This window comes from Corvus hawaiiensis, chromosome 13, assembly GCF_020740725.1.
Source record: "Corvus hawaiiensis isolate bCorHaw1 chromosome 13, bCorHaw1.pri.cur, whole genome shotgun sequence".
Classification (NCBI taxonomy): Eukaryota; Metazoa; Chordata; class Aves; order Passeriformes; family Corvidae; genus Corvus; species Corvus hawaiiensis.
Window position 1 is genome coordinate 1115582 of NC_063225.1, and position 61930 is coordinate 1177511.

General features: G+C 45.8%; 1 protein-coding gene across 3 annotated transcripts; it reads right to left on the reverse strand.

Moving 5' to 3' along the window:
• Positions 1-585: 585 nt before the first annotated feature.
• Positions 586-29811, reverse strand: MAPK6 (mitogen-activated protein kinase 6). Of its 3 annotated transcripts, none has more exons than XM_048317465.1 (6): positions 29630-29811; positions 8376-9589; positions 7607-7751; positions 4384-4548; positions 3557-3758; positions 586-2956 (listed from the first exon to the last, which is right to left on the reverse strand). In XM_048317465.1, exons 2-6 carry the CDS (start codon positions 8928-8930, stop codon positions 1858-1860), a joined length of 2166 nt encoding a protein of 721 aa, XP_048173422.1. In that variant the 5' UTR covers positions 8931-9589; positions 29630-29811; the 3' UTR covers positions 586-1857. The 3 variants fall into 3 exon arrangements, with proteins under 3 accessions (XP_048173422.1, XP_048173421.1, XP_048173423.1); XM_048317464.1 differs by lacking the exon at positions 29630-29811 and adding an exon at positions 14444-14549; XM_048317466.1 differs by lacking the exon at positions 29630-29811 and adding an exon at positions 13718-13813.
• Between the last annotated feature and the right edge of the window lie 32119 nt (positions 29812-61930).

The window sequence follows — 61930 nt, forward strand, 5'->3', positions numbered from 1 at the left end:
GGCTGTGATGGGAGGAACTGGAAGAGAAACACGAACTTTCTAAGGCTTGCTGCAACAGAGACCTGAGCTGCACATTTTGAAAGATCCCATAGGAGTCACCTGGTCATGCTCCCAAAACCTCCTCCTGGAGGTGCTCCAGCCAGGCTCTTGGCTGAGGAACCCGCTCACCTTCACTCCAGGCTGCCAGCAACGCAAAGGTGCTTGCACCCACTTGCAGCAGCTTTTCCTTTAACACTAAGCAGTCTAAAACATCGATAAAAACAGTACCTTTGGTCACTGAATTGACTTTCAGAGTGTGTTTCTTACAACAAAAATGGTTATGGACACCACTGTGTATTTGTGCTTTCACAGCCACACCCCTGCACGGGATTTTGCTCAGTACAGGCTGCAGGCACCAGGACAGAAGGAAACTCCTGGGAGTCCCCTTCCCGAATGCTGCATCCCCAGCAGAGGCACGGCCAGGGAGAGTCCCTCATGCTTCCATGAGCACCCTGGGTTAGGCAGTGACCCCCACAACTCTCCCAGCTGCAGCACAGCAACCCCTCTTCATCTGGCAGGGTGTGTACAAAGCATCACAAACAGCCATTTTTGCTGGCCATGTTTTTATTTGTTTTTAGTTTTAAACAGGGGAGCCAATGATACATCCAGTATTTCAAAAAATCAGAAGGTAAAACAAATTTTCAAAAGACCGAGATGCTACATGCTATATTTAACCTAATTTTATTCATGCTTGCTTTTGAGGGGGGTTGGGAGTGGGACAGGAATCATTCAGTAAAAACATACAGTAAAAACAAAATGTCTCACCATATAGAACTTTAACCTACAGTAATGTTGTACCTTAATTATTTCCATGCACACAACTAACATTACAAAATTTTTAAAAAATGAACACAATTAAGACTTCTAGGAGCATTTGATAATAAAGCAATTCCTAATTTCTTTTGTAGAGATCAAGCACCTCCAATTACAAATTCCTATACACAGTGAGTGCTTTACTTGAAATGAAAACTAAAAAATAAAAGTAAAAATGTATTGGATAGCCTCAGAATAAGCTGATGTTAATATATATCCAGCTATGTAGGCAATAAAACCATAGTGCTAAACAAAAACTTGTATCTGAAAAGTAACTCAAAAATTGACTTTCTATAATTACAGAAATATAATTATTTGCTAAAATAAATAAAAGTGCTGCATATTAACACTTCACTATAAAGAATGCATACCAGAACATTTATAAATATTGAATGATTTTCAACAGGAATAGCTACTACAATAATGCTGGCTAAATAGAAGTGCATAATGAGAAGCACTATGGGTGGTTAATGTTTTGCCACATACTGCTGTTACCTTGAGGTAGATAACACATGCGTACCAAATTCTGCATTCATTTCAGTTGCTGCTGGTATCATGTGTCTAAGAAATGTGTACAGTATGAAAAACTCTAAAATACGCATGAATGAAAAAAATGTTTTGGGAAAAATAGATATTCTCATGCAATTATGTACAGTCTCACTGTGTAAATTTCAAGGCAAGGTTCTTTTTCTGCAAAACATGGACACTGTTTTACTGAGAGAATGTTTTTTTACTTGGTTTAGTGCATTTTTTTGTTACCTCCTGCATTTTGCATTATTTTGCTCTATTCTTTAATTTTGTGTGCAAACGACATGCCAGTTTAAAAACAAAACTAACTCATGTATAGAAAGTAATTCTGGATTGTAAAAACAATGGTAAACAGAAAACTAATGAAATCCATACCAAAATTACACCATCTGATTCAAGTAAAAAAATTACTTACACTAGTAATAAAAAAAAGACAAACACATCTCATGAATATAAAAGAAATGTCTGCTGAGTGTTTTAGTTTAGATGTTTCAGAATGCTGCTGTAGGTTTTGTGGGGAATCTGGGGAGATGATTTCATAGCAGAAGGCGTTAGTGTGGCCTGGATTGACTTCAGAGGCGAACCAACAGGGCTGTGGAACTGAGGAATACCTATGGCCTCAAGCTGCTTGTTGAAGAGGAGCTCTCCACTGTTACTGAGAAAGCTCTCTTCTCTTTCCTTCTCCCCAAGCTTCCCCTCTTCTACTGGCTCAGGTTCTAGCATTTCAGCATCTTCTTTCTTACTAAAAAATTTGTCCAAGTAACTGGTGTAAGTATTTTCTTTTTCAACTTGTTCATCTTTCCTTACTTCGCAACAGAACTGGTCTATGAGGAAGCACCCCTCCCCACCACTGACAAACTGACTGTCCCAAGAAGTTTGGTACAGAGCTTCTAACTGTGCCAAATTGGCCATTCCTTTCTCCTGCTTCTCTCTGCTTACCGACTTTGATATTATTCCTTTCAACTCTATCTGAGACACTGAACTGTTCAAGTCATTTAATTTATCAACATCAGTAGACTCATGTTGTAAACTAAGCTGGATGGTTTCTGCTATGAAAGAATCAAAGTCAAACCCCTGATTCTTCTCCCTTTCTTTTTCAACAAGTTGCTGTGATGCTTCCTCAAGCGCTATCTGAGCTTTCACCAACCCATTCTTTTCACATTTAGACTTGCCTTTCTTGTCAGACTTTTCTTTGCTTTGTTCCTTCCAGTTTGACAGATCTATAATAAGCTTGGGCTCATAGTAATGGTTAACCTCACTGTCTCGCCAAACTAAATTATCTAGGTATGAAGATGACCTCATTTTGTAATTGCAAGTGTGACTACATTCCAGATCACAATACTTGTTTTCGTGGTGATCTGAGTACTGCCAGCAAGGCTCAGTAGAGAAGTGGGTGTCAAAGGCAGGATCCTCCAGGTACTTTTCACGATCTCCATCCAAATATTTGCGAGGATCTACTTGCACTTCTTCTTCATCAGTAACATCAGAAAGAGCCCTTGGATCACGCTGAACTTCATCAGCTTCATAGTTATTATGAATAGGCCAGTCATGGTCTGAGAACTGACTTTCATGGAATCTGTAAAACAATTTCCTAAGTGTTAGCAGCTAAAAAGTCTTCTAGCTCCCAAGACAGAGACAGTTAAACTTAGAAATTCCCTTACAAAATAATGACAATTCAACACAAAGTTTTTCCTTAATCCAACTGGGTACCTCTTCCAGGTTTTTAATTTAATCTGGCATAAAGCAACTGAATTACATACAATAGCTCATTTCATTTACAGTAATCTTTCTAAAGTGTGTAAAGTACTTTCTAAAGTAAGATGGCTACTGTGAAATCTCTTTAATATAACATGCACTAAGCATTAGACAAGACAATCATAATTAAAACTCCCTTTAAACATAGTTTATTTTTAGAGAAATATTTTGGGGAAGAAAAAAAGAATGGAAATATTAACTTTAGATTCTAGAGTCCTGAGTGTAGCTCAGGAATCCATCGGCATCTCCAAGTCTTGTCTAATGGATTATAAATCCAGTGACAACGCTGTAAGGGAAAATTTTATTTTCAGGTCCACTCAAGAAGAAGAAACAAGCAGAAAAGGAAATAGTGCCCATAAAGCAATACCACTTCAAGCACAAAGCCATCCAGTTACGTTACCACAGTAAGTGATAAATTTACCTTTCCCAATTATAAATATGGCTGTGACTTTCATCCATTAGCAGAATATCATCAACCTCATCTTCAATGTGAAAAGGATGACTTGAAATAGGCTCATCCGTTGGAAAGGAATAGATGCTCATGTAAGGATGGGACAAAGCTTCTTCTGCTGTCAATCGATCCATGGGACTAAATGTCAAAATTTGCTCCAGAAAGTCCAGTGCTGTAGAGAAAAAAATACCATTAAATGGGAAATTTCAGACATTTAGAACTTAATATTAAGGTGAGTGCTTTGCTCTAGAGCCCTGCAGTTGTTTCAAAGTAGCTGCGTGTGAAGAATCAGCTCCTGACAGTACAGTGCCAAATACGCATCCATTAGCCATCAGAAAGAGAGGGGAGTAGAGGTCAAATCTAAGATCAACCATAATTAAACTTAAAGCATGAAAAAACAGCAAGAGACAGAAAGCTTCAAGCTGCATCAGTATCCACCAATGGCTACCAGGAAACACTGCTGTTGCTTTGGCTGGGGAACTGTCTTTTAAAAACATTTGAAAGACAGTCCTATACTGACTCCATTCCAATGTTTCCTTGCATTTAAAAGGCCAGTGTCCCAAACCAGAGCAATTCCAGTGCAAAGAGGTCCAGCAGAGATTCACAGTTCTACTCTAAAGATGACCAAGCAGCCAGCATGGAAGTAATTTTATTACAGCGGAAGACAATCCTTCTTCAGAGAACACAGATTCTTCTAACTGAAACTTGCTTTTAACTATCACACACCTGCACCTCAAAGTTGCACACTATCTGATTATTTTGAAACATCAAAACAAGGGGTTTTCTTAATTACTTACCTTCAGGACTGATGCCTGGAAGCAACTGAGTTAAAGGTCTGTGTGGCTCAGTCATATCGTTTCTAATGTAAACTGGAATTACATTGAGAAGCTCCTGACGGTCCTCCTCATGTACAACAGGAATTGATTCTAGAATCAACTGCATCTGTTCAAGTTCATGTGCACCTAAGCAGCAAGAGAAAAGACAAGCTGCCATTTCAACTTACAACATTTCTGATCCCTGTATAGGAAAGGCATGTCAAAATTTTGTGCTCTGAGCAGCTATTTCCAGGAAAAGATTATAATCTCCTGCAACAGAGGAAAGGCTGAAGCTCTGAATTTAAATGATAATAAATCTGAAGAGCTTTCAAGAAATGCTGTGGCATATGAAGAATTACAGGGCTGCTACTCACAGATAAAGAGACCTAACCTTAAGCTTTTGTAAGGGTGTTTTCACCATGGATGAGGTACTCTACAGCAATATCCTTTTTGTTATATGCTATATACTGCAATCCTCCCCTTTCAACTGATCCACCTAAATTAATCTAGTATTTGACCGCACTTTGAATTATATGTCCCTTATTAATAAAAACAGTAGTGGTTTTGCTCAGAAAGATGTCTTACAGGCGACAACCATTTGTATTAATATTCTACTCTGAAATCCTGCATTAACTGCAAGACAAAAATCACCTGTCAGTTACACAGAATGATATCCTTTTTAAATAAAGTACTGTATTACAATTAAAATTATAGTACTCTTTTAGCACTACCTGAAGTTTCCCTGGGTAAGAACAATAAGGGCCTATACAGAAGGTCAATTCTGAATAATGAACAGCATCTATATTCAGTACTGGAGTACCCAGAAATACAGCGTGTCAACTTCAGCTTGTTGTTCAGCTCCAAGAAGGATGTAGGACCCTAGAGATTCAACAAGCAGATGAAACTATATAGGATTAATTGCATGGCAGCATTTCCTTCCTTCACCAAGCAGCTCTGGGCAATCACAAGCCACACTGATGTATGTGACATTAAGTATAAAAATAAATGGGGCCAGCAAGAGATTGGACCATCTCCAAACCTCCACACTCTTGGTTCACTTCAGCGCCTGCACAGCACAGCAGTCTGCACTGGACATCCTACCACACACCTGCCAGGTGACTAGAAAAACTGAGCCAAAGTCACTGCAGAAAATCTGACAGATTTTCTATGTTCCCCAAATGAATCAGTACTGCCTCGTGTTAACTTCTCTACTGGACTGAAAGAGCTGTTTTGTTCTACTTCAGACTACAACAAATTACTTAATACGATCTATCAGATGTTATGTTGCTTGTAATTTGCTGGAAAAACATTCTACCCCGTAATTAGTACCATCCTAAAAATTAATCATCTTTCTTTTCACTATCAGCAAAATAACCATTCCAAAATATTCATTTAGAACAAAGTAGTAGAGAAGTTGTTTGGAAAAGCTACTGAATTCCTCTGCCTCAACCTCCCTTCCCTCACTTATCCCAGGTATTCTGCAATATTAATCTGCATTCCTCCTTCCCATTCTCATCAGCTTTCTGAACAGCGATTCCTAAGGGATGGTTCAGAAGTAGACAGAAAGGTGCAATTAACCAAATCAAGCCCTCCGAACAACTCTGCAAAAGATCTTTATTCAGAATCTCAGGGCAGAATAACTGACATATCTCCAACCATCTTCCCTTTCCAAATGCATGATGTTAAGAAATCCACTTTTCTTTAGATTAGAACACCACTGCAGTGCTAAATTTTCAGAGGGGCACATCCGTATTTAAAGTATTTTTCTAAGTATCTACACAATGCAATTAAGGCATATAAACAAGTCTACAAATTTAGGATTTTGGTTACAAAGACCAAGTTTTTTAACAGAATTCTAACTCTCTGCACAGCTACTGGGCCAACAAAAATTTGTGACAAATACCAATGCTACTCAAAGAAAAAAAGGCCAAAATGCTGGCAAGTTGTGATCAATCTATGCTGAATGATGAAGTCTGCCAACTTTCTCCCACTATGTCACTATTTGCCAGCAGAAGTTCTCGATGCAATGGGAACCTAATAAATCTTGTATCAGCCAAGCATTTAATACTCTGGGGACATTACTGCAGCAGTTAGTAACTCAAAGAGTGAAAAACTCACTGCAAGTTAAGAGAAGCCTCTGCACATATTAATCACTGATTTATACCAAATAGTGCTTCCAAGTGACAGCTCTCCATTAACAGTACTTAATGGGAGGAAGCTCTCAATTCCATTGCCTTTTCATGCAAAGCTAAGAATTACTGCAGAGGTGTGCTTTCAGTCCACATGTGTCTAAAGGAATGTGAACTCTGAAATGCAAGCTTAGCTCTTAGAGGTTTTATCTGTATTACTCCTATAATTCAGGCCAACAGGAGCAAATCCAAGAGTGAGCCTGAATGAGACAGCTGCTGCTGAGGCCCCAGGGTGCACAAAAATAAGCACTTCAGAGGTACTTCAGTAGTTTACTCATCTGCTCCCATAGACCGAGTGCTTGTCAGCAGGTGGTGATCTCCTACGGTGCAAATGACTATTTCACTTTATCTAAAATGCTCTAGTTTGTACTCTGAGCTAGGTCAGCAACATGGTACAAGATGGCCATCAAGAGATTTGCTCCAAAAATTCGCTCCTGATCCTAACCAAAGCTCTAATATAGATGTGCCCAATGAGACCAGAGCATTGCTTCCTATCTTACCTGAAACAGTAGAAGGTTGCACACTTCCTTGCTGTAATGCACTGAATTTTACACTTTTAAATACTAAGTCTATACCCCTGGGGCTTCATAATTTAAAATACAGAGAAGCAGGAAGCGATTAGGTTGACTACATTAAAAATAATCTTTATGCATACGATACTTAGGGTACTGATAATCTTCAAATATTCCCTGGATACACCAATTCACATGTGTATCAGAACACTTCTCGGGCAATCAAATTTAACTCAACATAATTACAGACAGATTTACCATGTGTGACTTCTACATTAAATTGTGATATTTATCTAAATACACACCAATACAAGTAACAAAATTGAAATGTCTTCTGCTTTACAAATACACTAATTTATAGTTTATATAAGTGCATAATAATATAGCATATCCTGATCATCAATGACTATTGATGTTAGCCATGAGAACCAATCTTTCCTGAGGAAGATAATTAAGCAAAAACACTCCTTTTATGAATATACACACTGATTTTATTCTACCCACCTGCAAAGAGGGTTTTCCCAGTCAGCATTTCAGCAAAGATGCAACCTGCAGCCCACATGTCAATGGCTTTAGTGTAGTTGTTAGGAGAAAGCAAAAGCCGGGGCGATCTGTACCATTTAGTAACCAATCCTTCAGAAAGATGGCCCTAATGAAATTAATTTAAAAAATTAATTAGATTTTTAAGACTTGCTTTTTTAAAATTGTTTCTTATTTTTTAATGCACCACTAACAAGAATTTTTGGTCTCAAGATCCCAGGGATTATACTGTGTGTGTTCTACCAAACCTTCTTTCTATCTTTACAAATATCTCTGTGAGTGAATAGTAACGATATAGAAATATGACACCATTTATTAGTCAAATGAGGTACTGCAGCAAAGCTTTCTTATTCCCAGATGCCAAATAAATGCAGAGATGATACTGAACTCTCTTGTGAAACATCTAGACCAGAAGGCTCTGAACCAATCCCCCAAAGTAGCCACACTTGCACTATGAATGCACTACTTACAATCTTATCTAAGGCTTCTATAATTACATCACTAAATGTTGCTCTTAATCTCAGGTTCTGTCTTCACTGTTAAAACCTCTGCTTTTCTGAACCCATCTAGTAAAAAACAATTATTTTATGCTTGCAGTAGTCCTATCTAGTAGTCCAAACCATGCTAAGCAGGCCTTCCACAGCCTATCTACCTGTGCAAAAGGGAGAAAGACACTATTTTGAGAAGGCACAGTTACCAGTGTGTCACTTAGATATTCCCACTCTCTGCATACCTTGTGGGAATAATGAGGATCCATGATTCGTGCAAGACCAAAGTCACCAATCTTCAGCACCAAGTCTTCAGTATTAATGAAAAGATTGGCTGGTTTGAGATCTCTATGCAGAACATTTGCAGAGTGAATATACTTGAGCCCACGTAGCAGCTGGTACATGAAAAGTCTGGCATGATCTTCCAGTAAAGGGCCTTGCTCTAGCAAATTAGCCAGATCTGTCTCCATGTATTCCTGGACAATGTAAACACAGTTCAATTCTGTCAGGGAGCCCACGTCATCTGTTAACTGGCTTCCACTGGGACCAAGAATTTCAAATACTTTGACAATGTTATCGTGGTCAAGTCTTCTAATAATTTTGATCTCACGTAGAGCATGTTTAACACTCTGGGGATCTGTAAGGACAATTTTCTTGACAGCTACTCTTTTGTCACAGTCATTATCGACAGCAGAAAAAACTAAGCCGTTTCCACCACAGCCCAGTGGTTTTAAGTCCATATACCGAGAGCCCAGATCAAAACCATGAATGTTCATGAGACTTTCAAATTTTTCCGCCATTTTAAAATTCTTTACGTTTTTCCTCAAACTACTAAGCTTCTGTAAACACACGGAGACACTTCCACTGGTATCTGAAGGAAAGGTCTTAGAGAAAGGGAGAAGAAACACTTGGCTTTGACTGCAAGATGGTTTCTTGACACTCTCATTTCATTATGAGCCAGCCAGGCCTGTTGTGTCCCCTTGAATTTAGAGCCTGTAAGCTCTAGAACTCAAACCGAGCATAAGATAGAAAGATTGCAGCATTCATAGTTCAAGAAAGGTGCAGCATTTCTGCAGACATTAAAGAAAATACTCACAAGAAACTCAAACGGAATGAAATGACATACTATGCACTCAGCTCTACTGTGCTAAACTGGTTAACATTTAACAAAAATGTGAATAAATATGCACATAATAGGCTTCTATTAACATCCTCCTCCTCACAGTGCAGATACATTCAGTGTTGGACTGGTCCTGAGCAGCGTCATTCTATGGTGCTGGTAAGCACTATTTTTTTTCCTTCTTCCTCCTTCCTCCTTTTTCTCTTCTTTGTTTACAGTCTAGTTAAATGGGAAACTGGCAGCTCTTGATTTACAAAAGATGCCTTCTGTTAATGATCAGGTGGCTCCAGCTCACCACAATCACAGTCAAAGCTACCATCCATTTTACTCCGTGGCAACCTGAAAAGCAGAGAAAAATAGATCAGTACCCCAGCACATACAAAAGTCTTCCTCCTCCCCCAACTCATTGATTTGTCCTTATCCAAATAAGTTGGAAACACAACTTATTTACTGTCCAGTTACAAAAATAATAAACCATCAAAAAAGCTAAACCAGTTAGAAATCGTATGTACTTTTCACACTCGTAGAGGAAAACTGGCAATAATGACCAACCACCATTTCCAAACGTATATTGTGAACATTTTGGATGTAATCTATTGAAAATATATAGCACACAGTGAACAATCCTCCTGAGTCTTAATAAAGGGATTAAGAAAGCAAACTTGGTAATTCTCCAAGAGAGCTGTTAAGAGACAAGCCAGAAGCAACAGTATCCTTAGCATCCATCAGCAAATTTTGGAGTAATCCTTTTCACTAAACTTTTATTCAAAAACTAAATCAGGTTTAACTATTTCACCATAATAAGAGGTTACTAGGTACTGGTCACAAGAAAAGGGTAAAGCTTGTACACTCCCAGTATTTACTGCATATACAGCACACATCCAATGCCACTTATAAAGCTTAAATCCTTGTGATTTTGGATAAAATTTACCAACATCTCAAATAATACCTTTGCCTCTATAGACTCATTGTTACAGGAATCACAGGGGTAATTCATACATATCAAATATTATTACTTTATCAATTATTTCTACACTTATCCAACCTAGACTACAGAGAAAAAGCAGCAAGTACATTTTACAGAGTAACTGATATGTTCTACAACCATTTTCCCTAACATATGGGCTCTTTCAGACACCATTTATTTTTTATTAGTGTAATGAATTCACCTACTATTTATGAAAAACCAAACTGGCAATTTTCTCAGTAAGTTCCCATCAGCAACAGCAGAATGCAGTCATAAAGACCACATGGTGCATTTTTGTACAACATCCTCACTTTTAAAAGCTCAAAAACATCACAAAGGGAAGAGTCAGAAGTGTAGGCTACACAGTGTGGTAAGCTTTGGGCAGTTCCATTACAAGTCACTGGCATGCTCTTCCCCAACATGTATAGGTCACATGAAACCACTACGTTGCTCTCTATTCAGCCTCAGATTAACACATTTCAGCTCTTCCCTCAGCTCTCTACCTAAATGTAAATGTCTTCACACTATCCCAACACTTCAGAATTAATTGAATGAATGTTTTCCTTTAGAACAGTGCTAGCATTTCAGTGGGACAACTGGGAGCAGGCAAAACAAGTCTCCTCACTCCTAACAGAGCAGCAAGGGCAGCTGACAAGTTATTAACATATTTTAAATAATGGCCTCAATTCACTGAAGTAATCAGAATTGTACAGAGAAAAAGAAAAAAAAGGAAAAAAAGGCACACTGGCAAACAGAAACAAGACTGTTTCAACATATTTAAATATTACCCTTCCTTAGGCTCAAGCCTGACTGTCCCCAAGACACAGCCCCAACGCCCTCCTGCCACACACCACCTGCCTCCAGGTACGCGGACAGAGCATGACAAACACAGGGAAGAAGGAAACACATGATATCCTCTGCTCAGTTTTTATTTTTAAATAAAGATCACTAAATGCAGTATTTTTGAACTGAAAAGCACTGAGCTGCCCTCTACTGATGTGGTACACCCTGCCAGAAGGGTGATCTTCAGAGCTGTCTCTACTCAGCACATGGGACTTAAGATTGCCTTAAGATTCCTTTCTTTGTACATTGGCAAGAATCCTAATTTTTAACAGTGTTTTACAACGGTTATTATAGCCTCAGCACAAACACAGTGAGGTAACACTACTACTTTTCCTCAAACTACCTTGAATTTTTACCAGTATTAAGACATTAGAGTAAGGACCCCTTTTAAATAGCCATGAATTTACTAAAAGAACAAAAGTAAAATTTATCCTAAAGAGGACAGCATCAGCGACTACCCAACTCCGTTCACAATTATAAAACCCAGAAGTCTAGCCTCTTGATTTCAACATTTTTAAACTCGAAACTATTTTCTCACTCACACGCACTACTTTCAGGTTAACTTGTTCTGAGCTGCTGCCTGTAAAAGCGTTTACATCACCCCATTCACCTTTCATTCCAACACCCCCCCAGCTGTTATGGAAATTAGTTTTCGTACCAATACTACAAATTTCATGTTAACTCGAGGTCCAAGGCCTCTGTTCAATTACCCTACAATAAGCTGTATTTTACATCCTTGGGACCATCTACAACCAGTTGTATTCTGCCTCATAATTAGGCTTATTGTTTCACACTGCTGATGCCTTCAACAGGCAGCAATACCGAAACTGTTTGCACCAGCTGTGTGACACATCTGGAACCTCTCTTTTAGCTAGTTCCATTAAACAGCCCAGGAACAGATTCAAAACGATGCCCATCAGCAGCAAAGATTAAGATCTACCATCTCTCTGCCATAACTCAGATCTTACCCCCTACTGCCATGACTGAATGCAGCAATGAAAGGACTGCTTCAGGGAGAAAGGGAGCTATTGCCCACTTGCTTCCTGTAGTAGGAGTCCTAAAATTTTCATTCTGTATCTCTGAAATGATGCATTTTTTTTAAACACCAGTTTACACTTATCCTTTCTCTAGGTGACCACTAATTACAATGTTTTCAGAGAGCATGCAATGATCTCCACAATCAGAGTGATTTAGCTAAGAAAACAAATGCTGACAACATAAGCAACCAACTCACTGCAGCCTTCATTTGACCTGATCCTGTTACAAACTTCCTATCTGTGAGCAAATTACTTAATCCCATGTTCTAGCCACTTGAAATGTATAATGGACTATTGTGTAAAAAAGGGGGGGTTTATCATCCCAATTTGTGCTGAACAGGCTGTTGACGCAGGGACTGACATTTTCATCTAGGCTGTCACCTTTCCAAGACTACCAGGTTTTTTATAAGTGATACTTTTACTCCTCCTTCAAACACAAAGTTTAAAGAGGGAAACACAAAGATACCGGTTTCTTATGTGGTTTATAACTGTGGTTTTAAAATGGGTCAGTTCCTGGGAGAGGGTAACAGAAGCAACCCACAGAAGGGCTTTGAAATCATCCCTAGTGATGATCATCACACTTGACCGGCTTCAGGATTGCGCAAGCAGCCCCTTCAAAACATGCTCAACTGCTGCACGTGGATTTATCACAGTTTTCAGGAAACAGGATGTACACCGAAACAGGCAGGCATGAGATGTTTACTTTATCAGAAATACAAATAAGACTAAAGATACCAGTTAATTTGATTACACTGACCATATAATGATCAAATTATTACTCACAGGAGAAAGACCAAGAATGACTAATGACACATTATACAACCTGCTAAGTACTATCCCTTTGACTAAAAAATATACGGGGTACAGAAGAACTTTTTTTTAGATCAGCCACGTTGCAGTCAGTAGGCAGAGTGAGTCATCGTCCAACTCATGAAACTGCTGCTTTCTAAAGCCTCCTACTTGCTCCCCACACTGTTTAGGGAACTCGGTGCTGGCAGTAAGCAAATGTTACTATTAGTTTATAAATCTTCTGAAGGATCTGTAAAAACACACAAGAACCCACAGCACTTTTTTGTATCGTGTTTAAAAATGGTTTAGTTCTCCCTTTAGATAATAATAATAAAAACTCCCCAGGAACAGCCCACCATCAGCTAACCACAGCCTTCTGCACCTCTGCAGACCTGCTACCATCTGCTGTTCCGCTGAACAGGTAACCAGTCAAGAGTGAATTCAAGATAACAACCACACAAGGACTGAGCTAGAGCAAAGGGCTGAAATGAAAGTTCCCATTTTAGCTTTGGAGCACACATTTTCTGAAAGCAATTGCCAAACCAAAACGCATCTCTATTTTAAGCCACCACTTTCCGGAATTTGTAACTGGTTTATAAACACATAATGCTGTGACGACGTTATTTTTATATATACACACACATATCTATATAAAAAGCTTGCTGGCAACAGCACTGGCCATACGACAACACGCCGACCGCCGTTTCTTTTTCCACTACATAATTAACAGCCATTGTCAGGCTGATCCCAAACGGCACTGAATTAGCCAGAAAAAGAGACACATCCTACACCCGACAAGAGAGAGCATCCTGCCTGCCTAGGCAAGGGTACCTGTTCTCCCAAATCGCAAAACTCGGGCAGTCTCTCTTCAAGCCATTTCCTTCGGGTGCTTCAAGCTACTTATTAAGAGCATTAAGTCACTTTTCCCACAAAAGGTTCCCAGAGCCTGCGGGCGCCCGGTAGCAGGAGCGAGCGGTACCTGCGCCCTATCTGCCGGCTCGGAGAACTGCGCAGAATGCAGCAGCAAAACTTCCGCAGGCGGTGGGGGCCGGGCCCCCCCGGCAAAGAACATCCTTCCTCCCGCCGCCCCCCGGCCGAGCCAGCCTCGCCCGCCCGCGCCGCTGCTCCGGGCGCCCGGGCCGAGGGACCCGCTCCCTCCGTGCCGCGGGGGGCGCAGCCCGGGCCCGGCGCCCCCGCCGCGGAGCAGCCCTACCTTCAAACGCCCTTCAGGCCGCGCCCGCCGGCCCCGGCACAGGCGGCCCCGGCCCGGCGCCGCAGCCGCCGGCAGCGCCCCCCGCGCGGCCGCCCCCGCCCGCCCGGTCAGCGCCCGCTCGCCCCCGCGGCCGCCGCAGTGCGGAGGGACCGGGCCGGGCCGGGGCCAGGGCCGGGCCCGGGCGGAGGGAGCGGGGCGGGGCGGAACGGAACGGGCCGGGGGCGCCGCCGCCGCCGCCGCCGCCGCCGGGCGGGATGGAGGGAACAAAGCGCCTTTGTGCGGCGGGGCCGGGCCCGCGCGTGCGGCGGCCGAGACCCCCCGCGCCTCCCGCCTCCCGCACTCACGGGCCTTCCCAGGCTCATCGGGGGTGCGCTGCTCACACGGCCGAGCCCCGCGGCTCCGCCACCGGCCCTCGCCCGGCGCCCGCCCGCCTCGCCTCAGTTGCCGCTGCCGCAGCCGCCGCCATGTAACCCGGCGCGGAGGGCAGGGAGGGGCGGCGCGGCGGCGGCTCCGCCCGCCGGGGGCGGCCCCGGGCGGCCCTCGGGGACGGGGGCGGGACGGGAGCAGCGCCCGGGTGGCGGTGCGGGTAGGGCCGGCCGTGCAGCCGACGCTGTCCCCGGCGGGGCCGGCCCGCGCGGCATCACCTCAGCGCTTCGCCTGTCGGCCTGAGACACGGCGCTCCCGCTGTGCCCAGCTGGCCCGAGCGGTTCAGCAGTCTCGGAGCGCGGTTGAGTCAAACACAGCCCGGAAAGGCGGCAGGTGGAGCGGTGTGCACCGGAGGGAGCGCGGCCGCGGCTCTGCGCGCCCCGGTGGCCCCTGCGGCAGCCGGAGCAGCGGGAGCGGGAGGCCCCGCGGGGCCCAGCGCTGTCCCCGCAGCTGTCGGTGTGCGGGGCTCCAGCAGCGGCGGGCGGGGAAGCGCCTGGGTGCGCCCCGCTCAACTGGCCCGTCACTGAACGTCCCTCAAGGCAGAGAAACAAAAACAGTTGGGAGGCAACAGGCGGGCGCAGCGGGGGCAGTTCCTTTCTCCGAAGGTGACACCTCGGCTCAGATGTTCTGCGGCCGTAATGTCATGGCGGATCTAAGTGTTCTCCCCACAAGCATCTACAAATCTTTGCCGTTGCTGTCACCTCCAGAGACCACAAAGGATTTCTCTCTTGCTATAGCATCTCCCTTAACAGAGGCACTAAGAGGCTGCTTTTCCCCAAAACCACAACTAATACAGCAAAATAAAGAAAAATAATAAAAACTTTACATTTTTCCTCTGAGACTTTTATACAGCAGTCTTAATAGGGAGAGAGAAGCGTGAGGACACCAAGCCTCTGGGTATCAGAAGAGCCTTATGCTTCTACTAACCCAGTTTCAGTACAACTGTCAAGTCAGGGTGCAGTTTTCTTACTGCAGTCCCTCATAAACCTTTTCAGTGCAGGATGACTCAAAAAGTGAGAAAACATTTAATATTCATTTTTGCTGGTTAAACAGAAGTTATTTATAGCTAGTACTAGGACAGAAGTTACATGCAAGAGGGCTCTATTACTCTGCTGCCATTTGGACAGAAGCATCCAATTGACCCTTGCACTTTTAGATCATGTAACTTTATTTTTTTTAATAAACAAGTCGTATATCAACATCCAAGGATCTCCCTACTCAGCTTTTCTGAAGTTTTAAAAGTAACTTTTAAACTCTCTTCAGTTATGCAGCCAAACATTCTCTGTTTCAATTAGTCAGATGCACTGCTAGCTCTGATACTGACCCCACCACCAGGAGAGGTGAGCTGGGCATTTGGTAGCACAGCACTGTATTAACAGCACACTCACAGAAGTCACTAACCAAACTGACACTTTATATTACAATGCTTGTTAACTGATAGGCAGCTCACCGTGCTGCCAACAGTACAGAAAAGTCAGAAACAAAGCTGCAGTCCTTCTGCCCACCCAGCAAAACAGAGCTGGAAGATTAGAGCACTGCTGCTCCAGAAGGCCTGCATTTAAACACACTCCATAAAGAAAAAAACTGCAGGAGTGCATATTTGGAAGAGGTGATGTTAGGACGGCAACCAGAGCCAAGCCACAGAGGAGTTTTTACTTGAATTAAAGAAAGAGATTTGGGGCTTAAAAAAAGGCAGGAGCAGCAGTGGTTGTATGTCTAAATCCAGAGCTATTTAGTTAATTAAAGAACCCCTCCATCCATACGAAGTATTTTCATTATGAGAAACAAAAGAGCAAGCTGATCCTCAGATTCTAGAGTGCTGAAGTAAGAAAAAAATTATATTACATCCTTGAAACAGCAGCTGGAGAGCCCATAATCCATGTCCATTGGGACCATTTGCCAATATCCCCAGTGTCAATTCAGTCAGGTGGAGAAGTTGCACATCCATGGAGTTTGCTCTGCAGCAGCCCAGACTGTTTGAAAAGTAGTTTAACAAACACAGAGGAGATTTGCAGTAAGCAGCAAGCTTCCTCACTTGGGTAGCACATGCTCACTCATTAATCTCCCATAGCCCAGAAGTGCCACCAGTTTCTGGGCTCTTAATTCATGGGTCATGAACTGCATTCTCTTTTTTCCCCTCCACATTCTTTTCTGCCATTCCAAGAGTGTAGTTTGTGGTAGGATTTAGTGAATGAGATCCTTCAGTCTTGAGGAAAATCGTGCAACAAGGAAGAGCATAGTGGAGGAATGTTACTTGTCTTCAGCCTCACTATTTATAGTATTACAATACAAATGATAGTTGCTCAGAATTTAATTGTGTGTCACATGGCAATTTATAACTATTTAATCCATCAAATTGCTAATCTGTTTTCAGATTTTTAATATCCTATTGATTAGGCTATAAATTACTGTGACAATTTTTTTCCACATTTCCCACAAGAATGCAATTTCATAGCATGTAGATGATATGCTAGACGATACCAACCCATTCTAAAACACCGGCAGAGATTAACTGTCAGTGAAATGCAGAACAAGAAAAGAACTGGATTTCAAAGGTCATAAAGACCAGCAATTAAAAAATAATTAGAACTGAAGCAATGATTCATTTATTATATCCAAGTTCAAAAAGATCAAACAGTAAATTCCAGTGTAATATTCCAGTCCTGTGTGTGAATTGTTACTCGTGGCATAAAAGGGAACGAAGTATTTTTAAGTGTCCACACCCATTATGATTGGCAAGGGAAGAAAGATTTGGAGACGGTTTGAAAAGGTTGCCCAAGGTAACTTGGCAGCTCCAGGCTTTTGTCTCAGTTTCACTGCTTGACTTACACGTCCTCCCAGAAGAAGCAAAACGTGTCCTAGGATACATTTTTAAGGACTGACCATATTTCTTACCAAAATCTAAGATGAATTTGCATGTGAATAGGCATGAGTTTAAAGAAAAAGTATACTTATTAAAAGGGGATGGGGAGAGGTTCAAGAAACACCCAGTTTCTGCTGTCTCCTTGGCTTATTCCTGCTTATCTGTGCTCTGAGCCCTGCAGTACAATTTAGTTTTCCTGGCACAGGTCTGAAGAGTTTTTAATAGTTTGTGTCTCCTTTAACTGCTGCCTCTTCCAATCAGCCTAGTTCTCTGCAGGTGTTAAGCAAAGCCTTTACAAATCACTTGCTCTTCCAGCTTAGTTTCATAGTGCTGATGTTCAGGACAAACAGCACAGATAAATTTGAGTTTCACTGGCAACCCAATAGCTCAGGTGGCTTCATTTCCTGGGCACCTTCATTTCCTGGAAATGTCAGACTCTACCTTGCCATAATGGACACAGGGTTTTTTATTTGTTCTTTTTAACACAAACACTTTTTTCTAACAAGCACTCACTCTCTGGATTGGCAGACCTTAAAATTTTCCCAATAAATCCCAAAATATAATTCCTATCGGCATTATTATCAGATAACCACACAGAAGTTGTCATCTTAAAAACTTTCTACAAATGTCTGTGTCAAGATCCGTTTTTAGTTAAAGTCTGCTTGGTGGTTGGCAGAGCTTCCTGGGCACAGAAAACATGCTATCACCTCATTTGGGCTTACTTGGATGGGCCTGACTTTGCTAGAGCAGGATTTGTACCATGTACATTCTGATCAGGAAAGAAACTATGACAGAGGACTTGGAATAAAGGACAAACCCATACCCTAAGATCTTCGTTCCTGTGTGAAACAATAGACAGACTGGAAAAGAACAGACCATTAACAGAGACCAATTCAAACCAGAGGCAGCAAAGTACAAAGGGCAAATGGAGGTGGAAGAAGAAAGTCACAGAAGATGTTCAACTTTGAGGCTAGAAATAAATGGGTTATGTGACATACTTTGGAAATTCTGTAGGACAAAAAGGTCATTAAACACTTAAAACAGAACAAGTCATTCTTCCCCCTTGGTAGATCATCAGTGATCTAGGACACAGCTGGCTGCATGCAGGCCCCCTGCTTAATATCACACAGTTTTATTAAGTCAGGCAATTCCATTGCCTACTTTTTCTATGTTTTAAACAACACTGAGCACAGGGGACACAGCGGCTGCCTAAAGCAGGAGTTGGCAGAGCCATGTCAGTAAAGAGAGAAGAGGAAAGCTTAGAAAGCTTGCCTTGTAGCTGGGTCATCACTGGAAGCATTAACCCTCTGTGTGTAAGGCTGGAGCTCTCCCAGATTCTCAGCCTTCCATTATTTCCTCATTAGTTTACCTTGCACAGAGATAGCTTGCACAGAACAGCAAACATATTGAGAAATTTACTGAGGTAGGCAATTAAGACAGTATGTGTGTCAGGTCTAATTTTTTAAAGGATGACTAGTACCAACATTTTCACACTCGGGTGCTCCAAGTGACCCAAGTTGCTTCTAAGTTCCCAGCATGGGACATTGGAGGTATGCTAGAGTCAGGCTGTAGATCCAGTCAGTGGATGAATCTACAGCTGAAAAGTATTCTACAGGAGGGCAAGGCAAAGTGTGGGATGAAGTGGAAACAAGAAGCACCAAATGTTTTTGTCCCAGCACTGCAGGTGCAAGAGAATTCAGTGTGCAGTGGTTCTTCCCCATTCAGACCTTCAGCAAGGCACCATTCTCATCCTCACCTCCAAAACATCAAGTGAAGTGGTTAGGAGAACACATCTGCCAACTGAAGTGGCACCAGAGCACAATTGTCTGAGGCCTCTGTGCTGGTTACTGCATCAGCTGAAGTGCTGCTAGAGCTGAAAGGCAGCAGATATTATTTAAATACCTGTAATACCTTGAGTACTCCAAGGTGGAGAGATGCCCTGGAAGCAGGACTGGGTGCTCTCAGCAAAAGATACATTTGGTTTTGGATCCCTACTGGAAAATATGTCAGCTCACAAGTTATGAAGGCCTGATGATGGATTTATATAGAACAATTCTGTGTTTTTGTAGAACTATTGCATTTAATTGCAGGAATATACATATTGCTATGCAGAACCGTTCTTGTTCATTCTCATAGCACTGTAAATCTTCCTACATGTAGCATTTTGATTCCTATTGCATTACAGAGATAAAGCCTCTGGTGTGATTGTAAATACAGCTGGTGCTGCAGAGTTTGTCATTTACAGGGAAGAAAAAATTGGACTAACATTCACTAACATTTTCATCCACACCAGAATCCTCTTGAAATACATTTACAGGGGGCATAGCTCAATACAAATACATGGGTACTGTGAAAAAAGGATGAAACAAACTGCACTGGGAGGCACTTTGACAAACCATGCCTTTGTGACTGCTCAGGCAAAGGCCATCCTGCAATTCCATTTGCTCCACACACAGCGGTCCCCAGCATGCCCCAGCGCAGGGATGCGGCTGTTTCACAGGCAAGCAGCACATTGGATGGCTAAAGACAAAGGGCCATGCGGTGCCAGCAGGGTCCGGGCAGGCCTGTGGGAGGCAGATATGAGTTCTGCTGCTCTGGGTGCGTTTTGGCTATGGCCAGCGCCCTTTTTCAGGATTCCCAAAATAGCATTTATCAAAAGCAGCAGGTTGACTGGAAACACACTGCTTCACGTAGTGACTGCAACTGTCTCTGCCAGACTCCCTCCCAGTCAGTCTCCTGAAGCTAAAGAGATTGAAAATCTAAGAAATATCAGAAAGTAGGGACTTTTTGTAGGGCATCTATCATCAAATTATACAGCGAATACTCAGCATTGCAAAAACTACCTTGAGTCACTTTTGTTGTATTGTCAGATAGCAAAACCCAAAGTTTTCATTTCACTAACAAATATATTTTGGAAACACCTCCTCCCCCTTAATACTCTGTAACTTTTTCTCAGTACATCTTGCACCATCCATTTCTAAAGATTTCCCCAAAAAACATATGGGACTATTCAATTCCCCATATTCCCCAACACCATTTATGTCTTAGCTTTCATTAAAATTTTCAAGATTGCTTCAGGTTTTCTCAGCAGTTTTGAGTCACTTGCTGGGAGGGATTACATTTCCAAAGTATTTGTTTTCTCATGAAAACTGGGTTTTGCTTATGTGCCAGAATCAGCAGACGTCTTATAAATAGCTTTGGATAGATGACAGGAAATGATGCAAGATCTCAGGCCACTCTACAGAAGACAACTGTTTGAAGTGCTGAGGAAAGAAAGACTTGCACCATTGGCTACTGCACAGGGGGAAAAATTAATGCACAGAAGCATCATTTGCTACAAAGGGTATTAGGCTTATGAAACACAAGACCTCTTATTACAACTCAAGCAAAAAGTATTTTCTTGCAATTGCACTACAATGAGAAACAAGAAAATTAATTTTTCCTTTGAAGAGGAAAAACTGACCAGAATTGTCTAAACTCGCTTTGTCTTTTACTCTTGGGGAGAAAAGACACTCTCCTTACATGCTATAAATGCCAACACACACATTGGAAATTCTCCAGGCTCTGACTGGTGCCAAACACTGGGATCATCTTCCTACACTGGCATTTGCCTTTAGCTTCAGCAAAGTCTCTTCCAACTCAAAGTGCTTTAAATGGGCTGCAATAACAGACACCTAGAGGTTAAGCTGTGTCTATTCATCTCATCTGAAGAACTCCCTGTTACTCTTTGCAGTAGTAATACAGAATGGAACATTAACTCCTGGTGTCATTTTGTTTCTATCAGCTCCCATGAAGATAAAGCACAGTAATTTAACCCCCAATAAATGCTTGATTTGGAATAGGGGCAAACTCTCAGCATTCTTAAGTTTATGACAAAACTTTGAACAGATGTAGCCTTAACACAGAGACTCCAACCTTCTCCTGCAGTACCAAGCTGGCTCCTTTTCCTAACAGCAGGAAGCACCTCTCAGCCCACTGCCTGCCATGCTTTGGCATTGTGCATGGCTGGACAACGTGCTACACATGGAGGGCTACTAAATTAGTGAGAAATACATGGTGTGCCTCCCCAGCAGGTGTGCTTTTCCAGTCAGTCAGTCCAGACAGGGATGCATGTAAGCCCTCTACATTCTCACATTACAGTTCAGCATCGTGTGGGCCTCAAAGCAGGCGTAGACTGGTCTCCCTTCTGCCCAAAACTGGGCACTGGAAGAGCATCAGCATTAGGCACACAGCTCATCTGCACACCATCATGACCCTCCCCAGTGCTTTCTTCCCCAGAGACAGCATCGGGAGGCTTGCCTGGGATTCCTGCTGAGGTTTTACTTCAAGAGAGAATGGCATATTTGATCCCTGTCATGACTGTACCTCAGAGGCATCCTACTTTCAGGAGAGGATGGTTTCTACCCAGGATTTTTGAGTTACCTGTTCTTCTGACAGACAGAAGAGCCTAGAAGCACTCCTACCTAGGAAAGGAATAAATCATGCATGACACATTTTTTGTACTGAGTAACTCATTTTACCCATGGTCTACACTTTTGTGAGTCTGAAGAACAAACTCTTTTTTTTTTTTTCTTCAGTGAAGACATAAAATCTGACTGAATCTTTGTTATATTGGAAATGTAAGATTTATTACCTCTCTTAGAGGTACAACAGTGCTGAAACTGGGTCATCCCAAACTTTTTCAGTTAAGGGCTAGACAAATGAAATCCATCTGTCCATGTATACACTGCAGGACATAAAAACAAATCGCTCTGTTGGTGGATACTAACACATACACATACACTGTGTGTGCAGGAGAGTAAGAGGGAAGGTGGTCAAGGCTGTCAGCCTTTGCAGAGCTCAATGAGAGCTCCGGTGCCAGTTGGTCCAACTGACCTTCATGACCTTAATTCTTCTCAGAATTGCCTCCATTGGACATCCCAGTGCTGGGGAAGCTCTGGGAAGCAGTCCTCAACCCAGACAGTTATCTTGTAGAGGTAAACCTTTATTGAAGGGTTATACCTAGAGGTTCTTTCATTATATAAATAGCAAGATTTACCCTGCAAGTGAACTGGAATTAGGAAAGGTAAAGAGGTAGAGAAAGCTTCTGCTCGTAAGTGCACCAGCATTCTCTTATCTCCAGCATATCTTTAAACAGTTTTCAACTGCAAATTTCAACAGTCAAAAACTGTTAAATGAAAACTTAAGAGATACCCTGTGCACCTAAAAGTTATAGTTTTTTAAAAGAAAAAGTTATTCCTTCTTCATTCTTTGTGTTTTATGAAACACAAGAGAACCATTTAAGCCTCAATTAAAATAAAAGCAATTCCTGATAAATCTATTTTAGTAAACACAGTAAGTTGCTAACCATTATCTCATATTTCTTCTTATTGTTTAATCAGGACACTCCCAAAACAAAAGCAATCAAGATGACTCAAAGAAGATGAGTTCTAACCTTTGGACCAGCTCTAACTGCAATAATTCTCATGATTGCTGCAATTCAGCAGACTCCAGCATGATAGTAGTGTTCACGTGTGCTCCACGACCTGCTCCAGCACTGCCCTGGGTGACAGCAGGAGCTGCTACATGGTTCCTGTGTGTAATCTGATGTCCCCAGCTCACAGCACCACAAACCAGCTGACAGAGCTTGCATCCATTATCACAGAGGTCAGGTGCACAAACCCTTTCACTCGTGTTCAGTAGTGGGAGTGACAAGGCCAGGCTGCACTGTGGGAGTTCTTACCTGGCCACCCAAAGCAATCAAGAACCAGCTTAGCCACCAGACAAGAGTGAGCAAACTCTTCCTGTGTCCTGAAATGGCGGCCCAGAGGAGTGAGATTGCAGCTTACAAAGCTCTCACCTTTTTCTTGCTGTTAACTTTTCCAGGACAGCCTGTCTGTCCTTGATTTCTGTGTTGGAAAAGGTATATCCCAGAAATCAAGACAGAAGACTCAGCCCTTGCTTTCAGAGTCAAACCATAGTGCCAGGGCTGGACTAGGAATCTCATTACCACTGCCCAAGCCATCCTGCTCCAAGGGCTACTCCAAGGAGGGCTTAACACTCCCAAGCCTGTCTGTCAGAGATGCTTGACAAAGACTTCACAAAGCAGCACAATATTTGTCAAAACCAAGGTGGTGATCTTCCTCTCAACCCAACAAGGGTTTTGAGATGTCAGCTGTTTATTCTCTCCTGACAGACTACCCAAGCTGGTATTTCCACAACTGCATGGACTATCTAGATACTTCCTAGAAGTAAAGTGAGATTATTATGGTTTGTGATAACACCCCTGTTTAAATAATTAAGGCAACCATCTGCTTGTAGTAAAATTGATTCAAGGACTACGCGTACAATTTGCGATCAAAGTACTACCCTGAACCCCGTGTTTATCATGCCAGCTCCAAAGACGTTTGTTAGTAAACAACAGCAACGTAATCATTGCTAGGCAGCAGGGAGTCAGAGGCAGGGCTTGACCAGGCTGCTGTCAACTAAGAAATGTCAGCGAAGAACCTGTGGGGACTGCTGAAATCAAGGGAAGCAGCAGGGCGGTAATGGAAACTTTTGAACCTTTTCACGCAGAGGAACAAGAAGATTTAGCTTTCTGATTGCTGAAATGTTTCAGATAGCAGGAGAACATGGAAATATGGGCCTTCATGACAGCTAGTACACTTCTCTGACCTTGGAAGAGAGTTCCATGGGGCATGACAATCACAGTAATCAGAACAAGCTCTATCTGCTCTGATACAGCTTTACTGCAGGAGCAGATTTTCCTTTTTCTCCTCACAAGTGCTCGGTGCTCTCCTTCATTCATTGCACAAGAAAGTTCTCACCTGATTACCAGCAACTGGATACCAAAAAACCAAAGCCAGAGTACTGCCCTATGTGCTATTCATCACATATTGCCCCAGTCTGAGGACAGAACCACCAGCATTTAAGGGCTCTGAAAATAACCATTAAATTAATTTCTACAATCTGCAAGACTGTCAGAATATTATCATTCCCACTGTTCTGAACTGAGTCACAAAAGAACAAGGTCAAAGTAGCCCTTAATAGCAGATTTAAGATTACTAGAACTGAATTTTGCAAGGGTTTGGTAATTTATTCCACTGTTCAGCTTTTCAACTCACTTTTCAAAGTCCTCAGTCCTGGCAGATAGTACAGATCCCCAGAACTCTGAATTCTCAGTTGCAAGTTATTCTAGGCTTTGTCCAGGCAGTTCTGATTTTCACCAGCAGCAGAAGCCCCCGAGTATCTGAGCTTGTACACCCTGAGTAGCTGTGTTTGCACCTCTCTGTGCCAGTGTCTCCACTCCCTCTCAGAGCCCATCTAGTTTCTCCAAGTCTCTCCCATTTCCTGGCTTCTATTTTCTTTTCTCCTGTCCAATTAAAACCTCATTTTTACAAGCTTTCTTTCCAAACCTGTTTCTTAAAAGTTCCCTACCTATTTGGTCCTTGTTTCTTCCACACGTGAGTCACGTAGCTGCTGGAGCCAACAGGAGCCACTAAAAGCAGTACATGGGAGGAACAGTCCACTTAAATTCAATTAAGGTGCTTAATCCCAACTTAGCCTGCAGAAACCTGTGGATGCAGTCACAGGAAAATTTCTGTTCAGGAGCTGTGTGGGCTAGAGCACACCCAGGATTCACAGCATGGGAATTTATCTGCTAACAGATCTCTCAGTCTGCAAAACCTGAGGTCTCCAGTTCGCAAACGCCAAGAAAGAAAAACCATGCATTTTTGATTCTGGATTTCAAGAGTTCCCTCCTCTTCTGAAACAGGCAAAAGTCTTTTAAAAACTTCTTTCTGTTTGCTTGTTTTTAGGTAGGGCAAAATCAGTGATCTCCTCTGCCCCGGTTCTTGTCAAATAAGCTAAACATTCCAGCAAAGTTCAGATTTGGAAATCTACCTGGCACAAAAATGTTTCCATCTGAAGAACTAGCTGTCAGCAAAGTCATGGTCTACCAAAAGAACCTTGCCCGAGCCACCAGGATGCTGCAAGTCCCAAAGTGCTGTGGTGACTCTGCTTCCCGCAGGTGCAGCCTCTCCCCAATCCCGCTCCTCTGCCGTGCACGGGAACGGGCGCGTTCACACGTTCTCCCCCAGCAGAAGGTGCACAGAGAGCTCACACGGGCTGCCTCACCTCTCCAGGGTGCACAGAAAGCTCACACGGGCTGCCTCACCTCTCCAGGGTGCACAGAAAGCTCACACGGGCTGCCTCACCTCTCCAAGGTGCACACAGAGCTCACACGGGCTGCCTCACCTCTCCAAGGTGCACACAGAGCTCACACGGGCTGCCTCACCTCTCCAGGCTGTACAGAGAGCTCACACGGGCTGCCTCACCTCTCCAGGGTGCACAGAGAGCTCACACGGGCTGCCTCACCTCTCCAGGGCGCACAGAGAGCTCACACGGGCTGCCTCACCTCTCCAAGGTGCACACAGAGCTCACACGGGCTGCCTCACCTCTCCAGGGTGCACAGAGAGCTCACACGGGCTGCCTCACCTCTCCAGGGCGCACAGAGAGCTCACACGGGCTGCCTCACCTCTCCAAGGTGCACACAGAGCTCACACGGGCTGCCTCACCTCTCCAGGGTGCACAGAGAGCTCACACGGGCTGCCTCACCTCTCCATGGTGCACACAGAGCTCACACGGGCTGCCTCACCTCTCCAGGGTGCACAGAAAGCTCACACGGGCTGCCTCACCTCTCCAAGGTGCACACAGAGCTCACACGGGCTGCCTCACCTCTCCAGGGTGCACAGAGAGCTCACACGGGCTGCCTCACCTCTCCAGGGCGCACAGAGAGCTCACACGGGCTGCCTCACCTCTCCAAGGTGCACACAGAGCTCACACGGGCTGCCTCACCTCTCCAAGGTGCACACAGAGCTCACACGGGCTGCCTCACCTCTCCAAGGTGCACAGAGAGCTCACACGGGCTGCCTCACCTCTCCAAGGTGCACACAGAGCTCACACGGGCTGCCTCACCTCTCCAAGGTGCACACAGAGCTCACACGGGCTGCCTCACCTCTCCAGGGTGCACAGAGAGCTCACACGGGCTGCCTCACCTCTCCAGGGTGCCTTCTGATATTCCCAGACAAGAAAGCTGCTAGCTGTCAAGGAAGGTGGTGGTAAAGGAGTCTTGCTACACAGCAATGGATTATGGAGGAAAAGAAGTGACCCAGAGCGTTTCTGAGGAGGAATTGTCCCTGTCAGTGCCCTCCCCATGGGTGGGTGACAGGTTGCTGGGGGAGCACAGGTTGTCAGGGAGTGAGGGGCACCTGCTGCTGTGATGCAGGGGACCCTATTCAAGCTTCCCTTCCCCTTCACAAACCTGTTTTGGACAAAGGCCCTCAGCAGTGCAAAGCAGGAGGCTGTAAGAAAATATCCCGCTCCCCAGGACAAAGTTTTTTGCTATTCTTTTGCTCCAATGTGTGGCCACACGGCCTCTCTCACCACCCAAACCCTGCCTGGTGTCCTGGTGCAGACCCCACACTCCTCACTGCAGCTGCTGGTGCACGGCTGTGGGGCAGCCAGTGCTACAGGGACACAGAACTACAGGGAGAGACCCAGCCATTAGGGGAACACAACACTGAAGGAGATGAGCTAAGTGTTTCAACAGTCTCCATCATCAGATTTTGGCTGATTGGAGAGATGGACAGAAACCACGTGTGACTGCGTGCAGGGGATGAGGAGGATGTCAGCATTAGCCCAGCTTTCTGATGGTTACAGAGGCTGTAATTTCATTTTCTTTCCATTGTATCCTATGTGAAAAGCATTCCAAGTCGTGCCGCACCCCCTAAATCCTATTAAGAAAAACTAGACCTTGCAAAGCTGTTTTCCAGTGTGACGAATTCAGGTTTTGTGGCTCTCTGACAGTTTTCCATTAACTCCCGACTGAGCAGAAGCGACCAGGTCACCGACCACCAGGAGAGCAGGACTCCTTGCCCAGATGCCTTGCCTGGGCTCAGTCTGCTTCTTGGAGCCCCCATCTCCAGCCTCAGCAGAGCCCATCACACCCCTCTGCCACTCAGGCAGGTGTGAGCAGGAGGCCTGAAGGAGAGACAGCTCATCCCACACTCCTGCTGCAGGGTTAATCTGCAGCACACGGCCACCCTGGGCACCTGGGGGACACCCTCTGCTGCGGGAGGGACTGTCTCACCTGCAGCACGGACTGCCTGAGCCCTCCAGCATCACACTGGCTGCCGAGGCAGGCAGCATCTGAGAAATACTTCCCCAAACCTGCCCTTGTGTTCTTTAAAACAAGCTTTTATTTATGCTGCTGCTGGTGAAATATACCTGAGAATATGTCTGAAGTATATGGAAAATAACCTGAGTCCCCAGTCTACCTTCGGTTATATTTTTCCTGAAGCTCTGAGGCTCCCGTCCCTCTGCAGAGCAAACACAGCATTTGCAGGAATAAAGCTGCACTTATGTAAGTCTCTGAGAATGCCAAGTTGAAAGTCTGACAGAGGAAAAACTTCTGGTAAAAACCTATTTTTTGTCATTTCAAGAGATCTAATCTATCTTCTGTGCATTCCTGACCTTCAGAAAGCATTTTCATCTCACACATTAAGTATAACAATCCTCTTAACAGGGAACATTTTGTTAGAGCTTTAAATTGGGTTACGTAAATTATTTGTAGTTCTGACAGCAGGTTTCTCTTCCGTCCACGAGGACAGTTGTTATGAGATTGCTACAAGGTTCATTTGCAATCACTGCAGATAATCATCTGAAGGGACTGTTTGAAAGGAGATTTTATGTGGGGCATATGCTACCAGTTTCACAAGGCTTTTTATAAAAGCAGCATTTTTGCCAAATAATTTCCAGTACAGTAACATGCATGAGAATTAAGACATCCCTGACATGAATGGCAAACTGAGAGAACAGAAGTTTTTCTAAGTCCCACAAACTTGAGGGGGTACAGAACACAAAGGGAGCCCCCCCCCCCCCCAAAAAAAAAAAAAAAAAAAAAAAGCATGGTACTGAACACATCTCAATCCATGGTTTTACTTTTGCTGACTGCAGTAGGAATTGCAAACAGTCAGGATGAGGCTCTTTGTTCCCGCTAGGTACTTGTTCAGAAAAAAAACAGTGTGGAAAAATTATTCAGCAGTTACAGCACTACTTTTAGCATTGTATCAGAGCAGTCAGTGACTTAGAAACACAGTTTGCAGTACTCTCCATTCTTTCTTCTCCTCAGCCCCAGCCAGGCATGGGCTTAGACACTGGTTTTGAATGGGAAGAGTTCTCTGGCAGCAGAGCCCTCCTGCCTCCCTTTCTCTTGTCACTGGTCAGGCTGTTTGGGGAAAGGAAGTTTCTACTGATTTTGTCATGGGTGGGAAAAGAAATGCATCATTTATAAATTTGGATTAATATTTAGGTTTTCTATTATATTATCCACCCCTCCCCCCCCCCGTAAAGCAATATTTTATTAAAATTGAAAGTATTTTGTTTGACTTTAAGAGCAACGATTTACCAAAACAAAGTTTTAAAATAAGAACTTTCAAATGAAAATACGGACATTCAATTTTTAAATCTTTGTTAGAGCATTTCAGACTTTTTTTCTCCCAACAAGAGCAAAAAGTTTCACCCAATGCTAAATACAAGCCAATCCAGTAAACCTGATTTCTACACTCCTGCTGACATTACATTCTCCTCAACAGTGGTACAGAAACCAACAAACCCTTCTGCAACATCAGAGTACTCCAAGGAACAACATTTTCAAGAAGGAGAAAACCTGTGTGTCTGTAAAGCACACACACACACAAACACAAGAACCATGCAAAAAACCCCCCATGCTCAGCAGAGAGGACCTTTACCCACAAAACTTAACATCTACTAACGTTTCCAAATCTGCCTAGGAATGCTTTCCCTTGCTATTTCCAGGTGTATTGAGCTAGCTCGTGGTGTTTTATCTTTCCCTCCCCTTCTTTATGCAATGCCAAACATTTATTTTCAGCAGTCTATGCAGAGTTGTCTCATGGTTTTATCAGCAGTCTTTCTTATAATACTTTATCTACAGAGAATGCAATGCATTAGGACTTCTAGGGACAATGTTATTGTCCCTAGCTATTCCTATGAATTATCTAGAGACACTAGCTGATTAAAATGAAATTATTTTATTTCTGTAAAAGACAAAATATTAATATTTTGGCAATTCTCAGAGAGAAAGAGATGTTTCTAAGTGTTAGTTAGAAAGGTTGATCTTTATACTTCTTTCTCTCTAAACAAACAGATCTCATGGGAGAATACACACAGACATTTAACTTACCATTACTGCAGCTATCTTTTGACTTCCTCAGTATCATTAATATTTAAGCAGAAAGAACAGAACAAACAATTATCCTAATGATACCACACCAGAACTAACAAAGTAATTTTTAAAAAGTCATCCAGAAGAAGTGAGAAGGTCAACCAGAAAGCACGAGTCAGGAATAGCTGTGCTCCGAGGAGGAGGGAAAGGTTATGTTGCTGTGATATGAGTAGTGCACAGCTGTTACTCTAGTAATAATTCATCATATTAATATTTAAATGAGAGGAGGAGGGCACGAGACTGTGTGTGACTCAATGGTCCCTCCCTGTCCTCAAGCAGAAAAACAGGCCACCAATACAGAAAGAGCATTAGGAGCTGCAGAGTGGGAAGGTTTGTTTTCATTACCTCGTGAATAAAAGTGGGCAGACTGGTCCCTGAAGAAGTCTAGAAATTGTCCTGCTTTTACTAGAGCAAGTCAAATTCTGTTTCTAGTCTCAGAAGCAGCCATTGCCTAATGAACAAATTGATCCAGCCAGCAGTGCTCCAGGTCTGCACGTGGTGCTCCTTGGGTTTCAGTGTATTTCCAGCAAGCCTCTACACTTCCTCCAAAGAGCTGCCTGCAGGAGTCTCGCCTGGCAGTCCCTCACAGGGAATCGCTGAATACTGCTGTACTTTGCCATTTATCTAAAGACACATTTATAAAAACATTTCTTTAATGGGGCTAACTTACCTCCAGGGTCGCTGCATTGCCTGGGCCCATTGGGGCCTCTGGGTGGGCAGGTCAGGAGACCTGAGGAGGAGCAGGAGTGTCTGGGGATGTTGTGAGGAGCAGAACCTCAGCCCTGGGGAGCCTGGGGGAGCTGCTGGAGGTAGAGCAGCAACACCCAGCAACAGCAGGCTCAGCTCGAGGTGGAGGGCTGGAGGAAACAGCTGATGCAGGCATAACCCAGACAGATGTGGGTGGCATCCCTGGCAGGAGAGGCAACCTGACTATGCTTGGTTGCATATAGGGTTGCACAACTTTATCCAACAATTCAATATAAACACACCTCTCACATGCTGGGTTTTGGGAAGTTTGGATTTTCTTTTGAATTCTGTACAACGCCCTCCTCTTTGTTTAGCAGAAAAGTGTTACTGTGATAGCCCTGGATGAGCATCGCCTTGTTGGCTGTGTAACTAAAAAGGTAATAAGCAACCATTAAGCCAGAAACACAGACATGAACTCCAGAAGTGGTCACGAGGCTAAAGAACAAATAGTTTGCAACAGAACAAATCCACAGAAAAGTGTTCAGTTTAGTGCTTGGCATGAAAATACAAGGTACACAAAGCACAACATTAGGAGATGCCAAACTCATGCAGTAACATCAGTCAGCACAGCAAGGTAAATTCTTCATCAGAAATTTTCTATTTTTTCCTGTTCAAGAAAAGATGTTCCTCCCTCCTTTCATTTTGTTAGCCTAATCCTTCATGAACAAGTTTGCAAACAACCTGAGTTAACATTGATATTATTTTTAGCTGACTGTCACGAAGGTTTTATTTACTGTATCCTGTACAAAATGATTTGTTATTAATACACTGCAGAAAACACGACTCGTCAGATCTTTTCCATATCCACTGTCAGCATCCCAGCAAAGTAACCATTTAGACCTGGTCCTCATGACTTGCTCCAAAGGTTTTTATATAAAGCTGAATCAGGCCCCTGGACATGTTGGAGGCATGGGGAATGTTGATCTAGGCTGCTTGCAAGAGTAGATGACAAGATCTGCAGGAAGATACCCTTCTCTGTTTTAGCAATTCCAGTAACATATGAGCCTGCAGAGATTGGGTTCTTCCTTCCTGGATTTTGGGAGGGCTGGAGGAACAGAGCTCCCAGACTGGCTTTAATCCCTGGCAGAGCCCTCCCTCTAACTCCACCACTGCTCCTGCCTCATGGGTATGACAGATACATGAGGCTGGAATTAGCCATCCAATGCACCTAGGCTGATGTATCAGTTTAAATCAGAAGAAAAACTGTGGACAAAGGCTAAAAAGTCTTTGCAACCACTGAATAGCTAATTGAAGGCGAATGTGTCATGGAAGATAAACGTTTTCAGGTGCAGATTGGGCCAGCTGACAGATTTAATAGCTTCCATAAAACACCAGATTGCAACACCAGCTTTTATAACTGCCTTTATAGGCAACCATCAGTTTCCATCTGGGCTTGGTGGCTACCAGATCAGTGTGCAAAGTTTGAGGAGGTGCAGAAGCCCAGGCTCAGATTTGCTCTTCTTTCAGTGACAGAAGTTGCCAGTTTAATCCAAATCTCTGGCCTTGATTCAGAAGAGGCTACAGCCTCTGTTGATGAGTACCTTTGAGATTAAGGTTTTTTCAGGCTTTGTGTAACGCCTGCTTAAATGGCACACCATTCCAGCCTATGCTCTTAGTTTAAAAGGAAAAAAAAAACAAAGGCAAATTCATGCTTGCCCTGGGAACAGAGGAGTCAGTGTGAAGAGCCATGCTGGCACCACAGCCCCCAAACCCTCATCATGTGCAAATTCTAATTGAATTAGCACGTGTTAAAGGTGCAAGAGACAAATGGCTGGGTACAGCCCTGGCATGGTCAAACACAGCCTGCATCTGTGCCCAACTTTTCCTTAACCACATGGCCTCCATGGCTTGGTCTTCCCAGTTGAAACTGGGCAGTTGAGCTTCCCCCAGGCCACACAAGGGGACAAATTCCCCTCTGGCTCTGCCAAGGCCACATGGTCCACTTGAGATACTAACAAATGCTCTCAGAAGTGCTGTGTCTAATTTAGATTCCAAGTAACAGCAGCAAGGCTTACATAGTTATTTAACAGTCAAAGAGAGGGGTAGGCTTTTTATAGTCTAAACTGTATGAAGTGATAAAGATCTATTAATCATCTAACATGCAGTTTATCTACAGACAAATAGGATTAAAAATAGAGCAGGTAGTTTCGGCTCTTTTTTTTTTTCCTTAATTGGCATGAGAACAGCAAGCTGGCAGATGAGGAAAAGAAGGTTGCTGAGGATGCCGAGCAGAAGGCTGTGGCTGAGCTGCAACCAGAGCTCTCTCAATTATTTTCTCCCCCTGGTGAGAGGCCAGATCTTAGGTACCCTTGAGTGGCCCTTTTCTGTAATGAGGATCTCGGTATTTGGCCTATTCATATTTTTCATCTCATTTCTCTGCACTTGGTCCAGGAAATCATGAGGCTTGTCTTGGCGTTTTACCACAGGAACCAATGCAAAGAATTCTTCCTTTTAAGTGCTTGGCTCTGCCTCAGAGTTTTTTAATCTTTCCTTTCCTAAATGTAACTGATTGACGGGAGTCATCCCTGGGTCGGTTTTCAACTCATGTTCCTAATAGCTTAACTTGAAAGAAATACAGTTTCACAAAGAATTTTCCTTGGGACAGTCTGGAAACCCTTCCTGTCAATAAATAATTTCTACCAAGTGAAACACTGACAGGGCTATGCTGCTCAGCTAAGTACACTGTGAAACATTAACCTCCCTCTCTGTCCCGTGGTGGCAGAGACTGTGTTTTGCTGCTTTGTGACCCATGACTGACCTCACCATGAACTCCCATATTTTCAGCACACCTCCTTGAGGTTTGGGATTGAGCTGGCACCTGTATTTAAAGAAGCAGATGGCAAAGAGCAGCTTGCATTTCTTCCTTGTCTCTGAGCATTATATACAGTGAGAGTGGGGCAGATGGTGTCAGGACCCCTGTTCCTCATCCAGGACACAAATTTGTTCCCGTTGCTGCTGGACAGGAACCGTGACACTGGAGATGCCAGGGCTGTCATTCCATGGAGCTCCAGGACCTTGTGGTGAATTCCTGAGGGTGTCAGAGGGTGAGAAGCTCTGGGAGACCCCTCCACACTCCAACAACCCCACCAAGAGAGGGTGTGCCCAGAAGAAGATCGTGGGTGATGCCAGAGCAGCATGAGGGCAGGAGCCACCTCACCGGGATCCTGACTGACACCTGTGCCTCTGGCTCTTCCCTATCCACTCCTTCCAACCTCACCCCTCCACTGAGTAAGTTTCTCTACACCCACACTTCTCCACACCCACAATTCTCTCTCCTTCACCTGTCATAATATGCACCCTGGCTGTGCTGGCAAACCCACGACACCCTATTCACTGCTGTTAGCAGGCCCAGAAAAGGGAAGCCTTGTTCAGGCACCTGCTCTTGGGGTACCAGCCAAGCAGAACACCAGACCTCCCTTCCAGCCATGTGTCCAGAGGACCTTTTCTCATGATGGCATTGCCCTGCACAGGGATCCATCTCAGGAGGGCTGCATGACTTTGCCAAGCCTGCACCAGCAGCCCAGAGCTATTTTATAATTAGGACGCTTCACTCAAACAGGACAAGTCGTTAAGAGACATGTACAGAAGAGTGTTTTGTGGAAAGGGCTGGGTAAAGAAGAATAAGGCAGTTTAACGTCCTCACAAAGAACACCGATCCAAAAAGGAAAGGAATGGATTTTTCTTTTCAGTAAAAGCCAAACCAGACCAAACCCCACTTTCCCCTCAGTGTCAGCAGAGTGCCCAGCCTCCTGTGGAAAGGCTGCTACAGCCCTGCTCACCAGCCCAGGCCCGACAGTGCTGCCCTGGCAGAAAGAAAAAAGCCAAACCAAACAAAAAAAATCCACTCTTACTCAGAGGTCAGTCCTGCAACCTGTACACAGCAGCCACAGCAAAGGCAGGACGGCCGAGGAGAGGCGAGGGCAGTGTGTGGAAGGAGCTGGCACAGCACAGAGCCCGCAGCTCGGCTCCGGCACGGGCAGTCCCTCTCTCCCTTGTGCCTGAGCTTCTCTCTGTGCTCCCAGGGCCCCGAGCAGATCCGAGGGACACAGGGAACAAAGTACATGCCATGTTCTGGCCAGGCTTTGCCAGGCAAAAGGTAGCAAAGAGCGCTGAGCTGCCCCGTGCTCCTGGAGGCGAGACTCAGGCTTTGGGTTGCCCATTGGCACGCTCGGCAGGAGGTGCCCAGTACCAACCCGGCTCAGCAGGAGGAAAGCAAAGGAAGAATCCATATGGCACTCAGCTCTCTGCATGTCTGATTAGCAGCTGTACTTACAGGAGCTGCTCCTGCCAGGCCGGGTGCCTGTGCCTGCCACCGAGGCTGCTCACTCTGGAGATTTGTCACCAGGGCCTTGGCCCTGCCGCCTGCATGGGCTGCTCTGCCTGCTTGGTGCTGGCCACCTGGCAAGTCCTGGCCTTCTGCTGGCTCAGCATGAAGGAGTTGGCAGTGGAGCTGTCTCTGGGATGCTTTCTTGTCTGGCATCTCCCTCCAGAGCTTGTGGTCAAACTCTTGTTATTTTGCTTTCTGCACCAGCAGCTCTCATACTTCAACAGAGATGCTCAAGCAGGATTGAGAAACCCAGAACTCTGCTCTACCTGCTCAGCCTGCCTTACAGCCCTCCCTTGGCCAAGCAAAAGTAATTTTAGCAACTTGGATGGTAAAACATTTAGCCTTTAGGTCACAGCTGGGAGGAAGTTGTAATCGGGCAGCACAGACCCAGACATCCTTATAGAGTCCTACAAATTCATCGTCTCATAGAATCCCAGAATGGTTTGGGTTGGAAGGGACCTTAAAGATCATCTAGTTCCAATGCCCTGCCATGGGCAGGGACATCTTCCACTAGATCAGGTTGCTCAATGCCCCAGCCAACCTGGCCTTGAACACTTCCAGAGGTGGGGCATCCACACCTTCTCTGGGCAACCTGTGCCAGGGCCTCACCACCCTCACAGTGAAGAATTTATTCCTCATATCTAATCTAAATCTGCTCTCTTTCAGTTTAAAGCCATTCTCCCTTGCCCCATCACTACAAGTCCTTGTCAAAAGTCCTTCTCCAGCTTTGTTGTAGCCCCCTTAGTTAGTGCCTGCTGTACATGCCCAACCATGAGGGGTAAATCCCTAGGGAGCGATTCACCCTGCTGCCTACTGCTCTGACCCGAGAGGTTTGGATGTGTAGATTCAGAGACTAGAAGCAGGACATCTACAACAGATACACCACCCCAAACATGGAAATATTCCTGCCATGTCCTCACTGTAGCTGGCTCGGTCTTGACCGTGTAAATGAACAAAGCCTAATGCTGGTGAAGGTAGGAAAACCTATCAGGAGCTCAAACTGTGGAACAAACAAAAGTGTTGCAGGGAAGGAGCATGGGGAAAGAGGAAAGGGAAAGAAGGAAGGAAGGAAATTCAACAGAGGTTATATTGTGCATGAGGATCAGGCAGCTTAAAGTGCCATAAAATCCTTTATACTAATGTTCTTGCAGTAAAAAGAAATAGCAGCTATTCTCGGGGAAACTGCAGCTACTCTCAGTGAGTATAGCAACAGCCTGGATGATGCCATATTTTTTCCTTTTTGAACCAACTGCTCTCACTTGTGGTATGTATCTGTATCCTTACAAAGTTCTTCAGATCAGCATATCAAGTTCAAGTGGAAACTGTTTAATACATTTATACACTGTGGCTGGATAGGGCTTTGTTCCATAGCTGTTTCTCATGGTGAGATAACAGACAGAACTGCATGAGTCATTAACTGTCCATCAAAGCACATAGGTTTATTCATGACTCTCCTTACCCCTGGGAACAGATAAACAGTTTAGATATCCCTCAATTAAATCTCTCCAGGACCACCTAGTCACAGATTTGTTTTTGATTTCCTACTTTTAAAAGCTTTTGTCCCTGTCTACTGAGTTCACTACAGGCAAAGCTGGTGCAGTATTACTCTTTTTTATTTCAGTCCCTGCTTTTGCCAGAAGGTTTCTCAACATCTTGAGTCCTACCCCACTTGCTCAGACCAAATCTCACTGATCACAAAGATGAATGGGGCTCATTTCCTCATTTTGTCCCATGGGACAAGAAACATACTTAGTAATGCTCCAGGTTACATATGGCTCAGATACACTGCCAGGGCCTTCCAGCCTGTTCCAGAGCAGATTTCCTGTATCCTAGACAGCTTCCCATTTAAACAGGCACAGACTTCCTTCCCACCATGCAGGTGGGACCTTAAGTACCCATGACCCTGCATTATCAAACCCATATCTTCTGAGCAGGTCACAAGGGCACAGTGGAAGCAAAGAGGTAGTGTTTAAACCACCAAACAGTTATTCTTTCATCAGAGCAGCAATGAAACCAGCACCGCACAGATCCAAAGAGGAAACTCTGCCTTAATAAGCTTAGATCAGAGTGCAAAGTAGGTGGAAACATGCCAGTTAATGACTTCCAGCTCCTGCATGGAGAGCACAGTGGAGGAGGACAAATGGAGCAGTGTCTGTCCTCAGCTTCAGAAGTCACAGAGCTCCTTTCTTCTAGATGCTCCATTTGTGTGTTTGGAGTGGGGGTGGCTTTAGGGATGAATACACACAATGACACATAGAAACATGCCACACATTTGGAACTCAAATCAGACAGGCCTCCACAACATTCTGCAGTATTAATAGTTGGCTTTTCATGTAACTCATTACAGGACAGAACTATTTCATGAACTCAGATATCACACTGAGTCCTAAGAGCACTACTGTTTCTTCCTTGTGGCTGGGAAGGCAGGAAAGAGAGGAAAGTCTGGAAGCCTGCCACTTGCACTTGGATCCCTTCTTTCCTTACTCACGAATTTCAAACCAGGCACTTCCAAAACATACTGAACTTGTCATAGAATAAAGGGCACAGCCACAACCTCATCTTTCACAGGACAGGGAGAAATCCTCCAGAATTCAGCCAAGGCATCCAACTAGGACTACAGGACAAGGGAAGGGAAAGAAAACAAAGAAAACTGTATCTGTGACCTGCCAGTGGATTAGCACTGAAAAAAAGATTGAGCTTCATGACATACAGCCCTCTCAAAATCTGGGCGTGATAAAAGTCCAGGCTCTACCCACTCAGCAGGGCCAGCAACAGGCCCAGGCCAAAGAGAAGCAGGTCAAGAGTCTCTAAGGTTCAACCACTATATTCAGTACACACAACCAAAAGGGCCAAAAAGTCTGTGGGAGTGTACAGACAAGCAGCAGGACTGCCTCAGGCCCTGCCACCCCTCTGTGTCATCGTCCCACTAAAGAGGGTCATCTGTGTTTCTCAGATGTCTGCCTTTACTGGTCACAGCTCTCTCAATCAGAGGGAAGTTTGGGCCTGAAATTCCAGACTCCCACCCTTTTGCCATGAAAGCACCCAACCATGCCATTTCCCTGGTCTTCAGCAGGCCCTCAGATTTGATCTCCAAAAGAGAGATCACCTCCACTCTGTCCTGCCTCTCTCCCACCCCTCCAGAGGCTTAGAAGCCTCTATCCCCTTGTCCTATGCTACCCTGAGAAAGCTGATGCCCAAGGCATTCCCAGGGAGCCAGGCAGTCTCACTGCCACGCTTAGCAGACAAATTTGGGGTGCCCTCACTGGGAGAATGACCCAGTCAATCACCAGCTAGAGGTCCCCTCAGATAAAACCTCCTGAGAGGGAGAAGGGCGAGGAGCAAAAGGGCTCACACTGATTCCACTCTTGCTGAGAGACACCTTTACACTTCAGCACCCTGGGAACTGAAAAAAGGGTGTTCTGGGGCTGAACAAATCTTTAATTTTCAGAAGTTTGGGCAAACACTTCTGCCTGGTTCTTTTGCAGCACATGAACCTCGCTCTGAGTGCAGGATTCCACCCAAAACTCAAAGCAAAACTGCTGAAACCACAGACTTTTACAGAAACTCTGCTCAAAATAACTGCCTTAGCTCAGGTTTACTAAAAATTCAAATCTCTCTTGTAGGCAGGGCACAGGGTTTCAGGCTGGTGAGGAGAACAGCAGCTGGGGGTTCCAGGGGAAGGACTAAGGCAGAGAGAGAACAGGAGAGCCAGGAGCTCAGCCCCACTTGCCAGAGCAGCAGCCCATGGCCAGTGCAGCCCAGCAGCTCTGCACACCTACCCCTTGAAGCACCACACGTGTTCCTGAGCTGTCAGCACTTCTGAACGTCCTCGGTCCCTGTACATGACAGTGAGGTTCTTTGCCTTAATCACCACATCTGTTTGCTGCCCTTTGGGAATAAGGACTGAAACCTTTTACAACACTTGCATGGGTGCTTTTCAGGCTTTCTGCTCCCCCTGCTTCGTGGCCACTCTGCCCATGCTCCAGACATGACCTTGTGCCTTCCCTCCCTGTTGTATTCCACGCTGGGAGCCTAGTCCACTTACTCTTTTTAGCAGCCTGTTCTCCTTATCTGTTGTAAACTCAGCAATGCAAAGAGCATAGGACACAACAGCACTCGGATGGGACACCTGATGTCAGGAATAGCTTCCCTGGCTCCTTGAGCAGGACTGCAGCTTGACAAACCTTGCTTGACAAACACCATTGCAAGTCTTGGAGAATGTGGGAACAACTCTTCCCTTCTGTGAGTTGGATCTGTAGCTCTTCACCCTGGATAAAAGGCTGCTCAGCACTCAGGGCTGCCAGGACCGCCAGAAGCTGCTCTTTGCTTGTTGTTTTTTTTTTCCCCTCATAAGCCACAGACAGAAGAAAACCACAGAGGGAAGAAAAGCCTTTAATCAGCATTGGAGATTTGGCTACTACACTTCAATTCTCTCTTTTATTTTTCAAGCAGGCAGATCTAGAGAAGAGATAAGCATATGCCTAAGCAGTTTGCTGAATCAGAATCAAAAGAGTGCTCAGATTCTCCACTCAAGACTTGCTTTGATACTTCAGTTATGCAATTCACTTAAACAGTACATGTAAATGAATTATATTTTTTTCCCTCCCTTGCTTTTGATGCTGATATTTCTGCAGGAAAAACTGCGTATCCCAACCCTAACAGAATTCACTCTTCTTTGGCAAGCCTGGCACTGCTGGGTAGTATGAACAGGCAGTCACCTTGTCCGAAGTGACACTCACAGGCAATGGGCTGTGGCCCCCAGGACTCAGACTGATAAAGGCAGTCTGGCAAATAACTGCTACTCAAAATACTCTTAAATCTCTGCTCTGGAGACACAATGTAGACTAGAAAAGATCTGCAACATAACAGCCCTGTCTCTAACACGGGTTTTCTCGATGCAGTAAAAATGACAAACTTTCCCACTGAAGGTATTTTTGCTGGCAGAGCAATTCCCAGTTCAGTAAGTTAAAGAACCTAAACAGGAAAAAGATCACATTGATTTAATTATCCACCTACAATGGTATTTTAACGATACAGAAATGGCATAGTTTTTTTCTTTAACCAGCATTTCATTATCATAAGCTTCTAATGTGGGCCTGGCCTTAAAGACCTGTGGGACAAATTTATGCCGTATGTCACTTTATGCTGGGAAAATCTGTAACCATTATCCTTTGCAGATAGAGAAGCCAGTGTGCTCTGCTACACAAAGCAAAGGCACTTGCTTTGGTGCTTTTTAGAGAGGAGACTTTTCACTTAATTTTAGTTTTTCCCCTTACAATAGAGAACAACCCTAAAGAGTTTTGCAGACAGCTTTTCAAAATAAACACACAATGTCATGCTGCTGTGGGGAGGAGGGAGAGGACAGGCTCTGCTCCTTGGGGGCAGGAAATGAGTGCTGGGGGAGCAGGAAGCCTCACAGCAGGGATGGCAGGTCCTTGGAGCACCCGAACCAGGTCTGGCTGCTCCCAGCCCCACGCCAGCTCCATCGGTGTGACATCCTGTCCCATCAGACCAACAGCCTCAAAGCCAGGCTTTGTGGGGCACTTCTGAAAAGCTTTTATTATGGAAAAACACTCGGACCAAACCAACCCCAAACAAACCAAAGCAAGGCTGGGATTTGAAGTTGCTTCCACATGGCTTTATGTTTTAAAAATCATCACAGGATTGATAGTACTGTAGGACCCCCTTGGTTACACATACACTGCAGTGGTCTGTAATCCAACAGGGTGCTGTAGATCTGGTTTTTATATAGGTATGAGCTGAAAGTCCACATTAATTTCTATAGTTAATGACCAAGAGGTTAGTGAAGGGCAGCAAAAGCAGTCTCCATTCAGGTAAATGCTGGTCTGAGTTTCAGCAGTGATCAAATGGGAGGTTTGCAAACTGGTCCTGGAAGAGCAATTAGAGGAGGTTGACCTCAGTGTTAAAGCATCCTTCCTTGCATTTTCTCCTTGAAGGGCAGATGGTTGTATGCAATCAAGTTGGAGCAATTAAGCTATTCTCATTCCACTGGCTGAAAAGTCCCATCCTGATCAGTGTGAACCCCCTGCAGCAGGTGACTGGAGGTGTCCTGTCTGACTGCGTTCTGGGAGCACAAACAGCTCCAGCTCACATGTCCTTGCCGAGGGAGCCAGCTCTGCCCAGCACCCATCCTGCCTGCCTGCAGCACAGGCTCTTCCAGGGACCTTGACAGCCTGAGAGACGGGACTTCCAAAACTAGACAGGGCAGGGGTTGGCTTGCTGCTCTGGCAGCAGGGAATCTGGCATCAGTGCCAAAGCCATGGCCGACGTACGTGCTCAGAGAGGTGGGATTTTGGGGTGCTGAGCCAGCTACAGTGCAGGCACCATTCCCAGCCACAGCCCAGTGCAGCAGCTCGGGCCTGTTCCTGGGGAAGGCATCCCCCTGCATGGGGCAGAGCCCTTCCCAGTGCAGTGGCAGCAGCCTGGGGGCTTGCTGGGCAGTGGGGATGTGTGTCTCTCTCACAGACTGCCACAGCTGCAGTAAAACAGTGAGCACCTCGCTGCTGCTCACCCGGCCCCAAAGTAACCAAATGCCATCCTGCCCTGCTCGTGTTTGCTCTGCTTCAGCCTCCTGCTCTTCTGCCTTGATCTGACAAGGAAAGGCCAGGGCAAAGAGAGGGAAAACATGTTTTCTGCCTTCTCCTGAGCAACACAGGATTCTGCAAGATACTGATCTGTGAGGCAGCAAATACCAGGAAGGGTCAGAACAGCGTGAAACCCCTTTGGCCTCCTGAAGCTGACAAGAACTTTACCATGGACTCTGTTGGTGCTGTATGGGGAAAGCCCAGGCACTGTTTGTGCAATAGTGGGTATTTTATGTCCAAACAAGAGGTTTAATTAATTTTGATCATGCCAGCCATAGCAAAAGATACCACATTTTTTGTGTTTAATCAACAAAAAAACCCCACCCATTCTCAAACTGTTAAATTCTATCAGAATAAACACCTGTTTGGAGTCTACACAGTTTAGAAACAGGGGGAGGAGGCCATTTCCCTTGACATTTCCTCTACATAACCTTAATACAACATAATAAACAATTCAGTTATGCTGCTGTTGTTACTAAATCTGGCATCAAGGTGCTGCTTTTCTCAGAGGGAGAAATTGAGGCATACATTTTCAAGACATGTTATTGCTCCACAGCTTTCCTACAACAACACCAAGCCCTTTCCTAGACAGAAAGGCTGAGTTCCTTCAGAGAATGGCACCCATTTCAGCTCTTTTCCGCAGAAATATTAATAGAAATAGAAATATAGAAAAGTTGGTGGCAAGGCCAAGTGGGTAAGAATGGCTCCAGGCTGCAAAACGCTGAGTAATCCTGTGTGACACTGAGCTGCTCTGGGTAGGGGCTAAGGACACACAGTACTGGACAGAAAGACTTTAGCATCCTGCAGAATCAAGCTGTTACTACTGAATTCCTCTCTTTTGCAATCTGTCAGAGAACAGCTGTGCCAAAGTGGAAAAAATCCCGGAAAGTTATTGAAACATCCTTACTATTAAAGACTTCATGTTTCCACTGCAAATGGATGAAACTCCCACTGGGATTTCTGGCATCTGTTAAGGTCAGTGTTTGTGTCATTACAAAATATCAGGCGTTCCGTGATGCTGTCCTCACAGATTTTGGGAACGTTTTTAAGTAAGACTAGAAAAAAATGGCAACTTGTTTGCTGTGCTTTACCCCACTGCTTGCCCATACACACACGTAACACTGCTGGACTGTCCTTTCTGCCACTGCTCAGTGTGACTCCTCCTCCTTCCTGTGTGTACATCCCTTCTGACTTTGCCCCAGTTGCCTTTAGTGACTGGGACTACTTGAAAAAATCTTCCACTGACTGCCTTTGAAATCTCCAGTGAAGGGACTGCAGTGACTTTCAGACTGTGCAGCCCCCTGCTACCTTTGGCTGTAAGGGCAAATACTCTATTCCTGTTGTTTGGACTGGCAATCACAAAACTAAAGGTTTAAATAAGGTCATCACAACAACCACTGTCATCTTCCTTCATCTCCACCAGTATCTCTGCCAGTGTGGGGGGAGAGATTGCAGACAGCAGAACCAGCTGTGCTGTCTCTCTCTCAACTGCATTGCTTAATTCTTTCCATAATTACTAGTATATGATATCCTCTTGGGAAACAAAACCTTTTCCATACAGAACTGAGGATCACTTCAAACTGAAAGGATTTTTCCCCTTTTTCATCCCTCTAGAAATGCAATCTGGATAGACAGATTTTTATACCTCACTTTGGTGAGGAGAGATCAGACACTAAATGGCATTCCATGCAAGTGAGGACTCATTACTGTGAAGCTGTTGTTTCTTGCCCAGCCAGTTATAACAGAAGCTTATAAAATTTCCATTGTTCAAACCTGGAATGTCTCACAGAGTGTGCCTGGACAAGGTGAGTCCCAAATCCTCATTCACTGGACTGATGCATGGATTGACAAACATGCACAGGATGGAAAAGTAACCCAAGACTGTGCCATTTGAGCAGGTTCTGTCCAGGGATCTCCAGTGGAGGTTTTCATTCCATCTGTGGAAGTACAGACACTGAGGGGTGAAGTCACTTGCCTTGAGGCATGCAACAATTTAATTGCAGAGCTGGAATTAAAAGCTGTGGAATATGAACATGCTGGACCGTGCTATAATCACCAGATGCTATTGCTTCCAAGTTCTAATTAAAGAGCTGTCATTACACAAAAAGCATTTGTAGTTTGCAATAAAACTGATAAAGCTCAATAGTCTGGAATATTGGAGAGAAGGCATACGCTTTTTAAATCTCCCAAAGATGACAATATACCCTATTTTTTTCAGTCTGCCTCAGCCTCTGTAGCTAACTGACCCCAGCTGTGAGGTCTCTCTCTGCCCTAACAAAATCAGGATCTTGCCAGTCCAAGTTGAGCAATGCTTAAAATATACAGGCTACACTGCAATTTCTTACCTGAGACTGTGAGAGAAACAGCCCTTTAGCACTCTCACAGAATAGATAGAAAAACCAGTGGGAAAAATAACAAGTCTGGGAGAGAACAGAAGCAGCTGATGTGCTGCAGCCACCATTAACACAGCTGGCAATGTTTAAATGCATGAAAATATAAATGAACCAATTTGGTGTCGCGGGCATGCAAATGCACACACAGACACACATGAATACACCCATTTCTCTGCAAAGGGAGCTCCTGCTTCCTGCTAACCCTGTGCCTAGCACCCCTTCAGCAGGCACTTGGCGCTGGGTCCAGCCCCAGTGCCCAGGGCTGGGCTGCCTTGGCGCTGCAGCAGCTGCTGGCTGTTCATGCCCAGGTCTGTAAGGCAGGCAGGGGCTCAGCCCTGCTGCTCCTGCTGCGAGCAGGGCCGTGGGGCAGCGTGGGGCTGCTGGCACCGTGTGACTTTGGGTGGCACGCAGGTGGTGGCTGTGCCCTGGCCAGGTGCTGACACGTGCCCAGGCAGTGTGTTGGGGTGAAGGTGTGCCCAGGGTTGCTCAATGCCAGTGCCTCCAGCCCAGTGAGGAGCAGCAGGAATAGTCTCTCTGGAGCCCCATCCAGCCCTGCTCCTTCGGGCAGGCAGCAGCTCAACACAGGCCACTGTGAAAGGTGAGAGGACAGGGAAGTGCACGTCTCCATGTTTCCCACAAAACATGAAATGTCACAAAGATTTTCCTACAAACTGCAGTTAATTGGGTTTCTTACTTCTGGTCACATATTGCTGTGAATCCCAGGGAGGTGGGGTGTGCAATCACTGCTGGGAACAGGGAGAAGCTTCACTTGGATCCACAGACCAGGTGAGTCTGTGTGAACTGCATCAAGCCACAAGTGGCAGAAAGCTGCTACATCCCATAGCTTCCTATAGCAGTTTTGCTAAGAAAAAAAAAGAAAGGCGTCAATATGAGGCCTTCAGCTGAGCTTATTTCCAGGTCTTTTTCCTCCAGGTATCCTGGGATCCCAGGTATCACCTTCCTGTCACCAAAGCCTGCCAGGGCACCCAGCTCAGACCCTGACAATGACCCAAGGTGAGGACTGCTCTCTGTGAGCTGTTGTGTTGGCTCCAAGGAGAGCCCAAGGAGGCTGATCAGCCTCTTGGGGTTGAGACAAGCCTGGAGCAACCTTCAGGAGCATGCATCCCTGCCCTGCCAGGGAAGATCCATGCCTGCTGCCAGGAGCAGGAATAGAGCATGTTCTCTGACCTGTGCAGGGAGGTTGGAGGCAACCAGACCTTGCTGTGTCAGTTGCTGTATAGGCTGTGTTACAGAGGAGCTGTAAGCATTTTGCTTATAATTCACTCTTTCTTGCCTTCTGACTCATGGCCAACCTCCCACCTGCATTGGGAGCCTGCTGCCAGCAGCCAGCATAGCACCCAGGCCCATTGAGGAGGCACAAAAAGCCCCAGGCTTCCCTGGTGAGCTCCTGAGGATCCCTGCCCAGCCTCTGGCAGCAGCTGGATAAAGATGAACAGACCAGGCCTTCACAGTGTGGAGAGGAGAGCTGGGAATGCTCCTGCCCCCTTTGCAAACTGAGTCATCTCCACAGGGGCTTTGCTTATCTTAACAGTGTAAAAGTGAAGATAGAAAACACGAAGCAGCAGTGCCCCATTCTGTGGCACTGGCGAGCAGGGCTGCCGAATTGCCCCTCTGCAGTCACAGTCTGAATCTGGCAATATCTGTGCTGCAGAGAAGCCAGCCTTTGTCCTCTACGTCTGTTTATCACAGAATATGCTGAGATGGAAGGGACCCACAAGGGCTCATCAAGTCTTACTCCTGGCCCTGCACAACACCATCCCCAAGAGTCACACCATGTGCCTGAGAGCCCTGTCCAAACACTTCTGGAGCTCTGTTGGGCTTGGTGCTGTGCCCACGTCCCTGGAGAGCCTGTTCCAGTGCCCAAACACCCTCTGGGTGAAAAACCTTTTTCTAATTACCAACCTAACCCCTCCTGACACAGCTTCGGGCCATTCCCTCATGTCCTGTCACTGGTGACACAGAGCAGAGATCACGGGGAAGTTGTAACTGCAGTGAGGTCTCCTCTTAGTCTCCTCCAGGCTGAACAGACCAATTGACCTCAGCCACTCCTCATATGGCTTCCCCTCGAGGCCCTTCACCATCCTTGTTGCCCTCATTTGATCATGTTTGACACAGGCTGTGCCAGAAGCAGCCTTTAGTGGTGACTCAGGTGCACATCAGCCCTACAGAGGTGCAGCACGGGCATGTAGGCACTGGGGCAGTCAGGTCAGAACCAGCCAGCTCCTCATCTCTGAAAGCACAGTTACTCACAGCACATTCCTTCTGCCTCCATTTTAATCGAGATTTTTGTATGGGCACTCTGGAGCCAAGAAAAGACATCTTAGAAGGTTTTCTCTAAAAGCAAAGACTCATACTGGGCTAGAGGTTCAGGCAGTGTTTCAGTGGAGCTCTACCAGCGTTTACCACAAAAAGAGAGAGAGAAAGAGGAAATGCCTTAAAACAACACAACCAGAATTATCTGTAAGGTGCTTGTGATCAAGGTGGTGTCCTAAGAACAAGGGGCCAGGCGCATCAAAGTCTCTAGGAGATAAAAGGGAGAAAAAATACCCCCACTCCCAAGGTGCAGTTGTGGTCCTTGGCAAAATACAGAAGATGAGAGAAAGACTTGTGTAATTGCCCTTTAGACAGCAAACCAGGGCAGGTTTCAGAAGCTACAAAAGAAAAGCCAGTTGCGCTGCAGTGCGTGAGAGGCGAGGCATGGGGTCATTGGCCTCTGGGGCAGTTGGCTCCTGTGACTTTGATCGGTTCACCAAAGCTGGGGACAGCCAGTTGGCAGGTCAGAGTCTTCTCTGGAAAGCAGCAGGGTCCCTTGCAATGCCCATCCCATTAGTGCGTCATTATGAGTAACAGAGTTTAGAGTTACGTAAGTTTCTACTCCTGTTAGGTCTAGCACAGGGGCTATTCGAGCTGTGCTTGGTCAGAAATCATCTTTGAGCTGCCAGTTCTAGGGCTTTTTCGGATTCAAAAGTGACCATAAGCATGTGCATGGTTGGGTTGCAATCACTGGATTTCTCACAGACTCTGTTGTAGAGCTCTCAGCTGTGTCACTGCTGCAGCCACCAGGAAGGTGACACAAAGTGGGACTTTCATTACACACAAGAGCAGCATTTTGCTGACCTACCCACGGGCAAGTGGAAGCTCCCCATAGGGAAGTTCATGCTTGGCAAAGAGAATTATGAATTTGATTCTAGCAGCAGTAAAAACCTGTTTGCCTAATCAGATGAAGGGCTCACCCAAGTCACCAGAGGATGCAGAAAGAGAAATTCCTGGCCTACACCAGGAAATGTTCAGGGCATGTTGTTGAGATGTGTTTCAGTCCTGACAGGATGAACACCAGGTACAGTGTTCAGGTTGGCATGCCATGTGCCCTGCCTGGGAGCACAGACAGATCCTGTCCTCCTGCTCCTGCCTTCCCAGCACTCGGGGCAGGACAGGGCTGCAGGACCTCCAACACCTTACACACCTTCTGCACAGAAAAAAGCAGAACATTACACAGGCCACCCTCCAAAAAGGCACTCAAAAAAGAGAAGGAATTTACCCCTGCTCACTCAGAAATGAAGAGATCAAGTGAGAAATCCTGACTCAAGGAAAATGAGCAGGACTTTGCCACTGATTTCAACAGGCCCAGCTTTTCACCCGGAGTGTCTGCTCTGCTGTTGAGTAAGGAGATAAGCTGCCAGAAGCAATAGTCTGGCCTCGGAAATCTGGAGGGGTTTGTTGGCTGATTGCAGAAGCAGCAAATGCACAGCTCACCCACAGTGCAGATGTAATTTGCCTGCCATCCACTTTCAGGAAAGCTGAGGGTTCTGTGTTGTTTATTGTGCAATAGGAAGACATTAATAATCATGCCTGATGATGTTTAAGAATGGAGGTAAAATTCTCTATTATCATGGATTATCAGTTTGTCAAAGGGTACGCTGGCAGACAGAAGCTTTACTGGGATGAGGTTTGCATTTCAATGAGCAATCTGCATGGAGAGCTTTCAGCTCCTCTGCCCTCAGATCCAGGCAGAAGCAGATCTGAGCTGAAGCATCCTTCCAAGATGCCCTGCAGTGCTTAGAGAGGCCTGACTCCAACCAGGTCATGGTCAGGGCTGTCAAGGCTAGAAATTAGAGGCAGCCTTAGCTGTAGAAGATGCTATGCTGCAGGGTGAGTAATCAGGGGTTTAGAATAGCATGCTGGAAAGACCATATTTCCTGCTATTTATAAAATGCCGCAGAAATACAAACTGGAAGCACTGGTGTAATGATTAAACCTCAATGCTCCCTCAGACCCAGGGTGCTCACATCCTTTCCTGAAGGGAACAGTAGAATCCAGCTGCCTTGAAAAGACTTTAGGGGCTTTGCTAGGAGTCAGAGGTAATCGTGGCAGTATGAAACTTTGCACAGATCTGAACTTAAAACCAAGGCTCAGCATGACGAGGAGATTATCACCCCTTCGCCTTTTGAAGTCTCCTTCTGCAAGCACAGGAGCTGGAGACGACCCTCATTTCCTCATCTCCCTTTACAAAAAATTACTTAGTTTTCCTGAAATATTGTGCATCAAAGAGCTGTCTCTTTGCCAAGCTACCAAGTGTCTTGAGAGTCATGATGGAGTCTCAAGAGCTGATAAAGCTGTGCATGTGGCTGAGGCAGCTCTGGGAGATGAAAGGCAAGCCACATGCCTGCTTTGGGCCCTATTTCTACAATCCACAAGACTCGCACAAGGAACAATGTTGGCTGCATAAATTCTCATGGCCCTGAGGAGCTCCGTGCAGGAGCCGGCTGACAGCAAAATCAAATTCTTCTTGTGTACAACACCAACCCTCTGCCACGCTTTGAAACAGACCTGAGATGCCAGCAGCCACACTGACAGCGTCACAAGACAAAACACCGGCTGCTCTCCGTTTGCTCAAGGAAGCAGCCAGCAGCCTGTGTGGCTGTACATGCAGGGAGCATCTGCTGTGTGCTGGGAGTGCCATCGGCTCGGGCACACACACACACGCTCACCAGCTACAGCCTCGCACCATAAACACAAGCTGCTGCTCAAGTGTAACGCTTGGCTGGGCTCCTGGCCACCTCTAAGGCACTGGTTCAGAAACAAGTAGATTGCTGGGATAGAAGTAGCCAGCCATTATTATAAGGAAGTCAATGTGCTGCACATACTATGAAGACCAGATTCCCTGAAGCAGAGAGGCAGGAGTCCAGCCCTGGCTCCTCCCGCCTCATGCCAACCCTTCTCACCGCAGTTTTGGCCTCTTTCTTGATGTGTGATCCCCCAAGGACCTAGGGGACAGACTCTGACTTGAAGCCTGTTCTCTGCCTCTTTAGCCCTTTGTAGCTGAGGCTGGACAGCCCTTGTTTCAGTTGTTCCATGCAGGATGAGGGGTGCGAGGAGGAGTGCTGCTATTACTTTTGCAGAGGTTTGCCATTATTATTTCTGCTGCTCTTCTGTGCTGTGATCCACCACTTTCCTCAACTACTGTGTACAAAGCCGAGATCCAGAACTTCAGCTGTAGCTGCACCTCTGCTGGACATGGTCAGAACCACTTGTCTGTGTGTTCCTGGCTGCACTGCTGTCGGTCTGAGCCTGTGTGACAGTGCCCTCGCACAGTCCCTGCTGTGTAAGGTGAATGCGCAGTTCCACCGCACCCAGGCAAGGCAAAGGCAGTCGGGAGCTCGGGAAGGCAAGTGCAAGGAGCACTCCCTGAATATATCCCCATTTATCTCTGTGTCTGTTTCTCCATGGCAGGGGAAGAGGAGGTTTGAAAAGCATTTCCCTTTGCAAGTCCCAGTGACCCGAAGGCGCCCCAGCAAGCCGAGCGCCAGCAGAGCTGCCTGCACCAGACAAAGAGCAGCAATGACTGTGGCTGCACACAATGATCGGAGGCAGCAGAGCCTGCGTGCATTTGACAGACAAAACCCTAATAGACCGAGCACGCAGCGTGGGTTGACACAGCTGCAACCCTCTCGCTGTGTCTCTGCTCTCCACAGGAGCGCACAGTTTGTGCTTTGCTGTGAGGGCAGAGGGGATGTGCTGGTGGCCAGGCTGCACCTTCCCTCCTTCCCTCACCCAGGCTGAGCCGTGCCAGAGCAAAGGGGTGAGGTTTAACCTGCCCCTCTGCACCTCCCCTCGCTGCCCTGGGGCAGGGGCTGCTCTCCCCAGTCCTCATTCCTGGTTCTGCCACTGGTACACTGCCAGCCTCCACAGATGGCCACGGAGCAGGGTTTTCAACCCAAGAAACAGTTGAAACAACAAAAACCCTGCCGAGGCTGATTCAGCTCGTGAGCCTGCATCCCATTAAGCAAGTCATTTTTTCCAGTTGTTCAGCACAGGAACCACATGGTCGGGTAAGGCTTCCCGGGCAGTGGCTGGCCACACTGAATCAGCTCTCCCAGCCAGGCTGCCGGCAGCCAGCTTACTCCCAACAGGACCAAAGTTGCTCTTTCTACTCTAGGAATCAAGCCCTTGTGAAAACAAGTCCTTGTGACAAAGACTTCCAGCCAATTGAATACTGAAGTCACGCTGGCACTCCAGTTCCACCCCCTAGCAGCCTCTCCAGAGCACGCTGCTGCCTTTCGATGCCGATGGAGACCTGCCCAGTGCAAAAAGGAGGGAGTTTCTTAATGTCCCCAGCTGGCAGGCTCCAAACGTGGTCTGGAAAACAACAGAGGCGGCTGTGAGGCTCTGTGGGGTCCAAGGAGCAGCACAGCTCCCGAGGAGTGTAAAGGAGGCAGCCAGCTCCTGCACACCATCATATTCCAGAGCCAGGGCAGACACAGCAACTCGACTTTTCCCCTCTGTATCATGTCTTGGACTTTCATTGTCCCACAGACATTCTCACACAAATCTTGTCTTTTTGAGACACACTAAGTCATAGCGCTAAAAAATTTTCAAATCCTTGTAAAACCTACAGCTGGTGGAACAGCTCTGTTTTTCCTCCTTGATGACTGCTGAGCTTTTTGCTGTCCATGAAGTGATGCAGTCTCCAGCCAGGATGTGGTTTGTGCCATTCTGCATCTGTGTCATCCACAGAAGATGCTCAACAGAAACAGTCATCAGCTGGGAGATTTCAAGCAGGACTTTATAAAAAAATAACATATTGTTTTTAAGGTGAGTACATACCCCTACTAATTCAAAGACCACAAGGTAAATTAGGAATTAAATTCCCATCCAAAAGCATAGGTGATAGGAACTAAATGTAATTGCACCTTTCATGGACTGGCTGCCTTTGAAAATGTGTCCTTTAGTCATTTAGCTCAAGACGCAGTTGCTTTTAATTTAGCTTGGCTCGTAATTACTACTGACGTATATACTGCTCTCTGAAATGAGGCACACTGAATTGTGAGTTTTAGTAACAATGGGATAAACATTAACTGGGTAACCATTTTGCAATTGTTAAGCAAAGTCTAGAGATACAGGAGTTTGCTTAACGAAACTGCTCAGAGGGGTTTGCCACAGCCCTGGACATACCTTTAAGTAAAAGTCATTACCAGATTGCACTGGAATCACATGAAGATGATGACAGTAGAGTTACCAAGCTGTTTGAGGATTTGACCTCTGAAGCAGATTGATGAATGGTTTTGGATTGAAAACGAAGGCTCCTCTCCACTGTGCAAACACCTACTTGCTGGAAACATGAGGAGTCATGTAACTGATAGTGCCAAATCTGATGGAGACCGCGGAGCTGATCCGGAGGCACAGACTCAGGCAGGTCCTTTCTGTGCTCCGGCACACTTCCAAATGTTAACCATGAAGCTCTGGATCACCACTGGGTGCTGCGCCAGCTACTGACCTTTAGAGCAGCCCAAAGTGTCCCTCTCACTTTCATGGGGCTCAGCCTCCATACCTACATCTTTCTGCTGCTTTTTTAAAATTTTCTTTAGTGTTTGAGAGTTACCAAAAGCACCCATGTGACAAATGCTACAAGCATTTCTGTACTGCTACCACAGCTTCCCTGAAAGCACCAGCACTGGCCTGGTGCTGCACTTCTGCTCGTGTGCTCAGGTGTCACTCCTTGCCTAGCAACTGTGCAGTACCCATGCCACGGCAAAAAACCTAAACGCTGTGTTTGGGTGCATTTTGGTTTTGCCAGATTATGATGTTTTGAATGTGGATAGTATCACATTACGGAACAGTGTCTGATCTAGATAATCTGAAGCTGGAGCAGTGCTAATCTTGCACAGATCCTTGTCAACATGCTTACTCACGTCTCCTGGGTTAGGGAATGAAGCACTTTCCCTTCAGCCTGAGGCTGGACCAAAAATACCAAAAGGGCGCTGGCAGAAACTGCAATTATAAATGAAGACATCACAAAACCAGCCCTGCATAAAACTGAGATCATGCTCCAGGCTTGAGCTGGCTGCTGCATTTAGAATCATGGAATAAAACGAGTACAAAATTTACCAGTATCACTGGGAGATACTAGCCCTACCACAAGCCATTATAACAAAGCTATGAACTGTTACAGTATGTGGAGGACACAGTTAAAAAATCCCAAACGAAGAAAACCTCAACAAGTCATACACACCCAGGATTTTTTACTGAGAGAAATTTAAAACTTGGTTTTACCAATTTTCTGGAACAGGGTAGGAAGTTTTTAGCCCACATGAAAATGCACATTTTTAATTTTAGCTATGAACTACATAATATTTAAATGCTGACATAAAAAGTGAATCATCTCAGATATTTTTCTTCCTTCAGACTAAGTATATATTTTGGAGATGGGCCACTGGCTATCCAGTAAACAGTGTACTTCACTAAATGACCCATTTCCTCAGCCAGACCATTTAGAGGAGATACTCATTTGCTTCCTGTAAGTAACACTTGTGGAAGAATTTTCCACTGCGAAGCAGGTCAAGAGCCAGCAAACAGCCCTGAAACTCTGTGCAAAACCCACAGGGCAGAGCTTTTTGAAGCAGCAGAAGTGGGAAAGCTGGAATGGCAGAGCCTGCCCAGCACTGGCTGGATACGCTTTTCTTGACAGGAGGCAGTAGGAAAAGTGCAACAGAAAGGTATTAAGAGAATCACGTTTTTTCCTAAAGCCCAGAGGCAGCAGAATGTGTAATTGTAGAGGCCCTCCTATAGCAGCAGGCTTTGAGACCTGCCTCAGAAACAGGCAGTGCCTGGTGCACGGTGCTGTTCCTCCAGGACAACTCTCACTCCAGCTGCTTTCTCCCCCCAGCAGCCCTCACAGCTCTGCTCGCTCTGTGGGGCCACTTGCACCCTTTAGTTCCTGCAGGGTTAGGTTCACGTTAAAGAAAAAAAACCCAAACAACAAAAATCCGACCTCAAATCCATCCATCCCTCAAGTGTTACAACAGTAACGAGCAAGGACTCCCAGCACGAGAGCAAAGGCTGCAGCGTTCACAGCACCGTGAGGAGAACCAGACCAACAGGCAATCCACCCCAACACTGTTCCTCACACAGGCCACTGCAGGACAGCAAGGAAAGAGCAGGAGAAGAGGGTGAAGTCAGGAGGAATTCAGTGGCAAGTTTCTGCATTCCCTTGGAGATGCTGGAGAAGACCAGGGCTGGACCACGGATGAAGGTACACGACAGAACTCTCTCTGCAGAGGGAGTCAAATCCTCCATTTCCACTTCACCTGTGTCCAGTGTTCTTTTTGCCACAGACAGCAAGGCACCTGCAGCTCACTCTCCTTGTCTCCTGAAACACTGACACCTCGGTGAGCCCTCACATGTCCTGGATTTCCAGACATTCAGGATTCCCAACAAATGTGCAACATGTCCAGCTTCCCCTTGGATAAGACCTGTAGGTGGAAGAAAGGACACATCTAGAGGAGATCTACTTAGAGCAGGTGGAATCTTGCTGTTAGACCTGACTGAAAAATGCCCACCAGACATTGAACAATCAGAGCCCTCTGCCTGTTTATGGAAAATTTCTGGCAAAATGATGATATGACACAAGACTTTAAGCCAGTCTGAGGTGCTGGGAAGAGTGACGAGTGGGTGCTATTGTGAGAGAGCTTAGGAACACTGTGAAATTCAACAGTACTCCTAAACTGCAGATGAAATTGGACAATTATAGCTTTGTACTTTCAACCAAGGACTTCACATCTTGTCTTAAGACTCCTCAGAGCGCTTTCTTCTGTCCCCAGAAATGCTCTTTTTCTGTCATGGCAGCTGGTTTTCCTCCATAAGCTGATCTCATGCAAGCTGTAACCTCACAGGGGTGGTGATGTGGTCAAACATAATGGAAAACAGCCACAAAGTCTCTCACTGTGGTCCTACTGGCATTTGGGTGAAGATGTCCATGCCAGTGGGGATGGGGATGCTGAAAAGTAACAGCTTCTAGAGGCATAGATGTGAGAAGGAGCTGGACCTTTACAACATTTTGAAGGCAGGAGTGCTGACTACTAAAAAAAAAGGTAAGCAGTCATTAATGGCAACCCCCACGGCAAGGAGTTGGAACTGGATGATCACTAAGGTCACTTACAACCCAAACCATTCTATGATTCTATGAAAATAAAAGAGAAGAAAGCATCTTAAATACTACTTGTATTCCACTGTAGTCACTGCTGAACACCAGAGCTCTTTCACAGCTGTACTGTCTCAGACCCAGCGAGGTAAAGGGTATGCTGTGCTATGTTCTTTGGGACAATATACTTTCTTTTAAGGATACAATCTTGAATGCTTCTGAGGTGCTGCTTACTTAAGAGGAGAAAGCATATATAGTAGAGAAAGTCATATGCTACAAACAATAAATAAGCGAAATAGAGCTGAAGTGTTAGCAAAGACTTGCGCTACTACAAGAAAAAGGGCTAAAATATTGAAGTCATTTCTGAAAGGCTCCTAGAAGTATGCATACGGACAAATTATTCAGGAATCCTATTCTCTGATTGTTTTCTTCGATTACTTCCTCTTCACTGCCTTTTCCAAGTATATTTTGTATGTAAAGTGTCTTTCTGAGCAGCCTCCTTCTGTATTTCTTTAAAAATAAACTTCAGCTAACCTTTTAAAGACTCTGAAAGATCTATGATTTGGAGATAATCCATCTCTTTTGATCATCATAGGAACAGTTATAGTCAAAAGAAAATAAAAACAGAGCCTACCAATGTCTGACTGAAGTAAGAATCAGACTCACATTCACTGCACAGATGAGTTTTATCACTTTTGTATATAGACCATTGTTGCCTCACTTATTCACTCATATTGCCTTCTGGAAGAAGACTAATCTGGAGTGTTTTTACAAAAATGCAGTGTTTACACAGGGCTTCTTGATACAGTCCTTGAACCCAGAGAATCCAGCTGGAAGTGTGCTGTCTGCGACGTTTGCCATCCGTGGTTTGAGAGCCTGACATCAACAGCAGTAACCTGCAGCTCCCAGCATCTCGTGTGGCCCTGGCTGAGCTGAAGGGCTCTGTCAGCTGGCAGGGCTTCAAAGCACTGTTAGAACAGCTGCATAGCAAAACTAGCTAATTACCACAGTCTGCAGCCAAGAGGGGCTCTCATATATTATTATAATGTCAAGTAAGAAACTGTGGCATCCCTGAAGATCTGAAGAAATTCCCAAACTAATCACTGTTGTATATACCCCATTACATAGCAGGACATTAAAACACTATGATATTTCAAAGCTAGAAAAGAAGAATTTAAAAAAAAGAAAACCACTAAATACCTGACATCACAAAAATTCATTATAAGGGATCAAAAGCAGCTTTCAATTTGACACCACTTCCCTGTCCTCCCACACACCCACCAAGCAGGAGGAGCCCCTCCACTGCCAGCCATTGCTCCAGATCCCATCCACCAACATTCCTGACTCCCTCTGTCCCGCAGCCAAGGCTCTGCTGAGGGAACACAGTGCCAGCTATGGGGTATAGCATTTGCCCCAGGGTAATTCCCTTTAGGAGAGTTACTCACTGCAGCGTGGGGGAACAGCACTGGGGGAAGACATTCTCCCTTCAGCCCTGACCATCCACAACCCAGAAAACTTGAGCTGGCAGTTTGGGTGATGGCACAGCTCTGTGAAAGCACAGAGCCTCTCTGCTGCTCTGTCACCATCGAGCTCACACAATGAACACATCAACGGGACCCAACAAATCCTTCCCTCCAACGTGCCCCGGTTTTTGCGTGCTGGTGTCTGGTAGGGGACTGCTTCCTAAGTAGCATTTCTGACAACCTTCTCCCTGAGCAGTGCCATCCAACCCGCCAGGGATTCTCTGGAGCCACAGCAGTGTCCCAGCGTTAACAGAAGGAAGCAGAGATAACAGAAACTCGGTTTAGATAAAGTGATGTGACAAATTGACCTCAAACAGGGCCAGCACCTTTGTATCTTGGTTCCTTGGTAAATACTTTTAAGCCAACATGTTCCTTTCCCTAATTTCCATCCCTCTGAAAATATTAATTCATTGTTGCTTTCAAATCAGCTTTCATGTGAGATTTTGAAGCACTTGGCAGTAATTCCTGATGAAATTAATTTAACAGGGTGCAAATCCTGAAGTGTGCACCAGGATACAGAATGAGTTATCTGCCGGTATCTGAAAGCACCAAGAACACCAAACCCTAGCCCAGCACAACTTAAAATTGGCCACATCCTGCTGGGCAGAGGGCACACAGCTGAGTGAGAACTTCTGTACAATCAGCCTTGGAAGAGTGGAGAGCCGAAGCCATGGAGCCAGCTCATCTTGTAGAGGATGGAGAGGAAAACCCTGCCCAGACCTTTTGACTCAGAACTGCCTGGGAGAAGGCTGGTGGTGCTACAGACACACAGGATTCTTCTTGCTTTTTCAATTTCATTCACAAGGTTAAGGATGCTTGGTACTGATATTTACTGGGAATATTGTCCAGTCGCTCCCTACCCACGTAGTGAAACCTTATTTTGTGTATCCAAATCAATCCTTATTAGGAAGAAGCTGGAACAGGTTTCTTATGTAAGGGACTTGCTACTCGCGTTTCATGTAAAATGGGGCAAATTTATTTCTGCTTTTAAAAAGAAACAGAAAATACCCCACCACCCCAGTCTAAAAGCAAAGCAATACCAAATTGAAAAATTTGCTGTGAGTCAACTAAAGCAGACCAGGGGATCCCCATAACTTATTCTACTGGAGAGCAGAGTCATGGATTTGCACAGAGACCCAGGAAAGGCACGGGGCTAGGAAGAAATACTCCCTCTTTCGCTGGAACAAGTACCAGCTGCTGGTGCATATCTGTGAGCTGTGAGATGGAAATGAGTCCCGAAGGACTGGGGACCCATATTCAAGTGACCCTGTGCAAGGAGTGACTTGCAGCAGCATTTGCTCTTCTGGGGAGAACAACTCGCAGTACAGCCATGTAATAACCCTGTTATTCCTTCAATATTCCTTTGAAACAAACCCCATCCCCCACCAGGCTCAGAGCTGCAGTGGAAAGGCTCTAATCTCACCTGTGCATGCCAGAGCAGGCTGGGACACACACAGGGCACCAGCTGGTTACAACACAGTGCCATGGTGGGGCAAAGCTGCTGCTGGGAGGAACTCTGAATGCTCTGGCGGCTTTCACATGGCAAAAACAGCACCAAGCCCAAGGACAATGGGATATTAACTTACATACTGACATGTTGCAGCCAAGCAAGAAGGGCAGTGAAAGCAGGCAGAGGGAAGAGTTGCTCACTTGGAGATGTTAGGACTTGAAAGCCCAGAGAGAGCCTCAGCACTGAGTGGCCTGCACAGGGAACCAGAGGGGAAACAAACCCTGGGGGTTCACAGGGTACGGGGGTAAGGCAGAGAACTGAAACAAGCTGCCTGCAGCAGAAACCCAGTCAGCCCAGGTAAAGCCCAGATGAAGCTAAGTCTTGGCTTTAAACGAAGATTTACACTGCTTTTTCTCCCATGTTTCTGAGCCTACAGAAATCTTACCCAATTGCACTGTGTTATTTATTTATAAAGTGGTTAATACAGCTTAGCTTGCCTGAAAGCAGGGAGGAAGACTAGTTAATTCAGAGGACAGGGAAGGCTCGTGCAAGACCACATCACATCAGCATTTCTCTCTTCAATTCTCTCATAAAACACTGGAAAGCTGCGTTGACTTTAACAGCCGTGGGCATTTATCTTGGTCACAGCTGTATCAGGTTGCTAAGGCCACAGGAGAGTGAGGGGGAAGGCAACGTGATGCCTGGTGTCACATTGTGCTGCAGTTCAAAGGAAATCAGCTTCTGTGCAGGAGAAAGCAATTAGCCGGGAACAATGTGGATGTCCGTAATGGCAGTGCGGGGCAGGAGCCTTGGGCTGCATCCAGCTGCGGCTGGGAGGGCTGACTGAGCCAGGCTATTGCTTGGCTAGCTAGGACAGGAAAAATAAACTGCCTCATTTTGTACTTTTACCTCTCACGGTGTCTAAAAAACATGTCTACTCTTCTAAGTTTTCTACTTAAACACGGTTAAAATAAGAGAAAAAAACCCAGTAAAACAGCTACCAGAAAAAAATCCATAGTGAATGACTCAGAGTTGCTAGAGAATATTTTCAGGCACCAATTTAGCTGAATGCAAAGACAGCTGCAAGAGAAGCAATCTCAAAATAGCAACAATTTACAGGTCATGATGCAGTAGAGCTCACTTACAGTGCTGTCACCTCTCAGTGAAGCACAGCTGCTGGGGTTACAGCAGAAATTCTCCTGCAGCAACGTGAGGTCTTACCATGGACTACATGTGTGTGTCCATTAAGGCAGCTCCTGTGGGCTGTGCTGCCCTGATGGGCTGGGGTGCAGTGTGACCTGCACTGGCCAGCACACAGCTGGCTGCGGTGTGCCTGACATACCTACCTGCCAGCCTTTCCATCTGCTGGCTTCCCAGAATACCAGTCCTTTTTATTTCTTTTGCCTGCTCAGACACGTTTGAAGTGACTTTTCTGCTGCATTTCATATCCCTTCAGATGGGTCTGTAACAGCAGAAGGAGGAGCTTAAGTAATACCTGGTACCAAAGACTACTCTGTAATCTCAGTGCAAAACTCCTTACTTCATCTAAAAAGATTGTCCACGGTGGAGGATTCAGAGATTAAGTGGTTTTCCTTCAGTTTTTCTGAAGAGCTCCACATGGCTCTGTCCCACGAGGGCAGTCTGTGCCGGCTGCTGCCTCGCAGCGCTGTCCTCTCCCAGCCGCGTTCGCTGTGAGGGAGGCATCTCGAGCCATATTTCGGAGAAAGGGAAACCAGAACATGGAGTCACAAGGTCCCTTCTCCAGGACCATCTGCTGAAACCAGTGACCACTCTCCTGGCAGGAGAGGAGCTCCCAGCACACACTGTGTCCCAAAGATAACAAAGGAAAAGCCATGCTGACGGCCCTCCTCTCAAACTAGACAACTCCCTCAACAAAGGTTTTGTCAGAAAGCCTCGGCCCTCCACATTGTCCCTGAGGATGCTCCCCCTGCAGATGGCTGCATAGGGAGCTGGGTGCCAGGGCTGGACTCCTGAGCAGTACCAGCAGGGCTTGGGGCACAAGGCTGGCTTTGAACTGCGGGGCAAACACAAGCTCTGATTGTTCCTGGGGTACTGAGCAGGAAATCAAACTCCAGCAGCCAGAAACAAGGCGTTAAAGCACAGATTGCAAAACCTGTTGCCACAGGAGAGGCCTCCAACATGTGGCCCTCCAAGCTGTGATATGATTAGGGGGCTGTGAAACACTTGTCAAGGGCTGGTCTTTCTTAGAAAAGCTTGTGAGAAACATTAATAAGGAAAACAGCTGCTGTAAACTTTGCAAGTCCAGCTGCACACAGAAGTTAAAGGTATAAAGATATGAACAGTAGCTCCAAAACCAATTCATTTTACCTGGAGGAGGCTGTGCACCTGCAGTGGCAGATCTGAGGGAGCCTCTGGAAAAGCAGAAGGTTCTGCTACGAAGGCAGGAGCTGGAAGAAGGCTTTTATCCAAGCCCCTCCGAGGCCAAGCCAAACACAGGCATACCAGTTCTCAATAGATGAGTGACCAGAGAGGATTGGTGCTCTATTGGTTTAAAACCACTTCTTCAGCTACACTGGTGCAAAGCTGTTTGCAGGTCAACCCTGAGAAAAAGTATTGCTAAACTGCAGCTTCACTGCAAGAACCAGAAACTGGCACTAACTCGCTGCTCTCACTTGGAAGGTGGTACTCCTCATCCCTGAGTCTCTGCTGCCTTAATTCTGTTATCAAGAGCTGCCAAGCAGCCCTTGGGGTACAGCCTGCAGCTACTCCCCAGCAGCTGCCCCAAAGGCAGCCGGGGCTGTGTGGCACTGTGAGCCAGAGGCTGGCACAGGACCGTGGCTCCCACACCCCAGAGGGTGACGAGGTCTCTGCAGATGTGCTCTGCTCCCCCAGGCAGCTCCCTGGGGAAGGTGAACTTATCCACACTGTGTCTGCCTCCACTGCCAGGATTTTCACTAATCTCAAACATCTGAATACCTGTGTCAAACACATATGTGCCAGGCAATCAACAACACAAGCAGTGGGTGCTGATGTCAAGGTCACCCGAAGCCACACGATTTACCTCTGTTAGCTAGAAAGCCTGCGGGTTGTGTTTGCCTGGGGATAAAAAGAGGCAAGGATGAGGATGCATAATGGGAAGGATTGCTGACCTGGCAGAGAAGAAAGAGAAATTCAGCACTAAAAATAATGGTATCACAAGGAGATCCCTGGAAAGGTTCTCCTGTTGTGCCAGTGGGTACTGGAGAGGTGCCAAGAGACAGAATGCTAAGGAGCACAGCATGCCAGCACAGTACAGAAATTGATCCTATGGGCACCAACACAGCTACTAAATGCAAAACGTTTGCAAAAACACAAGCTAGGGCCCATGGGCTGACCACAACCTGTGCAAGACCTACCCAGCGTGTCACACAGCCACTGCCACGCTGGGGGCACAGACTGGCTTGGTGCTGGTGGCCCCAGCAGAGACGTGACAGCCTAAGGACACCTCAGGCCCCGCCTGATGTGCTTCAGGAGAGCATTTCCCTGAAGCACCTCCTCAAACACTGGGGAATCTACAGCTGCAATGCACACCTCTGTGGGCTTCTGCTGAGGGTGGAGGAGGCTGAGGAGAGGAACTTCAGTGGAAAGGTGTAACTTTCTGTGATTAGTCGCACTCTTAGTCCAAAAGCAAGAATAAACCTGGACTGGAATCTCCTCTTGGATCACCATCTGTCACCAGCAGGTCTCTGCACTGTTCTGTTCTCCAGGTCCCAATTCATCAGCTGAATTTACCCCTTTACTGAGTCATTTTCTGCCCTTCACACAACACAGCACTGATGCCAGTGGCTCCTTGCTCTGAGGGAGAAGGCCTTTCCTTTTGTAAGACTCTGCACAACCCTGTCAAGGGCTCAAATAGGTCAGTGTTTTTCCTAAGCTCTAAACAGAAATGAAAACATAGACAAACTGCTATTTGACCAGCTCTGCAAAACAAAACCTCCTTCAGCAGGGTATGATTTGTGGATTAAAGTTTTTCCCTTGAGCTCAATGCAACCCAAAAATCTCTTCCGGCAGCTTATCACAATTTAGCTAACCCCAATCCTTAAAAGACTTCTCTGTCTCAGGACACCAAGGAAGGTCTTTGTCAGGGACTTTCCAAGAGCCCTTGGCAAACCTGCTGTGCACAGGGCACAGTATAGGCTTCTGAGCTTCACAAAACGCCTGAGATGCCAGAGTGAGGACTCAGGGGGTTGATGTCAGGAACAGAACAAGCCTGGGCATTGTTTCACTTTGAAACCTTTTGCCTGTCATCTGGAAACTCAGCACGTTGTTCCAGAGGCATGGAAAACAGGGGGCTTCAGTCAGAGCATGCTGCTCCTCACATCCAGGCTTTGTGAGGTCCTGGGCGGGTGGCAGCAGCCCCCTTGGTCGCCTGGAACTGGTCAGTGAAACAAAAATGACAGAAAACAACTCATAACATCCCTCCTGATTTCCAGCTGCTTCCTCACAGACTACACCTCGTTTGCTGTCCCAGACACGCATGAACACGAGACTCAAGTGTGTGCAGTTCAAGGGATTAATCAAAGGAAGCCGTGAATCTGTTGGGAGAAAGCAGACTACAAGCCTGCAGGAGTGAAAGACACAGAGACATTGCTCTTAAACACTGTCACAGGCCTTTTGGTCATTTTTGTCCATTCATAATAGTGCTATGTCACAGCCCTCTCAAAACCCAGAAAATATTATCATGATGCAATCTTACCAGTTTCACAAACAGGAATGAAAATACCTGCAAGTGTGGATAGGCAAACAGAGTATTTT

Bases quoted from the DNA above. Each gene is read 5' to 3' on its own strand.
- MAPK6 (XM_048317465.1), bottom strand. From the start codon at position 8,930: ATGGCGGAAAAATTTGAAAGTCTCATGAACATTCATGGTTTTGATCTG. The intron at 7,752-8,375 runs GTATGCAGAGAG...TAATTTCATTAG, and splicing joins ATCCTCATTATTCCCACAAG to GGCCATCTTTCTGAAGGATT. The intron at 3,759-4,383 runs GTAAGTAATTAA...TTTTCTCTACAG, and splicing joins TCCAGGCATCAGTCCTGAAG to CACTGGACTTTCTGGAGCAA.